We start from the raw sequence: 72,089 nt of genomic DNA on the forward strand, positions 1-72,089 counted from the left end.
TCTCGAGTAACACAAACACTTGTATTCGTAATTTATTATCAGCATATCGGCTGTTTTCTAAACTGACCATACGAGTAGGGCTTCTGTTGTTGTTACCAACCAATTGGTGATAGTTTAAAAAAGACATCTGGTGATGTTTGTATTAGTCTTCATTTATTTATTTATTACACCATAGGGAGACTTTGTACAAGTCGTTTGCTTAGACACCTCTGTCTCATTTGTGTTTCTACCGTAAAGCAGTTGTGTTTCGGTTTGAAGGATGGGATATGACAGTGAATTTGCAGAGTATAGTGGAATAATACCTAAGTCCTTAGGCATGGCAACGTGTGGGGGTATCATGGGCGAAACAGTATACTCTGTTATGTCCATGGTACTGCTCATGTCTATAGGCGACAGTTACCACTTTCCATCAGGTGGACCGTCAGCTTGGTTGCCATTCTAAGTTGTATAAAAAAAAAATTAAACAATATATGATATTTATTAATCTAATAATATATGTGTAATATAATATTATTGCTATTAGACGACTAATCGACATACATACATATCTGTCACGCCTGTCTCCCATTAGGGTAGGCAGAAACAGTGGAACGCCAAATGCTTCGATTCAAACAAACCTCTTTCGCTTCTTCCACATTCATCAATCTTTTCATACACGCTCGCCGGTTACGGGTACTTTAAATTTGGCCCTTCTTCAGCACGTCGCCTATTTGGTCAACATACGTCCGTCTAGGACGGCCGGCTACAGACATCTCCATTCATTCTTGCTCGATAAATCTCTTTCGTAAATCTTCTTTCATCCATCCTCTCCAAATGACCAAACCAAAACTAATCGACATTTTTTTTTAGTTTTGATAAAAGATATTTTATAGAATAAGTACAAAAAAAATATGGATATCTCTATCCCACTCATAAGTTTACTTTGAAACAGCTGTGTTTACACGGATGTTTCGATTGGAAGGGTGGAATGTAGCGGTGAAATTACGGTAACATAATAGGTATCTTACCAGAAATGGCAACACATGAAATATACCATCGGTATTGCACCATACCTCTTTGCGTGATACAATCCGAAACGAGGATATACGCAAAAAGGACTGATACAAGAAACACTAGGTGTCATGTCGTATAGAGAGGTCAAGGATATGGCCTGAGATAGAGTTGGCTGGAAGAAGATGCATGAATTAGTTGCATCGACAAGAGGAAACTCTTAAATGAAAAGAGATAATAGGTCAAAATTATTATAAATTTATGATTGGCACTTAAAACTGTAATTTGGGAAACTATCAAATTAAAATATTAAATTTAAAAGGTTAAGAGACAAGTTCAGAGAAATAGCGCTTCAGAATCGACCCCAATGTAGCTAGCTCCGTAAAAAGTTATAAATTTTAAAATTATAAAATAATCCAAGCTTAATAAATAAATTACAAATAACTAAAATGGCCACCCTAAATAATATACCGCGTATTAAGTTGGGGCAAGTTTCCACAATAATATTGAACTAACAATTTGCGACATTGTGCCAACCCTTGCGGCTTGGTCGAGGGGTGCCACAAATTGTCAATACATATATCGCTTGTTTAAATATTCTAGTACATTGTGCTTTTTTAAAGTTAGCTACGTACTAAGTGACCCGTCGTATTATTATTTATAAAATACAAACATACATATTTTGTTTACATAATAATTATTTTTATTTACTAGATAAGTCCGTGACTTTGTCTGCGTGACCGGAATTGTTGATTGATTGCGATAAAATGTAGCATATGTCCCTTGTCCGTTCCAAATAATAGGTGTAGGAGGGGAAAGGGATCATTAGTAATGTGAACTACCAATCTCATTGCTAGCAATATACTCCGTCAGGTCGACTTTCACGTGGTCCCCCTTGGAAACCATTCTGCTGAATTCCAGGTGGAGTCACCAGGATGAGCTAACTGACATGCATTTCATTTTCACCTGTCATCCCTCACTGGTACCTCGCCAGCGTATACTGATAGCGGAGGCGGGGTCACCATTCCATTATCATAATTATAAAAAAGTACACCTACTGGTGTATATAAAATTTCATTTATTTTGGTTGAGCCGTTAAGAGGTAACAAACAACGAACTCAATTTCACTTTTATAATTGTTCTAGCTCTGCCGTGTGGTCCCGGCATAGAACTAACCACCTTTTCCTGGAGGGGAAAGGGATTGTTAGTAATGGAGACTGAGAATCCCATTGCTAGCAATATACCCAACCAGGTTGACCTCCTCCTCCTTCTCCCTGGAAACTATCATGGTTAATTCCTGATAAATTCATCATGATGGGCTAACTGGCCTGTTTTCATTCTCATCTATCACCCTTCACTTATGCTCCGCCAGCGTATCCCGTTAGCGCAGGCGGGGTTACCATATCATTTTCACCTATAAAAATAAAACCACCTTTTCCCTTCCCGTGGGTGTCATAAGAAGTGACTAAGGGAACTCAGCGAGCTATGGATTGAACTATGCTCGAAGTCTCTTTGCGTGATAGACTCCGAAACGAGCCTATAGATCAAAAGAACCAATGTAACCGACATAGCTCGAAGAATAGCTACAAGGTGAAGTTGCAATGGGCTGGTCACATAGCTTGAAAACCGACAACGAAAGGGCAGAAAGGTTCTTGAGTGGCGACCCTATACAGGCAAACGCAGTGTAGGACGACCCCCTTCTAGATAGAATGACGACCTCAAATACATTGTAGAAAGTTAGTGGATATAGGTGGCTCAGAACCGCTCCTTATAACTTCGCACGGGCGCAATGCTGATACTAAATAGCCCCCCCCCCCCCAACCCGTCCCGGCTGATACCGACGCACCCGCTATGTCCCTGCATTTTAAAACTGTAATAACTTCAGAATTATTTATTTAAATTACATGCTGTAAAGGGTCATATTGATCTATATTAAATGGACAATGTATTTAAGGTACATAATTGGATAAAAATTAATGGTGTATTGCTTAAAATCACTTCGTAAATAGGCCATTTTTTCCAGTAAAATATAAAGGATAAAAAATGGTTATTGTGGGTTATCCTTAAGAGATAGACATATACCATCGCGGACGTTTTTGTTGACCTTTTTAAGGTGTACAATACTGTAATACATTATTTTATCTCGTGGGGTTCGGCCAGAGTTTGCAATGTAAGCGCAAAAAAGTGTGTTTATTTACGACATCACATTAGAAATCTCTAAATTTATCAGTGTTTCTCTACTATATTATGCATGTATTATACATATAAACCTTCCTCTTGAATCACTCTATCTATTAAAAAAAAAACCGCTTCAAAATCTGTTGCGTAGTTTTAAAGATTTAAGCGTACATATGGACGGACAGACAGTGACAGCGACTTTGTTTTATACTATCACTACTTACATTTAACATTTCATATAAAATAGTTACATCATAATGTTCAATTAGTCTAAATAACAGATTGACACAGATTCGTGCCGATGTTTGCACAAACACACAACCTCCCCTGCCGTGTCGGGTCGGGTAGCATACATCTCCTTCCGTCCCAACGTGACCCATATCGCGCGACCTCTAACGTGGTAACAATTGAACACGAGATAAACAATCTTCGGATATTTCCCCAGATATTTTTATTTTTAAGCGTATAAGTAAATGAAGTTTTTACAAAATTACAATGTATTGTACATGACTAAACAGTATTAGCATTTTTGTCCTTTCAACCGACTTCAAAAACTGTTTCAACCGTGGAGCAGTTGTGTTTGCATGGCTGTGTTTCGGTTTGAATTGTGGGATATGGCGTGAATTTACTGGGTACAAAGGAATAACATCTGAGTCCTCAGGAGTGGCAACGCATGGGGGTATCATGGGCGAAACAGTGTACTCTGTTATGTCCATGGTACTGCTCATGTCTATAGGCAACGGTTACCACTTTCCATCAGGTGGGCCGTCAGTTTGTTTACCATTCTAAGTTGTATAAAAAAAGTGGGAATAGATTTTTTGTCTTAGTAAAAACTTCTTTAAGAAATATCCATTCTTTTAATATCCATCTTCATACTACTCGTGATCCATTTCTAAGAATAAAGACAATGACACCATGAATATGGCATTTCGGATAGAAATAAGGAAGTAATGACAAAGCAAGTTCCTCGGCACGCGTCACACGTACTGGCGGGTCGGGTTTTGCATTATTTCTTATTGCCATCTGTGAACTGAAGGGCTTCCTATTGTGACATTATGTCAACTCAGTTTCGCCTTTTAACAGCGTTAATAACTAAGAACAAGGGATTACATAGAAGGAATGATAAAATAAAAACTGTAAATCATATGGTTGTCCCCTTTCTTCTTATGCATATATAATTAGTAAAAAGAGGACGAAAGATACACCATCAGTTGCTAATTTTTATTAATTCATAGTAGGCTGGTGTATAGAAAATGTTTGATATGTCAATTATTTGTCAATGACAAATTTTACATTACTAGATTATATATTCGACACAGTTTATGTAGAAAGTATGCAAGCATGTTGTATCTGAATTTGGTAGGGTTATACGGCCGTATAACATTTCTTATACACTAGCCTGCTATGAATTGACAATTTTATCGTTCCTTCTATGTAATTCCTTGTTCTTAGGTTAATACCGAAATTTGCCATAGTGTGGTAACTTTGGAGTTACTTGTCAATTTTTAACTGACTTCAAAATGAAGAATCAGTTGTATTTTTTATGTTTATAACCTCAAAACTCCGACAATTATAAACCAATTTAGGTTTTCTATTTCTTAAACAATATACTTTCAAAATTGTTTTATAGAAATTTTACTAAAATCGTTTCAATAGTTTCATTTTTAAATCAAAAATAACTGGTTTTTCCACAATTGAAGTCGGTTTTGTTTTATATAAAAGACAATCTTAAATTATTAATAAATTTTTGAACAATTTTGAAAAATTTCTAATTGATTATTTAAAAAATGTTCCGCTTGCGAATTAAAACGATTAATCATAGAATAAATAAGTTTCACATAAATCCACTACCAAAAGTTTTGGACCTACTTTGCTAGTTCGCATATTTCGCTTCGAAAGTTTCCCAAATACTTGTTTGCTATGAAGATTAAAATTTTCAGTGACAGCTTTATAAGGATCTTGTTGTATAATTTATTTATTTAAATACCTAAAGGTATTGACCAGAAGAAAATATGATACAAAAGCCGGACTTGTCATTCTCTCTCATTCTCTACCAGTCAAACTCTAGGATGAACAGTGAATTAACATTTTAATTCGCTAACAGAGCACCTTTTCAACTATCGATTAATAATATTACGAATATATTTCGAAAATTCCAAATAATTCCATACTTATATTTTTTATTATTAAAGGAATTTTTGAAATCGGTCGAATTTTTTAAGGTTATTCATAACAAACAAATTGTTATGACTAACCTCAAAAAATTGGGGGGAAAGGGATTGTTAGCAATGGAGTTTGACAGCTCCATTGCTAGCAATATGCCCTAGTAGGTCGACCTCCACGTAGTTCCCCCTGGAAACCATCATGAACAATTCTTGTTGAATTCGTCACGATGGGTTAACTGACCTGCTTCATCCTCACCTATCATCCTTCACTGGTGCCCCGCCGGTGTATACCAATAGCGCGGGTGGGGTCACCATTCCATTATCACCCATTAAAAAAAAACCTCAAAAAACTCGACCGATTTCAAAAATTCTTTCATACATAGAAAGCTATATTTTCAGCGAGTAATATAGGTTATTTTCAAAAAAATTACATTTACTTTAGGTGTTAAAAAATTTACCTATTAAAGCAAATATAAAATACTAATTTATCTTCGTATTATATATACTATCTACCCGTGCAAACCCGGGGCGGATCGTTAGTTAGAACATATTTAAAGATTTATCCGAAGATAAATCACCCGCGTACATTCGCACCTACAGTTGCTGAAAATCGTATTAGCGAATTAACGAGCAATCGCTCCATTTTCGAACGGATGCCCGGCGAAAGTGGGCCGCGAATTCGAAACGACACACGGACGCATCACTCGATAGCCCCCCCTGTCAATCGTCTACCCGCATTAATTTCAACCTTACGTTTACCGGCATAGAATTCAAATCTAATGTGTGCAGTTGCCAAAATTACCAACTATTTCCGTGAGTCTAGTGACCCGAAACTGTTAACTTTTACATAATTTCCTGTTCGACTGCAAACGGTCGTATGCATTTCCCCTATATATTACAGGGTAAAGGTACTCTGATTTTGGACAATGTATGTAGGATAGATTATAGTATGTACAATAGATATAGATAGTGTGGTCCCGGCATAGAATAGGCCATCCCTTCCTTTTCCGTGGGTGTCGTAAGGGGCGACTAAGGGAGAACGAGGAATGGCTAGCAGCGTCCCTCTTTAAAAGCCTAACCGCGGTTGCCAACCCGCCTGCCAAGCGTGGCAACTAGCAAAACTCCCTTTATGGGGAGGGCTTATATTCAGCAGTGGACAGATTACGGATGAATTAATAATAAATGTAGGATAGATTAAGGAACCAAATGTATTTTGCTCTGCAAATTATAAACACGATTGCCCTGCCAAAATTTTAAGGATTCTGTTAGTAGTTTATTTATTTATTTATCTTATATGAAAAAAAATGCTTGTAATACGCTTTTTTTACACCTTAAAACACATATGATTTTTTTATACTACTATGGAAGCAGACAAGCATACGATCCGCCTGATGGTATAACAGTAACTTATTGACGCCTGTAACTTACTATGAGCAGTACCATGGACATAACAGAGTATACTGTTTCACCCATGATACCCCCCATGTGTTGCCATTCCTGAGGACTCAGGTGTTATTCCTCTGTACCCTGTAAATTCACTGCCATATCCCATCCTTTATACCGAAACACAGCCATGCAAACAACTGCTTCACGGTAGAAACATGAATGGGACAGAGGTGTCTAAGCAAACGACTTTTGTACAAAGTCTCCCTCTGGTGAGTGGAATATTAAGTTGAGCAAACCGTAAAGCATTAATAAAAACCGCATTTAAATCAGTTAAGCCATTTCTGAGATTAACGTGCACAAACGTACAGACAGACATACAGACAGACAAAAATTCTAAAAATCATTATTTTGGGTTCTATTGCGTTCATAAAGCCCCTACAATAGTTTTTCTTATATATCATCCATGTACAGACAGCGAGCAGTTACGATTTTATTATATGTATTGATTTATACATTTTAAGACTGTTATTTTCATAATACTGAGTTGAATGCATTTACAGAAGTCTTTGGTGTCAAAAGAAACCCGATATTCGATGTCACAAAGTGGCCAGATTTTAAGGGTTTCACGTTTCAAAGATAACTTGGTAATGTTTTTGTTTTATTTTTAGGGGCATTTATCAGTTGTTAGTATGGTGTTGAGGTAAATGGAAGCCTTATCTTCGTTTCGTTATTATTTTTACATTATATAATATAAATATAATTTTTTGTTGAAACAAATACAAGAGTAAAAATAATATGAAAAGTCTAAGCATGCTGAAGTGCCAATGGGCTCGTCACATAGCTCGAAACCGACAACTGATGGGAAGAAAGGTTCTTGAGTGGCGACCGCGTACGGGTAAACGCAGTGTAGGACGACCCCCCCTAGATGGAGTGACGACCTGAAATGCATTGCAGGGAATCAGTGGATGCAGGTGGCTAAGGACCGTTCTTTATGGCAGTCTATGGGGGAGGCTTATGTCCAGCAGTGGACCGATAATGGCTGGAATGATGATGATTAGTTGAAATACCATACTTGTAAAATTGAAATTTATAATATACTAGTTGATGCCCGCGACTTTGCCCCTGTAGTGTTTTTTATTCCTGTTTAGTATATATCGATGTATTATATGTACCTATGTGTTTATTATGTCAGGGAATACTGGACCAAAATTAACAAATGACGTGTCGTTCTCACTTTTTGCCTTAAGTCACAATGACTTTACTTAAAAGTAGGTTTTATACTAAGCTGTTTAAATTACTATAGTTTTTTAACTATTCCACGGGAACTCTTTAGTTTTCCGTGATTTACTTTTATTGCCCTATCTCAAACTTAGGTCTAACTACAGCCCGGAATCATGTCGTGGTCACGACAGTTTGATTCATTTTTTTATCGCGTTAAATCCCAATTGTTTGGGGGGAAAGGATTGTTAATAATGGGTAATATCAGTTCGACCTCCACGCGGTTCCCCCTGGAAACTATCGTGACTTGAATTCGTCACGATGGGCTAACTGACCTGCCTTTTCATCCTCACCTATCATCCCTCACTGGTGCAGCGCCAGCGTATACCGATAGCGCAGGCGCAGGCAGCGAGGTTACCATGCCATTTTCACCCATTAAAAAAAAACACAATTGTATATTTAAAATAAGATATGGTATGTTGGTTTTATTATCTCTCAGCAATCGCCACATCGACAGTTCGCGCCCATTAATATCTCAGTGCAATAATTCATGCGCCTGCGCACCGCGCAAACATCGCCTCCAATACGTTACCTCCATTTATGATCTGTACAAGTGGATGCAATTATAAATGTACATATTTTTTGTATTCGTACAATGTACAGTGCGTTACATAAATAGGTACCAACCAAAAATAGTATTTTGATTTGTTTGTTCAATAAATAAGATACTTTTAGTATATTGGAATAGAGGCGAATTTGGCTTTTCAACCGGCTTCAAAAAGAAGGAGGTTCGTAATTCGATTGTATTTTTTTTATGTTTGTTACTTCATAACTCAGTCAGGTGGAAACCGATTTGGAGAATTCTTTATTTATCTGAAATTAATTAATAAATAAATAAGTAAAAATTAATAAATTTATTTATTTACAATTTATTCCCATAGAATTTTATCAAAATCGACCTTTATTTAGGTTAAAATTGTAACCATTTTTCGCGTAATGTTTCTTTGAGGAAAATATTTCAGTTTCGTTTTTACAAACTAATGTATGAACATACGGGTTAAAATAATTTAACCCGTATACTATAATCTAGTGTTGATATTTAAACATTTAAACATTTACCTGCACGAAAATGAAAAACAAATAAAGATATCTGTCATGACAAATTTAATCTTCATGAAATTCTTTTGATTTTTTTTTAAATGTGTGATAATGGAATGGTAACCCCGCCCGCGCTATCGGTATACACCGGCGAAACACCAGCGAGGGATGATAGGTGACGATGAAAGCAAGTCAGTTAGCCCATCGTGACGAATTCCACTAGAATTAACCACGATAATTTCCAGGAGGAACCGTGTGGAGGTCGACCTGATAGGGTATATTGCTAGCAATGAGACGTGGTAGTCCGCATTACTAATTTCCTCCTACTTACCTACTAGTCATTGTTTTAGATATATCTCTAATCAAATGCCAGTTCTTCGAGTGTCTCGACGATCCTGGGCGTGATCCTGAGGAGGGGCCACTGTATTGCTAGCAATAGGTCAGTTTTTAGATGTATGTTCCAAATTGCGATGTACAATTGACAGAATTTGGGGAGAAAGGGATTGTTAGTAATGGGGGTCTTATTACTAACAATCCCTTTCCCCCAAATTCTGTCAATTGTATATTGCAATTTGGATGTAACATGACACAACCCAAATATCTTTTTACGTATACATATTACATCTGACCGTTTTTTTTACATGAAAAAAAAAAAGAAAAAAATATAGAAATTTCTTCCAGATAAGTTATTTAACGTCATTAAAATCACGCCTCTCCTAATGTATCTGGATAAAATGTTCAAATAACATCAGTGAGATATTAAAAAATTTCAAAGTGGGCAGAATTTTTCAATAACGCAACCAATGTTCATATTTTATTAAAATTTCTAAAACAATTCACAATTAATAAATATCAATTCAAACGAGTTGAGAACCTTCGAAGAAGTTATACCAGAGAGAAACTTTGTAATAAAGTCGTTTGCTTGGGCACCTCTGTCCCATTCGTGTTTCTATCGTGAAGCAGTTGTTTGCATGGCTGTGTTTCGGTTTGAAGGGTGGGATATGGCAGTGAATTTACAAGGTAGAGAGGAATAACACCCGAGTCTTCAGGAACGACAACGCATGATGGTATCATGGGTGAAACAATATACTCTGTTATGTCCATGGTACTGCTCATGTCTATAGGCAACGATTACCAATTTTCATCAAGTGGGCAGTCAGCTTGTTTGCCATTTTAAGTGGCATAAAAAAAAATAAAGATCGTTATGAAAAAATGCATCCGACTGTACAAGATAAATATCATTTATTGCATTTGTTTATATCTTCACTCTCCGTTTATGATAACAACTTTATTGCATTCCACCAGTGCCAATTAAAAGGAGATCAAGTTACTGGAGCGTTTAAGTTTAAAATCCAATGGAGGTGTATTTAAAATATCTTTATCCTTTATTGCTTGCTATTCCTTGTTCGCAAAACGATTTAGTGGCCACGCCCTTCGCTTTAAGCACTACCATAACATCCAGCCTGGTATGTATTTCTTGTGACTTTATATAACTCGCCTATAATTTTTTTTTTTTTTTTTTTTTTGATGGGTGCAAATGGTATGTTAACACCGCCTGCGCTAACGGGATACGCTGGCGAGCACCAGTGAAGGGTGATAGATGAGAATGAAAACAGGCCAGTTAGCCCATCATGATGAATTCATCAGGAATTAACCATGATAGTTTCCAGGGAGAACCGCGAAGAAGTCGACCTAGTTGAGTATATTGCTAGCAATGGGATTCTCAGCCTCCATTACTAACAATCCCTTTCCCCCCACTCGCCTATAATTGGGCATTTCATTTAGATGCTGTTCTAGTCGGCTGGCTCACATCTGAGTGAATTGTTTTAATTAAATGTTTACTTAATTTGCTTTTCTTTTTTAATAGCATAGTTTGTAAGGAAATTGTTACTAACAAAATGGACCAAATTGTAGTCTGAATAATAAAGTATATTATTATACATTTCATATTATATTAACGACCCGCCCTGGCAGCGCACCTCTTCAATTATACATTTATATATATATATATATATATATATATACGAGTACATATATCCCTCTTAAAACAACACTAAAAGTCAAACTGCGGTTGCCAATCCACTAGTCAAGCGTGGCAACTACTGGCAACCCCCCCTCCCCCCTTATGGGGAAGGTTACATTCAGCAGTCTGCTGGTCAGTTAACGGCTGACACAAGAAGGTATTAAATAAAGGATATCTCTTATTATTTCCTCCTTTATTTGGATGATCATCAATTCATTCTTCCTCTGAATCCTCTTCAAGTGTTGAAGAGGACTCGTCCGAGCTGCTGGAGGATTCAGTCGCGTTGTACCCCCAGACTTCCACTTGAAACTTGTATAGAAATTTGAATGTAACAGTGGGTATTCGTACCTGGAAGACGTTATATTAATATACATAATAAAAATAAGCATACGACCCGCCTGCTGATAATATTATCACCGCTAAGCATGTAATACTAAATATCGTCATAGTCGTAGAATACTGACGGATCTTTATATGTAATCTTTGTCAGATCTGTCAGTATTCTACGACTATGACGATATGTTCCTTTAATATTTTTTAAGATTTTATTTATATATATTTGTTACAAGTTATAATAATAGTTTGCAAACAGAAATGAGCATGGCATTAAAAAGTAGACAATACAAAAATTTATCAATACGCAGCTTGCCAATCTTACATTGTAAATATCATTTAGCAGTATAAAGTACCTCTGTCCCATTCATGTTTCAACCGTGAAGCAGTTGTGTTTGCATAGCTGTGTTTCGGTTTGAAGGGTGGGATATGGCGTGAATTTACTGGGTATAGAGGAATAACACCTGAGTCCTCCGGAATGGCAACGCATGGGGGGTATATCATGGGCGAAACAGTATACTCTGTTATGTCCATGGTACTGCTCATGTCTATAAGAGACGGTTACCATTTTCTATCAGGTGGGCCGTCAGCTTGTTTTGCCATTCTAAGTTGTATAAAAAAAAAGTAAGAAGTAAATGTTATAACGCTTTTATAGATTACATTACTACATTACATTACTGTTACAAAATTTTGTTCTAATATGTACGAGTACAATATACTTTATTTGCGTGATTGAATCCGAAATAAAGATATCCAAGCCAATATAGATGCCAATAGCAAATGGGCAGGCAATGAGCAGGTCACATAACTCGAAGAAATGACAACCTATGAAGAAGAAAAGTTCTTGAGTGGCGACCTCGTACGAGCAAATACGTAGGACGACCGCCCATTCGATAGAGTGACGACCTTAAATGCATTGCAGGAAGTCAGTGGATGCAGGTGGCTCAGGGTCGTTCTTTATGGCCGTCTATGGGGGAGATCTATGATCAACAGTGGAGCTGAGATGACGATGATGGTACTTATGCGTGATCACATCTACAAATCAAGATACCTTAACAACTGGTGTATTCAACTCCCATACTTTTGGTTGGCCCAGTTGGTATGGCATACCCACTTTTACGCAAATAATAAGACTCTCGTGAGTTGAGGCCACCTGGAACAATGGTTTTTTTTTTATTGTAGACCTAAATATAATATACAAGTGTATGTATGTATGTATATGTATGTCTATACATTTATATATGTATGTGTATGTATATATATGTATATGACTATGCTGTCATAGATATTTATTTTTACAGATCTATTTTTTTTAACACGCCACTAACCTATTTATGCTTTAATTATTTCTACCCAAAGGTTGTCTGGAAGAGATTGCTTAGCAATAAGACCGCCTTTTGTACTACTCTATACGTATTGAAAATTGTTCAACAAATTCTGTTATGTTGGTGCAATAAAGTGTTAAATAAGTAATTAAATAAAATAAAAATAAATAGATGATTTATTATTTTGTTACTAAACAAAATAATAAAATAGTGTGCCCACAAAAAAAGACTTCGATTTTAAAAAAATCCTATGCGACCAATTTATAAGTATATCCTTTTAAATTAAAAAACAATTTACCAAATCGGTTTAGAACTGACGGAGTTATTGGGTAACAAACATAAAAATAGAAACCGAATTGAGAGCCTTGTTTTTATGGCAAGTAAGCTGACGATCAACCTGATGGAAAGTGCTAACCGTCACCTATAGAAATGAACGGTACCATCGACATCATAGAATATACAAAATTTTTTTTTACAACACAGGGGGCAAACGAGCATGTGGCTCACCTGATGGTAAGTGACTACCGCCGCCCATGATCACCCACAACACTAACGGCATTACAGGTGTGCTGCCGGCCTTTTAAAAAGGAATATGCTCTTTTCTTGAAGGTTATGAGTCTACATCGTAGAATCTTACCTATGGTTCCTCTCGTGCTAATTTAAAGTAATTCTGTTTATATAATTCAGTTATAAATTAACCTATTTAATAATCAAATTATTGAATCTTACTAATATAAAAAAAAAATTGTAACAAAACGTCGTCTGTACATAGGAGATATTAAAAAAAAATATGATACAATATTAGCGTCAGGGGTGTACTTCTCTAGAAATCTGTCCGATTCTAGAATAAGGGCATACGGGTATGCGACTCCGGCCTTCCGAGCCTCTGCAGTGTCCCAGTCTTTTCCGCAACTGCAGTGCCCCCCTCCCCTTTCCATTCCCACATAAATGTCTTATTCCCCTCATTCACCAATTTCCTTTACGCTTTTCCAACGTTCCCTTCCTTTTTTCCTCAATCCTTTCCTCTATACCGTAGGTGGCGGAAATCACCAACAAATGCATTCCCAAAGAGGGTTGACGTCAGGCACGTGGCCGATCGTAAAACTATAAGCCAAATCTTTTTGTAATATGGATAAAATCATATTACGCCGACCCCAAATGATTGATATAAAGGTAGGAAAATAGTCTAATAAAGTAGTCTAATTACGTGTTTATAATTGCTTTATTTTTCCTCTATTCAATAACGCACCGCCTACTTATTTCTCTGTTCGCCCAATAGTCGACTGATAGAGAACACCGTCCGGTATTAAGTCCGTCAAATGTACATAGAATTTTACTGTGCATCAAAATTTAAATAAATAAATACGAGGCATTTTAATAAGAACAATAAAAAACAAAACAATAGTTTTTGGAAAAATTTCCTGACTAATATTTAAATGTTTGTTCTGGTATCACGCAAAACCTACTAAACCAAATTGGATGCGGTTACCACAAATATGTTCTTGAAGATCTAACTTAAAAACGGCTGTATGTTTTTTCTTATGTTCTTCCAGGGAGTATCCCCTGGAAACCATTGTGACTAATATTTATTGCATTCTTCACAATAGGTCAGTAGACCTGCTGTCATGCTCTCCTATCATCCCTCACTGGTGCCCCACCAGTGTATACCGATAGCGCAGGCAGAGTTACCATTTTATGATCATCCATTAAAAAAAAAACACCATTTACCTCCTATACACGTTATTTTACTCTGTATGAACCATTATTTGTTAGTGTAACAATATTTGCTAAATAAACTATTATTTATTAATTTATTTATAAAGAGTTTTTTTAATAATTAATAATTTATAAACTGACCTCTAGATAGTAACTGAGATAAGTCAATGTCGTAGGTTTCACTTGGAAAACCTCGTGGTAGAATTTGAACATGTCCTCTGCTGCTTCCCCTCTGTCGAAGCACCTTCGGCCACCCATCCACCAGTGGCCGTTCCACTCGTGGCCAATCAGATCGTAGAAGGAAGCTCGAGGCATCACGAAGCCTTAAAGAAATCGACGCAACATAAATAAAATTGTGTTCCCCAAAATAAACCGTTCATTTGTGACAAACCAACTATTTTATGCCTAAATGATCGCGTACAACGCGGTTTCAGAGATGTTTTCTCCCACGAACACACAGGTTATGGAATGAGCTCCCTGCCGAGGTTTTCCCAAGATACTACAGCATGGGGTCCTTCAAAAGGGGGTAAAGAGGTTTCTTCAAGGTCGGCAACGCGTACGTACTACCTCTGGTATTGCAGGCGTTCATAGGCTACGGTAACAGCTTACCATCAGGTGTGCCGTACGCTTGTTTGCCACCTCAGTGGTATAAAAAAAGAATTTGATTAAAAAACTAATCCACAGCAATTTTATTAAAATTTTGATGGGATTAATTTGTGAATATGTATATTCTTACAGATTACAGAACCTTCCCGAATTGGTTTTCAATCCACAGAATTGTGAGGTAACAAACAAAAATAGTATACAATCGAACCTCCTTATTTTTGAAGTCGGTCAAAAATTACAAGTGAATATGCATCATCGTATCAGCCTTCAACTGTCTACTGCTAAATATTGACTTTCCCTTTGGGAGTTTGCCAGTAATATTAGGCTATAAGAGGGACGCTGCTGCCCATCCATCGCCCCCTTTTACGACACCTACGGTAAAAGAAGGGGTGACCTATTCTATACCGGGACAACACGGCCATACTTTACAAAAAAAAAGGAGAACAGTGATTTCAATTATTTAAAAACACATTATTTATTTATTTATTTATTTATATAATACACATTTTATGGGCAACTCTTTCTCAATACAAGAGAGCCCTTCAATTACCTCTTTCAAGAAAATGTTGAAGTTACATTTTCTTTCGTTTGAGTCATAATCTTAATTTATTTATTTTTATAATTGAACTGTCAAACCTTAAAATCATTTATTTAAATTTCTATTGTAGATAGTATATTCATTTATTTTAACATCTATTGTATAAGTAGGTAGGTATATATTTATTTATAGTATATGTATTTATGTAATATTTTATTATGTATCTTAATATTTTATTTAACTATATATTTGTTTATGTCTGCCCGCTAACAACATGTTTTCTAACTGCATTGGGTTGACTGGAAGAGATCTCTGTCAGAGATAAGTCCACCCTTGCTCACAATATTTATAAATGCATTAACAATGTAATTTACAAGTGCAATAAAGAATATATATATTTACCAACTAAAACTTTGTCAAAAAGAAATCAACTACCAGATACCTGAATATGTAATTATTCAGTATATGGAAGAATTTTATATTGTAATGTAAAATTATAGTAAACAGTAAAGCCTACGGGCACCGTTTGGGAATAGATGCAACCGTATAATAAATCCATTATTTAAATTTACCAGAGAGAGACTTTGTACAAAAGTATAAGTCGCTTGAGTACTTCTGTACTCATTCGTGTTTTTGCCGTGAAGCAGTTGTGTTTACATGGCTGTGTTTCAAATTAAAGGAAGGGATTTGGCAATGTAATTACAGTGTACAGAAACATAACATCTTAGTCCTCAGGAATGACAACGTATGGGGGGGTATCATGGGTGACACAAAGTACTCTGGGTTAAACCCATGGTACTGTTCATACCTATAGGCGACGGTCACCACTTCACATCAAGTGGACTGTCAGCTTGTTTCCTATTCTTATAGCATAAAAAAGGTTGCTTACCAAACGGATCATCTTTAGCGAATGCTCCCACTGCCTTCCCAGTGATGGCAGCAGTAATCCAAGGTACGTACGGATAGAGAACAATGTGACGGGGCGGAGGCGGTGGCCGCCGAGTGCGGAGCGGATCAGGGCATGGTGATCCACCTGCACCGATAGGTTTCAACGAGGGTAACATTAAGCGGCTTAAAAGAACTATTAGTAATGAGAAGGTATTTTAATGTATGAAAAACGCATGGTAACTCCGCCTGCGCCATCAGTATACACGGTGAGGCACTAATCAGAAATGATAGATGAGAATGAAAGGAGGTCAGTCGGTAGCAAATTTGACAAGAATTAACCACGAATTAGTAGGTTAGTTAGGCTCAGTTAATACAGTAGAAAACTAGGAGGACTAGGAGGTACTCTGACTCTCGACACACTGACCCAAGACACTCAACACTGACACTCGACATTTGTCAACCGACATCCGACACTCGACACTTGGACGCCGAGCAATCTGAAACTGGACACTCGGACACTGGACACTGACCTTGGACACTCCGACACTCGATACTATGTCTCTCAACATACTGACACTGAACACTCCGACACTCAAAACTCTGAATCTCGACCCTGTGACACTGGACACTCAGACACTGGACACTGTCTCTCGACACTCTGACACTGAACACTCGGACCCTGGACACTCCGGCACTCGAAACTCTGTCACTCGACACTTTGACACTGGGCACTCGGGCACTGGACACTCCGACACTGAAACTCTGACACTGGACACTCGAGCCCTGGACACTCCGACTCACGAAACTTTGACTTTCGGCGCTCTGACACTGGACACTCGGACACTGGACACTCCGACACTGGACACTCCGACACTGGACACTCCGACACTGGACACTCCGACACTGGACACTCCGACACTGGACACTCTGACACTCAAAACTCTGAATCTCGACACTCTGACACTGGACACTGGACACTCGGACTCTGGACACTCCGACACTGGACACTTTGACACTCGAAACTCTGAATATTGACACTCTGACACTGGACACACTGACACTCGTAACTCTGAATCTCGACACTGGACACTAGGACACTAGACACTCTGACACTGGACACTCCGACACTGGACACTCCGACACTGGACACTCCGACACTGGACACTCCGACACTGGACACTCCGACACTGGACACTCCGACACTGGACACTCTGACACTGGACACTCTGACACTGGACACTCCGACACTGGACACTCCGACACACGAAACTCTGACTCTCGACACTCTGACACTGGACACTTGGACACTGGACACTGGACACTCCGACACTCGAAACTCTGAGTATCGATACTAACATTGGACACTCGAATACTGGACACTCGAGCCCTGGACACCCCGACACTCGAAACTCTGAATCTTGACGCTCTGACACTGGACACTCTGACACTAGACACTCGAGCCCTGGACACTCCGACATTCGAAACTCTGACTCTCGACGCTCTGACACTGGACACTCGGGCACTAGGCACTCTGATTCTCGATACTCTGACACTGGACAATCTGACACTGGACATTCTGCCTCTCGACACTCCGACACTGGACACTCCGACACTGGACACTCCGACACTTGAAACTCTGACTCTCGACACTCTGATACTGGACACTCGGACAGTGGACACTCCGACACTATACACTCTGATACTAGACACTCCGACACTGGGCACTCCGACACTCGAATCTCTGTATCTTGACACTTTGACACTCGAAACTCTGACTCCCGGTGACGCTCTGACACTGGACACTCAAACACTAAAATCTCTGACACGCGACACTCAACACTATGACACATTCGACATCCGACACTCGACACTCCAACAGGAACACTCGACACTCGGACACGCCACACCTGGATACTCCACACCGAAACACGAGACTGGGACACTCAGATGCTCGAATACCAGAACCTCTTACACTGGACACTCGTATTGTCCAATCTTAAAAATTAATGTACATACCTTGTGAGATTGTTACAATGGACCAGTGGCCGGTATGCTCGTGCACCAAGCTAGGAGCCCCCGAGTGAAAGCCGCACCCCGTGGAACATGCGATGCGATTCTTGCCTAAGTTTGATGTGTTCTATCGATCATTAAATGCTATATTAGTATCATACCTATATCTGGAAAAATATAATTATTTATTTATATGTTTTATTTTTATTTAATATTGCAAGGAGTCAATGGTTGCAGGTGACACAAGAACGTCCCTTATGGCAGTCTAAAATGACGATGATGCTTTATTTTGTTATATTATGAAATCTAAATATATATATATATATATATATATATATATATATATATATATATATATATATATATATATATATATATATATATATATATATATATTATGTGATTTTTGTCTGTAATGGATAAACTCAAACATACTTGATCGATTTTAAAAATAATTTATTTTTAAAAAGCTATTTCATCAGTGAATAACATGGGCATTTTATTTTTAGAATGAAATGTGCAAACCGGGACGGATGGCTGGATATTTGTAGAATTATACTCATATATATTGTAAGTGTAAGAGTGTACACACACATACAATAAACGCAGTGTAGGGCGACCTCCATCTAGATGGAGCGACTAACTCAAACGCACTGCAGCGAATTAGTGTATGCAGATGGCTCAGCCACCATTCACCAACTCAGTCACCATTCCTTATAGCAGTCTATGTTCAGCAGTGAAGGCAGATAATGGCTGAGATCATGATGAAATGTAATAAACTATGTTTTTTTAGAACCGAAATATGATAAAATAAAAAACTCTATAACTCACAATTTTCTTTTTGTCTATAAAACGATATTAGCCAATATATCTAACTCTGGTGTAATACTGTTCATATTTTATAATTAATTTTAATTATAAAGGTATAATAATTTACAAAAATATAGTATTAAATAACTTTAATTTAAGTTTAGCTTATTTAGTCAGCTGTTTATTTTGAAAGAAAGTCGCTTATCAACAAAAAGAAATAAATAAGGCATTATAACTGTGTAAGTCTCACCACTGGATTGTCGTATAAATAGCAAAGTTCCCTGGGCAACAAACTAATTTTCACTACATCTTTTTCTTCTTCGACAAAATCTCTTGGTACGTCTGAAACAATCAAATTTTACTCTTTTTTTTTATATTAATGTGTATGTTTGACTATAAGGTATTTATCTGTATGCTTATGTTTATAAAGTTATTGCCTAAAATAAAGAAATTAATATACAAAAATAACCTTAAATTTCCTTTATCTGTATCTTTCCTTTAACAAAATTAGCCTATGGTACAATATAGCTATGACCCCACACTAGGCAAAGCCTGTCTCGTGGAAGTCAAAGCAAGTAATTTTACAGTTATGGTGCGTCAGTTTATTGGAAATAAAATGGAAACGTAACTTACCACTGCTAAAATCAATGTGAAACAGTTTCTCCTTGGTCTGCCTGCCATTTTTTCCTATTAAAAAGTTTTTAAACGGTAAACACGCTGGCAATACGTATTCTGAAACAATAGATGACAAAGTTTGTGATCCTTATATAATTTATATATTTATTTCTTATTGCAATCCATAATGGGACTGGTAGATATCAAAACAACTTCAATTATGGACCCTGTTGGGTACAACAAGTAAGAAAGAGATGGACAACTTTTTTCTTAAAGATTTTATTTCAGATCGCGTTACTGACTGCTACATGTGTAAGGCTTTTTAAAGCAACCGAACGGATTTTCCTATTCATCTCAATTGCGACTAATAGAGAGTAAGCACAAGCAACCCTTAGCACAGCGTTTCCATTCGAATACATTTTAATTCATAAAAAAAATTATGCAATTTATCACTAAACAATCCATTATAATATTTAAGGTAATAGCGGCCATTTGACGCATGTATTATATTTTCGTTCATTTATTAGTGTATTTTAAAACAATCCTCATTTTAAAAATTTGTCCATCCATCAGCTTATTGTCATTCAATTTCACTTTAAACAACATACATACATACATGTCTGTCACGCCTGTCTCCCATTAGAGTAGGCAGAAACAATGGAAACAAATGTGTAAACTTTAAACAAATGTAAGTCATATGAAAAAACTTACTGGATTTTATAGGAGTGATCATTTTCAATATAGAAATACTCTCCTTCTGCCCAAAATGCTTGTACTCCGGATGTAGAAGGACATCTGATATCGGCATTAAAAGGATCGCAGGGTCGCACTCAGCACCTCTGGCTAGATCCTCTACAGACACCCCACATTCTTCCTCATCCCGTTCATAATCCCCAAACACTATGTTCCCTCTGAAAGACGGTGAAATAGTGTAAATCTAGATAATAGAAGTAGTCATAGATAAAAACTACATGTTCCTCAACAAAGCTTAGCACTGTTTTCAAAAAGTGTGTACCGCATGACTGTAATAATTTTTTTTATACAACTTAAAATGGCAAACAAACTGACGGTCCACCTGATGGAAAGTGGTAACCGTCGCCTATAGACATGAGCAGTACCATGGACATTACAAAATATACTGTTTCGCCCATGATACCCCCCATGCGTTGCCATTCCTGAGGACTCAGGTGTTATTCCTCTGTACCCTGTAAATTCACGCCATATCCCACCCTTCAAACCGAAACACAGTCATGCAAACACATCTGCTTCACGGTTGAAACACGAATGGGGCAGAGGCACCCAAGCAAACGACTTTTGTACAAAGTCTCCCTCTGGTGATATGTGGCCGGTACTCCACAAGTTTCTTAAAAGAGTACTAAGCCATTTTTGTATTTGTAATCTCCGCTTACAGGGCATATCCGTCAGGTATTTGAGCGGCGTCCATGGCAGTGGACAGTGCGAACTGCCGGCTAATGAGAACAACTCTCGGCACCCTGAAGTAGTGAGGTGTACCATTCTTCACTGTAATGTAATTAATACTGGAGTATATTATGTTAACGGACTGGCCACTAATAAAATTATAAGTACTGGCCGGTAACATGCTATTCCATTTAGTCTTTAAATAATTAAATTAAAAAAGAAATGTTTTCATAAAGAATTCTGGCACTTAGTAGTTACATCTCTTATGAAGATTAATATGAAATACATACGAAATAATTTATCTTATAACTTCTGCATCTTTTTAATGCGTAAACACTAATTTTATTTATTAAATGATACGTCTAGATACTTTTTATGCGTAAGTATATAGAATACTGATAAAAAAACGAGGCAACTAATTTGACAATTAGCTGGCAAAAAGTTGACCCGTTTTTGAGGCTTTATTCTTTATCTATATAATCTAAGGGTTGAGCCAAATTTTTGGTCGTATAAATTTTTAAGTTCCATCAAAAGAAACTAAATCAACGTATATTATGTCCCTCACCGTGTATGTACTGCAGCGCTCCCAACCAAGTAAACTGTAAGTCTACCAGTGGCCCCTCCTCAGGATCACGCCCAGGATCGTCGAGACACTCGAAGAACTGGCATTTGATTAGAGATATATCTAAAACAATAACTAGTAGGTAAGTAGGGAGGAGGAGATTGTTAGTAATACGGACTACCACGTCTCATTGCTAGCAATATACCCCGTCAGGTCGACCTCCACGTGGTCACTCTGGAAACCATCGTGCTGAATTCCAGGTGTATTCATCAACGATGCGCTAACTGACCTGCCTTTTCATTCTCACTTATCACTCACTGGTGCCCCACCAGCGTAGCCTTTAGCGCAGACGGGATTTTTTTTTAATGGGCGATCACTCACTAAAAAAAATAGCAGTACGAAGCGTACAAATGGTAGCGAAACTTAACGAAGTAATTCTAATCAACTAAACAGTATTTTTTTTTTTTTTATTATATGTATAATACGCGATGTCTTACTTATAGATGAGTATTAATTATTTTATTCTTTAATCGACTAACCAGCGATATAGACTTACGCAAAATAAAACCAGATGTTGTTATGTTTAATAAAACATACTAAATTAAATTACATTAAACTTAGAATGGCAAACAAGCTGACGGCCCACCTGATGGAAAGTGATAACCGTCGCCTATAGACATGAGCAGTACCATGAACATAACAGAGTATACTGTTTCGCCCATGATACCCCCCATGCGTTGCCATTTCTGAGGACTCAGGTGTAATTCCTCTGTACCCAGTAAATTCACGCCATATCCGACCCTTCAAACCGAAACACAGCCATGTAAACACAACTGCTTCACGGTAGAAATACGAATGGGACAGAGGTACCCAAGCAATCGACTTTTGTACAAAGTCTCCCTCTGGTAAATTCTCTTCTTCTCAGCAGATAACAACATTACGAACAGTAGTAGATTTAAAAAAAATACGATTTAAAAGAGGTTGTAAACAAATCTATTGTAATAAAGATTATTTCTATTCTATTCTATTCTAAAAACAATTGTTTTCTGTGAAATAAACTTTCAATTATACTTACAAACAATAATCACAAGAAATGTTACAATATGAAAAAATCGACTCCACATTTGTACAGTTTTACACAACGCGTAACAAACTAACAGAAATACTGTTTGCTTGTATTGTTGATGTTTAGAAATACCATACATCTTTGATCTTTAGAAATACATATTTACTAACAAGAGATACGAGGCAAAAGGTATACAAACATTAAAATAAAAAATCCGATCGAGGAATGATAACTACAAAATTTTTGAAGATTTTCTGGACGAAATGTTAAATCAATAAAATATGGTTACGTTGCCAGATCTAGATCGATTTTGATGATTGTTTTTTCCATCGATAGGGTTTACTCTCCTATTAGTCTCGTATTAATTTTGTAATGCACATGCCATTTTTTACAATACAGAAATCTGGTTGTTACGAAACCTTTTTTCAAATTTATATTATTCTAAAAAATAGCGAGAGAATACAATGTAATAATAACCATTAAAAAAATCTGTCAAAATTTAGCCAAAGTGCTGTTTAGTTGACTTTAACTGTTTTTCTACATAATCTTTACCATCTACTTCCACCAGAAGGAGACTTTGTACAAAAGTCGTTTGCTTGGGCACCTCTGTCCCATTCGTGTTTCTACCGTGAAGCAGTTGTGTTTGCATGGCTGTGTTTCGATTTGAAAGGTGGAGTATGTCAGTAAATTTACAGGGTATAGAGAAATAACACCTGAATCCTCAGGAATGGCAACGCATGGGAGGTATCACGGGCAAAACAGTAAACTTTGTTATGTCCATGATACTGTTCATGTCTATAGGTGACGGTTACCACTCCAGCTACCAGTTCCATCAGGTGGGCTGTCAGCTTGTTTGCCATTCTAAGTCACATAAAAAAATCCAAGTACAAGTTTTTCTTACAATTTTGAATGATAAATAATTATGAGTAATTTCTTTATAACTTCTATATTTATTTTGTCTTAAAAATTCTGCACATTAAACATAAAAAAATCATTTTATTTATAAAATTTTACGAAACGAGTCAGCTAATTTGACAATTAGCTAACGAAAAGTTGATCCATTTTTGAGGCTCGATGCTCTATCCTAATTATATCCTAATTTAACATAAAGGATAACTTATTACAAAGCCGCATACGATTCGAAATTTAAAATTCAAATACTAAATGTATTTAAATTTTAAATTTCGAATATATTTAAATCAAATTTTTCGAAGAAACATCTTACCGATCATCGATGCCTTTTACTTATTTTAAGAGATTGAAATTGCTGTTTTTTTTTTTTGCGGAGTAAACTCTGCTTATTTGTATTCCGTGGCAGTGTGTCGGCATACCGTGATCACACGTCGATTATAACTGTGCGCAGGCGCGGTGCACGCATCCGAATGCAATAAAATCGCTGACATTGGCGCCGTCACTTCAGATCTGCATTGCGACCTGGACTTATGACAAGCGAGAATAAGTTGGATTGGAGGCGATGTCTCAGTTAACTTCGCATTTTAAACCAACTTCAAAAAAGAGTAATGAAAAAAGATCTGCCTGTTAGGTGCATTTTTAACCGACTTCAAAATGGAGATTCTCAATTCGGTTGTATATTTATTTTAATGTTTATAACTTTATAACTCCATCAGTTGTGAACCGATTTGGAAATTTTTTTTATTCTCTGAAAGGAATTACAGATTAGATTCATAGGAATTTTATTAAAATCGGTTGAGTGGTTTAGTTCCTTTATTCTTTATTGTACACAAAATACAATGTTAACCACAATTCATTTGAAACATAATGTACAAAGGCGAGCTTATCTCTAATAAGAGATTTCTTCCAGCAAACCTTTTCATGTAAATTGTAAGTTAGTTTGTAAATTAAAACAATTGGTTTGGTCACAATTAAATGTGGTGGTTTCGTGAGATTTTTTTTATACAACTTAGAATGGCAAACAAGCTGACGGCCCACCTAATGGAAAGTGGTAACCGTCGCCTATAAACATGAGCAGTACCATTGACGCAACAGAGTACACTGTTTCGCCCATGATACCCCCTATGCGTTGCCATTCCTGAGGACCCATATGTTATTCCTCTGTACCCTGTAAATTAACGCCACCACCATTGTATACCACCCTTCAAACTGAAACACAGCTATGCAAACACAACTGCTTCACGGTAGAAACACGAATGGGACAGAGGTACCCAAGCAATCGACTTTTGTACAAAGTCTCCCTCTGGTTTACATACATTTAAATACAATGTTTTAATTATTTTTACTAAATTTGTTCAATCAATCAACATATTTTATTTTATACGTCGATTCCTTTAAAATTACCGATCTGATATTCATAAAATGTTTATTAGAATGTTATTTAATATTATTATTATTATTATATATAATTTTTTTTTTATAAATCGTCTAAAGAGATTAAGTGACACGATGAGAGAAGAATGTGATAATGATGACAAAAAATACGAAATTATTTTTAAATATTACAATAAATTCATATTTTATTACTGAATTTAAACTTCGAATTTTTCGAAGTTTCTTCTTCAAATTTTAAACTTCGAATAATGAACTTCGAAAGTGTCTATTTTTTTTTAATAGGCATATTCTATCATTCAAACTTCGTTGTGGCAATTAATAAATAATAATCCAAAAAGGTGCGACCATTCTAAAGTGTTGAGATTAGAGAAATATATTTTTTAAATTTTGAAATAGGAACTCCAATCCAGAATCTTCCTATTTCACAACTAAGAATTCAACATTCAAACGCATGCATGCAACAATTCATTACGACGATTTCGTATGCAAGCGCTATGTGCCGATATGGTGCATTCAAATTGCCGGCAAATTGTCCACATCCTGAGTGCAATGGTGTCACGTAATAGCATGGTAAGAAGTGTCAATTTGAATTAGGTTTTATAATTTTGCACAGGTTTTTTGGGTTCGATTCTGTTTTAAAAAAGGAATAATAAGCGATTTTAAAAAGAAAATTATAATGCGGTAACATTTAGTATTTATTTAAATTCACATTTTTTATATGCAACTTAGAATGGCAAACAAGCTGAACCTGATAGAAAGTGGTAACCATCGCCTGTACACATAACCAGTACCATGGACATAACAGAGTATACTGTTTCGCCCATGATACCCCCAATGCGTTGCCATTCCTGAGCATTCAGGTGTTATTCCTCTGTACCCTATAAATTCACGCCGTATCCCACCCTTCAAACTGAAACACAGCCATGCAAACACAACTGCTTTACGATTGAAACACAAATGGGACAGAGGTACCCAAGCAAACGACTTTTGTACAATGTCTCCCTCTGGTAATGTGTGATATGTGTGTAATATGTTGTCTTAAATTGCTCGACCGAGACTCGAACCCGGGACTTCATTACGCAGACTAACGTGTGCCCTATTATGGAAGGTCGACGCTATATCAAATAGACTGTGAAATTTGAAACAATTTAAAATGCGTATTTTACAAACATTACGTGAGACGATTTGAAAACTATGTAGGGGTATCAGCATAGTTATTTAGTTCAATACTAAATCACATGTCATTATGACGTATGCATGCATTTGCATACAAAACGATAATTATGCACCCGCTATAAAAAGTTATGTAAGTTTTCGCAAAAATCAGTTTGTTTCAGGAAAAATGTTGGCACTACGGTCTCTTGTGTTTTTATTTGTTCTACCGTTTTTAGGTAAGTTTTTTGTTAATGAATACTAATTGGGGGGAAAGGGATTGTTAGTAATAGAGACTGAGAATCCCATTGCTAGCAATATACCCAACCTGGTCGATCTCCTCGCGGTTCACCCTGGAAACTATCATTATTAATTCCCGATGAATTCATCATGATGGGCTAACTGGCCTGTTTTCATTCTCATCTATCACCCTTCACTGGTGCCCCGCCAGCGTATCCCGTTAGCGCAGGCGGGGTTACCATACCATTTTCAACCATCAAAAAAAAAAACCTATAATTATTAAAAATGATTCAGTGTGTCATTGTTATCGGCTGCATAACTGACGAAAATAAGTAAAAAATTAGTTATTAAATAAAAAATACTCATACATGTACCGTGTCCTTACATATTACATATTGAGTACTTTATATTATTCTCAATTTCGTGTATAATATAGTATATATCATATATGTGTAAGTATATTTGTTATTCATATATATTTATTCGTTTATATATGTAATTTTAGTATGTATGTATATCAATAATTAGTAGTACCGCATTCGTGTATTCTGACACTTCCCTATGGTTGACTGGGAGAGAATGCTTTTAGCATTAAGTCCGCCATGTACACATACATGTACTAATGTACTAATATTACAATCCAGTACATTATAAATTATGACCGTATAACTTAGCATTAATATTATATCGGAATACATTGTCAGTAAAAAGATTGTCAGTCGTATCTACCTAATGACGTCACGAATCACGACCTATTTTATGATATACTGCGGCAAGAAATGAATAATTTCGAAAAATATTCATAAGTCAGGATGGCCGAGCGGTCCAAGGCGCTGCGTTCAGGTCGCAGTCCAGTTCTCTGGGCGAGGGTTCGAATCCCTCTTCTGACATATTTTTTGTTTTCATTTTAAGTTTTATTAACTTATTATAAACAAAAAGTAATATTTTTCTTTTTCGTATAATTTTTATAATTGCATTTTTTATACACCTTAGTTTTTAAACTCTACATATAGTAAGATATATAAATATTTATATGATGCAAGTATGTATATATACTCTTTATATACTAAGCTTTCTAGTAAACAGGAGCATATGTCTTGTTTAATTTAGTAATTCATAAATAAAATAATTCTATTTGTTCTCTTTTAACCAAAGGTTGTCTGTGAGAGATTGCCCTAGCATTAACAGCGCCTTTTGTACCTTTTTATACATATTTTAATCTGTACTTTAAACTGCTGTATTTTTACTTGAATTTTTTATATATCATTGTTTATTTTTATATTTTTGATGCAATAAAGAGTTAAATATATAAATAAATAAACAAAATACAGTAATTTTCCTTATTAAATCAATACAAAAACTGATAGAAAACGCCATATGGCATTAAGCTCGCCATTTGTAAAAAAATATATTGAACATACACATACATACATATCAGTCACGCCTGTCTCTCAATAGGGTAGGCAGAAACAATGGAACGCCAAATGTCATTGAGCATTCATCAATCTTTTCACACACGCTCGCCGGTTACGAGTACTTTTAATTTGGCCCTTCTTCAGCACGTCGCCTATTTGGTCGACATACACATTTTGTTTAAAAATTGTCACAATATTGTACACCGCTCTACTCGCTGACGTTGATGCTCCTTTCCACTTTGAGCGTCGCTGGAAGAGAACTCTTTTAGAGTTAAGCTCGCCTTTGTACATTTGATTACCTCTGACATATTTGTATATACCATTAGTGTGTACAATAAAGTATTAAATAAATAAATAAATATATTGAATAATACAAATTAAAAATATACACCCGCCATAAACTAAAGTTTCATCCCAACCATCTGAACGAGTGGCGGTCTTCCACCGTGCGTTTTTCAAGGCACTTTCTCCCGCGCACAACCATTCTTTGGAATCAACTTCCAGCAGCAGTATTTCCGAACCGATACGACATTATAACCTTCAAGAAAAGAGCATTTTCTTTTTTTTTAAAAGGCCGGCAGCACACCTGCAATGCCGTTGGTGTTGTGGGTGATCATGGGCGGCGGTAGTCACTTACCATTGGGTGAGCCGCATGCTCGTTTGCATCCTGTGTTGTAAAAAAATATTGTGATTTAATATATAAGAATGGGGCTGTTTTATCCCATTACTAAAAATCTCTTCCCCTATTAAATTCTATTGCTACAAACTGTACAAAGTCTTATATTTGTTTCAGTGTCAGCAGAATTTTACTCGTCCAAAGGCCAAGATGAATGGGAACGAATCGTGGGGGGTACGAAGGCACCGAACGGCAGCGTTCCCTACCAAGTGTCGCTGAGGTGGTGGGGCGTTTGGCATTTCTGTGGTGCCTCTTTGGTCACCCCGAGGGTCATACTCACCGCAGCCCACTGCGTTCAAAGGTAATACTAAATAGCTATACTTACTAGCTAAACTTAATGTTAACACAATGGCACCAATCACATTTAACAATTTAGTTATAAAATTAAAAACTTGTGTTAAAGATCTTGGCCTTTACATAGACTCATCACTCAGTTGGTCACATCAAGTTGCGGAGGTAAGTCGCTCAGTTGTTGCTACGCTACGCTCCTTATATCGCTTTAAAAACTTTTTGCCTATCGCTACAAAAATTAATCTTGTTCACGCACTTATTATTCCGATTATTGATTATGCTGATGTGTGTTATCCAGATCTTAATGAAGATCTTCTCGATAAGCTGGACCGTCTCCTTAACCAAGCCATACGCTTTATCATCAACCTCCGCAAATTCGATCACATTTCTTTATATCGGTCTCAGCTCAAGTGGCTTTCCATTCGTCAACGCAGAAACGTTAGAACTCTTTGTACTCTCTACACTCTTCTTCAAAACCCCCAGTCTCCTAACTACTTAAGGAGTAAATTCCATTATCTTTTTGAAACTCACGAACATAACCTTCGTTCCAATAATACTCTCCAATTATCTTTCCCCTCTCACCGTACTGGTTACGTTTCAAACTCTTTTCTCCTACATTCTTCACGACTCTGGAACCCGCTTCCTGATGCCATTAAGAGACTACCGACTAAACCGTCTTTCAAAAAAAGCGTTCACGCTCACTTTTTATTTTTATCCGAGCAATAAGTACTTTATATTATTCTCAATTTCGTGTATAATATAGTATATGTCATATATGTGTAAGTATATTTGTTATTTATATATATTTATTCGTTTATATATGTAATTTTAGTATGTATGTATATCAATAATTAGTAGTACCGCATTCGAGTATTCTGACACTTCCCTATGGTTGACTGGGAGAGAATGCTTTTAGCATTAAGTCCGCCATGTACACATATTTGTACTAATGAATAAATAAATAAATAAATAATATTTACTGGAATGCCCAAACAACGACTGTATATATGAAAGTTTCTTCATTTCATTAAAAGTTCTAAATGCTTTAATAGATTTGGATGTATGATTTGTCCTTGGAACCCTTACATTATTCCAAATGACTCTAGCTATAAATTTTCTGAAAATTATAATCTATAAGTAATAGGCGAGAAATATAACTCGCCTATAATTGGCCATTTCATTCAGATGCTGATCTAGTCGGCTGGCTCACGTCTGGGTGAACTGCTTAATTAATTTCAATCAATTTGCTTTTCTTTTTTTTTTTTTTTTACTAACATAGTTTGTAAGAAAATTGTCTTGTTTATCCTCTGTGTTAGAAAAAAAATTAAGGATACATCGCAGATTTCATGCACTTAAATATACTCATCTCGTACATGCACGCCTATTTATTATTTCTATTATTTCGAAGTTTCTTAACTCCTCTATTAAATAAAAGACGATCTATGTAAGATATTTAGTTTCAATTAAACCTATATAAAGGTCTTATAATATAAAACTCAATATTTAATTAAGCATTATAATATAATAAAAAAAATAAGTAAATATTCCTGGTATTTAGTTATTAGGTCGTGCCTGTAGCAATGTTGTTTATTGGAGTATTATAGCTATTAATATTATTCAGGCGCTTAGAAAGATGAATTCTTACTAATATTATAAATATATTAATTTATTATTGCCTTTTTATTGCCTTTCATCCACCAAATTTATTAATAAACACTAAAATAACATCTGCAGATACGAAAATATTATTCGCACAACATTAATAATACTGTTAAAAAAACTATAATGTCAATAAATACTATTAAAAATATAAAGAAATTTCCTTTCGTCAAAATGAAAATTAGGTGCTCCGTATTACTATGTATTTAAAACTTTTCAAAAATATATCACCGTTAACCATCTGTCTAAAACACCGTAGCAAGAATGAATCTTTTTTTTTTTATATATACAACTTAGAATGGCAAACAAGCTGACGGTCCACCTGATGGGAAGTGGTAACCGTCGCCTATAGACATGAGCAGTACCATGGACATAACAAAGTATACTGTTTCACCCATGATACCCCCCATGCGTTGCAATTCCTGAAGATTAAGATGTTATGCCTATGTAGCCTGTAATTTTTTTTAATCAAATTTTTGTTGAGGCTTTAGTACACCGGAGTGACTATGCCAGCCTCATAGGGATTGTCTGAAAGTCAGTCTGTCGGTCCGTCAGGAACACCTTTACCAGCCTGTAAATTTACTGCTATATCGCACCCTTCAAACTGAAACACAGCTATGCAATTAATAAAATGTATATACTTTATCCATTTCAGAGCGAGGCCCATATATTTCAAAGCCGTAGTTGGTACAAACATGCTTCGGGCCGGCGGCAAGGCTTACAGCATTCGGAAAATCGTCTACCATGAGAACTACGATGATGATGTCATCAAGAATGACATAGCAATACTGTTTACTGATGAGGAAATTGAGTTCAGCAGCACAGTTGACGCCATAGAGTTGAATGATGAACCGGTGGAGAAGGGAGAAGAGTTGAAACTTACTGGTTGGGGTACTACATCTGTAAGTGATTTTTTTTAAATATATACCTACATTTGGTTTTACTTGCAATTTCGGCCTGGTGATCGGAATATGTTTCTTGACTAAAATAAATATAGCTTGTAACCTTCTCCATCCCATTTTTACAAAATTTATTAAGTTATTTTCTTATACCATCTTTTATTTTACTACCGTCTTTAATAAATTTTCCTGTATTTTGGTATAAATATGCGTTTTACAAACATCTATACTGCCCATAAAATTGCCCCAAATTTCTTTAAACCCTTACCATTTTTCTTTGAAAATTTTATTTCTCCAAAATTTCAAGAAAAGATAATGTTTTTAATATAAAATACCCAAATCAGCAACGGTTTTTTTTTTAATGGGTGATAATGGAATGGTAACCCCACCCGCGCTATCGGTATACACCGGCGGGGCACCAGTGAAGGATGATAGGTGAGGTCGAAGCAGGTCAGTTAGCCCATCGTGACGAATTCAATAAGAATTGTTTACGATGGTTTTCAGGGAGATCCATGTGGAGGTCGACCTAATAGGGTATATTGCTAACAATAGGGGTGTCAATCTCCATTTCTAACAATCCCTTTCCCCCCAATCAGCAACAGTTAGCTGGTGTACAGTAGCAATGAAATTACAGGGTACGGAAACCAACACCATGGTCCATAGGAATAGTAACGCATGAAGAGTACCAAGAGTATATTCTGTGAGAATGTCCATAATGCTGTTCATGTTATTATGTATATTATGTTATGGCTTTTTTTATACAACTTAGAATGGCAAACAAGCTGACGGCCCACCTGATGGAAAGTGGTAACCATCGCCTATAGACATGAGCAGTACCATGGACATAACAGAGTATACTGTTTCGACCATGATACCTCCCATGCGTTACCATTCCTGAGGACTCAGATGTTATTCCTTTGTACCCTGTAAATTCACGTCATATCCCACCATTCAAATCGAAACACAGCCATGCAAACACACCTACTTCACGGTAGAAACACGAATGGGACAGAGCTACCCAAACAATCGACTTTTGTAAAAAGGCTTTCCATCAGGTGGAATGTCAGCTTATTTACCATTTCCTATTCCAAAAAATCGCTGAATGGTCTCTGTGTAGAATAGGCTACCCCTTCTTTTCGTGGTGTCATAAGAGGACAATAAGGGAATTTAATGGTCAAAGGATAGGCAAAGACGAACTGCGGTTGCCAATCTACCTGCCAAGCATGTACAACGTCAACTACTGGAAAGACCTCCCAATGAGGGGAGGTCTATTCGCGTTCAAGATTTATTATCCAACGAAGATTATTTTACGCCTTTTTTTAACTTCATTACTAATACTGTAGATAAAATTTAACAGTACTGTTTAACTCCTCTTCCCCATCTTATCTTTGTGAACGTTTCGTTCTGCCTACTGCCCGCTAATGCTCCTTTCCACTCAGGGTTCGCTGGAAGAGAACTCTTACAGAGTTAAGCTCCCCTGTTGTACATCTTTATTTTATATATATTACTAGCTGACCCCGTAAACGTTGTTTTACCACTTATTGCAAAATATAAAAATCGCGATTAAAAGACAGGGGTTGATCGTAAAACGATGGAAATTTTTGTGAGTGAAATTTTGTGAATGAAAAGTTGTGTGTATTTTTTAATGTTAAATCATAATAAAATAAAAATGGAAAAATTTGTTAAAAAAATAAAAAAAAATTTTGGGGAGGATCACCCTTATTATTGAGGGGTATGAAAAATAGATGTTGGCCGATTCTCAGACCTACCCAGTATGCACACAAAATTTCATAAAAATCGTTTCGAGTTTGATAACAAACACCGTGACACGAGAATTTTATATATATGTTGTAATTTTTTGTGTATAATAAAAAATAAATAAATAAAAAATTTTTTTATGTTATCAATATTGTTAATTGTTTTTATCTAGTAATTTGTACTTTATTCTCTTTTTTGTAAATATCATTTATGTCTGCGACTGAAGGACTTGTATCCATGGTCATAGATAAATTAAAAAAAAAAGGGAGGTCTATGTCCAGCAATGGTCATTTATGGCATATGATGATGATGATTCCAAAAAAGTTGTATTCAATTTCATTTTTATGTCCAGTACCCAGGGCGACTCCCCAATGATCTCATGCAGTTGGATCTAAAGGCGATCACCTACGAGGAGTGCAAGGAGGCCCACAAGAATATCAACGAAGTATTCGAAACGCAGATATGTGCGTTGACCAAAGCCGGAGAAGGCGCATGTCATGTAAGTGGCCGAGTATTTTTACCGATGAAGATGGAATGGTATTCTCGCCTTTGGCAGTGACATACAAAAGTGGAAACCATTACCTGTACTTGTACCTATGGAGTCATATCTATGTTCATGCGTGATGTACAATAATAAAATTGTTGGTTTACTAAGAAATTTAATAATTGTTAATTAAACACTGCACGTACTAGGTCAATGTATCGCCCCACCAGTTTTGTATTAATTTCTCCTATATTTGTAATTGGGATATAATATCATTTTTACCTCTTAATTTTGTCAGTTATAATCGAGTCATTTTTTTTAATGGGTGATAATGACATGGTATCCCCGCCTGCGCTATCGGTATACACTGGCGGGGCACCAGTGAAGCATGATAGGTGAGGATGAAGTAGGTCAGATAGCCCATCGTGACGAATTCAACAAGAATTGTTCAGGATGGTTTCCTGGGAGAACCACGTGGAGGTCGACCTAATAGAGCATATAATGGCTCGGCATTAGAAATATACATTTTCACAAACCTCGTCGTCTCAATACAACCCGCAACAGTGGGGGGAAGGGGTTGTTAGCAATGGGGAGGTTAGTCTCCATTGCTATCAATATACCTTATCAAGTCGACCTCCACGCGGTTCCCCTTGGAAACTATCGTGACTAATTTATCGTTGAATTCATCACGATGGGCTAACTGGCTTGCCTTTGGTACCCCGCCAGTGTATACCGATAGCGCAGGCGGGGATACCATGCCATTTTCACCCAAGAAAAAGCCCGCAACAGTACCCATAGAACAAGCTCTGCTTAGTTCCGAACTAGAGGGCGCTGTGTTATATTTTCAAGAGAGTTTATTGTCATTATTTGAATTTCAGGGCGACTCCGGTGGACCTTTAGTGCGTGAAGGTCGACAAGTCGGCATAGTATCATGGGGCATACCCTGTGCTAGAGGCAAACCTGATGTATATACTAAGGTAAGTTGCGTACGACACTCCTTAGAGAATGATAATGGAATGGTAACCCCGCCTGCACGGAGGGACTGTTAGTAATGCGGATTACCAGCCCCATTGCCAGCAATGTACCCTGCCAGGTGGTCCTCCACGTGGTCTCCCCTAGAAACCTTCGTGTTGAATTCCAGGTGTATTCATCACGTTAAGCTAATAGATCTGCCTTTTCATCTTCACCTATCATCCCTCCACTAAAAACTCTGCCTGCACTATCGGAATACATTGGCAATGCATCAGTATGGATGGGTGAGGATGAAATCAGGTCAGTTAGCCCATTGTGACGGATTTAAATAGAATTAATCACGTGGAATTCCGACTTGACAGGTAAATTGCCAGCAATGGGGATAAATGTACCCATCACTAATAATCCCTTTCCCCTCTTCACACAACACTAGCGACACGCTCTTGCTTCATACAGTCTATTCACAGACAAATACAGCCCATTTTATTAAAAACAAAAGACTGTTTTAAACCAGGTAACGTCCTTTTTGACAGGTAAAAGAATTTTTAAAAACGGGAATCGGATCTTTCCTCTTTATAATATTAGGTTGAATTCTTTAATTTATATTTTTTTTATACCACTGAGGTGGCAAACAAGCATACGGCCCACCTGATGGTAAGCGGTTACCGTAGCCTATGAACGCCCGCAATACCAGAGGTATTACGCGCGCGTTGCCGACCCTGAAGAAACCTCTTTACCCCCGTTTTGAAGAACCCCATGCTGTAGTCTCTTTATAAAAATATAGTTGAATTTAAAAACCTGTTTGAAGTCAACATTTTTTATATAAACCTAACTTGAGAATAATCCAAATGAAATATAAAAGCTTATCTTTGTCAATTTATCATATTTTTTTTAATATATAATAATTTTATGCAAATATGATTATACACAAATAAAATAAGAGATGGCCGTGTGGTCCCGGCATACATTGGGCTATCATCTCCTTTTCCGTGAGTGTCGTAAGAGGTAACTAAGAGAACTTGATGGTCGAGGTCCCTTTTTAAACATCACCAAAGCCTACCTGCGGTTTCCAGCCCGAATGCTAAACGTGGCAACTACTGGCAATACCCCCATAATAGGGGGAGGCCTATGTTCAGTAGGTAATATCTGATATGATAATGATGGTACAAATAAAAAAAATCTTTGTGGCTTGAATAAGGCGGTAGGCTCTACACGGGAAAATCACATAAATTCTACCTTAAAATCTTTACAATTAGGTTTATTTTCCCTTTCAAGGTGGAATCATTCATGCGTTGGATTGAGAAGACTCTATACGACGACGACGAAGATCACCTCAGGTTCCTGAACAAACGGAAAACAAACAAGCACTAGGATCTAGACGGTTGCTATGCAATTTTGGAATTTAATGTAACTGTATTAGATTGCATTTTGTTATACACGAAGATACCATATACTCAGAATTATATTATTGATAAATCGTTATTTTTTTTTTTAGTTCTAAACCATTCCTAAGTCCTTCTAGCCAAAACCTATAACTCAATTCCCATGAAATCTTATACTAGACGAAAATCAACTAAAATTGTTAATAAAACACCTTTAGTGCATACAACACAGGGGGCAAACGAGCATGCGGCTCACCTGATGGTAAGTGACTACCGCCGCCCATGATCACCCACAACACCAGCGGCATTGCATGCCGGCCTTTTAAAAAGGAATATACTCTTTTCTTGAAGGTTATGTTGTTATCGGTTCGGAAATACTGCTGCTGGAAGTTGATTCCAAAGAATGGTTGTGCGTGGAAGAAAGTGCCTTGAAAAACGCACGGTGGAAGACCGCCACTCGTCCAGATGATTGGGATGAAACTTTAGTTTGTGGCGGGTTGTACGGTGGTGAAAATCAGCAGCAGGTATCAATCCGAACAATTCCTCAGAACACTCCCCATGATAAATTCGGTAGAAGATGCACAGAGATGCAACACAATGGGTCAAGTCGGACAGTAAGGCGTTGACTATCGATAATCGAGCCGCCCGACTTTGAATAAACTGTGGCGCTCCTTAATAATAACTTGGGCTTTATATAATTTCAGGCGGTGTTCTGGCATGAAATATCGTCTCACCCTATTGAGCACTCCTAAAGTAAACTAATATATTAATTATTTAGTTATTTAGCAACCCATAGCTTGGCAGTTTAACTAATGAATCAATAAATTAAATAAATTTATTTACCTTCACACCAAGCGAGGCAGGCAAAGAGATCAGAGTATTTTATGTCATGTTATAAATTTTGTGTGAGGATCCATATCCCACAAACTAATCTTACCAAGAGGGAAAGAAAATTAAATTAACAAAAAAATACCTTAGATAATGGTATAATGGTCGAAATTTAAGGTAGGCAAAAAAAATACATCCTCTAATAAAAAAAAATGTCTATTTTCTATTCACCATCATTTAAAATACTAGTATCACAGGATTCAGTCGTTTGAGGCTTTATACATATACGTAATTAAATGACTGAAATATTAATACATTGAGCAAGTATGTATAAACCAAATATAACATTACAATTATGCTAACAGTAATACGATTTATATCAATTTAATATATTCAATAACAATCCATTAACATACAGTTGTACATGTGGTAATAATTAATTAACGGGCAACTGTACATACGATGGTAATAAATTGATTAATTGTTAGGCAACTCTACATATAGTAGTAATAAAGTAATTAATTGACGGGCAATCGTACGTACGGTGGTAATACGTTAATTAATTCTCAGAAAATTGAACATATTGTGATAATAATTAAATAACTGTTTTATGTGAGATTACATAGTAATATTACTGTATTATTAGTGTGATTATTAAAAGAGACTAAAAAAACTTAACAATACTTTTGTACGGCATACACGTAAAAATCAGTTACAAAAAAAAAATAATACCTCCAAAAAAGACAAGGGGCAAATCTAGTAAATAATACTTTGTCATTAAGTATACAATTTAATATTAATTAAATTTGTATTACTTAATTAAATTCATAGTTCTTGAAATTTTCTTAGGTACCTCAAAATTAAAAAATAAGTGCTTAACGTTAATTAGAAAAGACTTAAAAAATCAAATCTCCCAATTCTTTTCGCAAGTTAACAATTTGCTAACATGGAAAAGAATTTTTACAACTTAACTAAATAAGACATTAATTTCCTTCTTGTGAAATTTCAAAATACTTTAACAAGTAAATTTAAATAATTGTAATAAAAAAAGTAATTAAAAAAACACTTGGAAATTGTAAACAAGTGTAACTTCATAATTTAATTTTAATTACTTTAATTTACAATTAATTCAAAATGGGAATTACAAAAATAATTACGATATACCTAATCGTAATAAAAAGCTTCTGACTAGTTAAGGAACTGAAGCTTCGTAATATTTAGATCATTTCCAATATATAAATCGATACAACGAAAATTAATATCCTCAGTCTAATCCAAACATAATCAAAGAATTCTAGTACATTTTCATGGAAAATGTAATCGTAAATATCAAAATTGTTTTTATAACTGCTTTCCATGTCGCGTACGCTTACGAAGTCTTTGGAAAAATCTCTGCTGACAATTCCGAAGCCTGTTAGACTTTCAATAAATTTTAATTCGACAACGACCTGTTCAGTGTTCCCTGCAAATTCACTAACAAAGGAGAATTGCTTCGCTTCAAACTGTTCTCCTGTAGACAGGGCGATAGGATAGTTAGAATTACCATTAGTAAAATTCCCAATAACTGTCACCTTATCAAATGCCAGGCCGATCGCGTTATTTTCATTTCTGTGGAAAAGAAAAAAAAAAGTGATTAATACAAAAACAAATTATTATTATTTCTTATCCTTGCATGGCAATTCATTGTTAAAGTCCTGGCATAGAATAGTGAATAGACCAGCCCTTCCTTTTCCATGGGTGTCGTAAGAGGCGACTAAGGGAACGTATAGCGGAGGGGTGGGCAGCTCTCTCTCTTCGTCCTCTTCATTACTGAAGGTCGTGTCCTTGAAAGGTGTCTGTTGCCTCTCTTATGATGTTATTCTATTTTGCACGGTCTTCATTTTCTCGCAGGGCAGCAGCTGCAACAAGCAGCTACGGGGGGGGGGGGGGGGGGGGGCGAACAGCCCCATGCCTCATAAACCATTACCAAAAACCAAACTACGGTTGCCAACCCACGTGGCAATTACTGGCAAACAACCCCCCCCCTCGTTATGGAGGATGCTATGTCCAACAGTGGGCCAGTTAACAGCTGGTACAACAAATTAAAAAATAGGTACTCACTCGGTAGAACAAAAGCATTTCTGTGATGAATTGGTAAATACTGCACAGCTTTCAATCCCGATGTGTTGTCCATGGCCGAAATAACGAGTCCCTCTAAACGCAGCTAGCACGTAGTCAGCATCGATAGATTTGGACCCTAGAATGATTTTTGTCATTTAAATGTCACATCAAAGGAGAAAGTAGACTTTTATGAGTAATACCAGAAAATGGCAGCCTTTATTGCGAACATATTGTTTCTAATGAGTTTAAATTCCACGTGGTCCTCCTGGAATACATCCTATCCTGTCCTGTATAAATCCTTATTTGGATTTTTGGTGAGTGCATTAGTAACTATGTAAACTCCATCAGAAATATGTATATATATTATAGATAAATAAATCCTGATGAAGAAGCTTAAATTTTTTTTAGTGGATTATAATGGAATGATAACCCTCTTGGCCCTAACGGTATATACTGGCGTGTTCCCAGTACAGTATGATAGATGTGAATGAAAAGGCAGGTCGGTTAGTCCACCGTGATACATATACGATGCTTTTCAGGAAAGACCACGGGGACACTGACCCGACAATATACATGTATTTTTAGCGATATAACTGGTTACCCGCATTACTAACAATCCCTTCACCCCTACTGACTACTGACCTGACCTTAGCGACAGGGGGGAAAGGGATTGTTAGTAATGGAGACTGAGAATCTCATTGCTAGCAATATACCCAACCAGGTCGACCTCCTCGCGGTTCTCCCTGGAAACTATCATGGTTAATTCCTGATGACTTCATCATGATGGGCTAACTGGCCTGTTTTCACACGTGGTTCACGGTAGAAAAACAAATGGGATTGAGGCGCCTAAGCAAACGACTTTTGTCCAAAGTCTCCCTCTGATAACGTCCCATAGCTGGACACAGCTGTGGGACAGTACCACAGAAGCTTGTTAATATTGTTATAAACAATAATATAACCTATACTTACCCACAAATCTAGTCTTGATATAAAATTCACAGCAGAAACTGTCGTGGCATACCGTTTCTTCGTAGCCATCCCTACTGGCTTCCAAATTCATCGGTTTAGTGACGTAATGAGGTAAGTCTTTTCCAAGGAAAATCCTCTGCTTCCTCAAATGTACTACAGGTACTTTAAATGCCATATCTGGAAAAAAAAATAGAATTTAGTAGACCAACAGACCAATAGACAGACCTCCAGAGGTCTTACCCACGGCCGACCTGATGGAAAATGTTAACCGTCGCGTATAGACATGAGCAGTACCGTGGACATAACAGAGTATACTGTTTCGCCCATGACACTCCCCATGCGTTGCCATTCCTGAGGACTCAGGTGTTATTCCTCCTCGGAGATGCGGTGAGTGCGAAAGCGAACCCATGTCTCCGACATATGGCACCTCGAGGGTATATCGCCTGGTTTTTGGTGGGTACACCCCCACCTTACGGGGGGATTCCCACAGTACCCATTCACCTCCCACAAGGTGTATGGATCCGCATAAAGCATTTTCCAGACGTTAAAAAAAAAAGGTGTTATTCCTCTGTACCCTGTAAAACCATGGTGCTGTTATGTCTACAAACGGTGGCATTGTGCACGTAACTTACATACAGTGTGACGATTACCACCTACCATATTAACAGGTGTATAAAGAATTAAAAGAAAATAACAAGTGTTTAAACAATTATTTTTATTATTTAAATAAAGTATTATGTGTTTATTTATATGAGTGTATTATATAAATTAATGTACTTTATTATTTATTATAAATTTGCATTTTATAACAAAGAGGTAATATAAAGGTATTTATTATATTGAACCTTACCCTAGATAACCTGTACTAATAGGGGGGAGAAGGTGTTGTTAGTAATGGGGATTAGGATCCCCATTGCTGGCAATAAACCCAATCAAGTCGGGGGGAAAAAGGATTGTTAGAAATAGCAATCAGCAATCCTATTACTAGCAATTTATCAGGTCGACCTCCTCGCGGTTTCCCCTAGAAACTATCTTGATTGATTCATTGGTAAATTTTTCACGATGGGCTCACTGACCTGCTTTCATCCTCACCTATCATCTCTCACTGGTGCCCCTACAGTATATGTATAGCGTAGGAGGGGTTACCAGACCATTATCACTCATGGGTGAAAGGTTTTTTTTTTAAATCGGTTGAGTAATTTTTGAGTTTAATAATTATAAACCGTCAAATCTTTCCTCTTTTATAAAATTTGTATAGACTAACAGCTCCGACAGACGTTCTGTCGGTAGATATTGGACTGTGACCACAGATAGAAAGAAATTAATAATAATAATATTGTCGCAAGAACCTTCCTATGACTTTTACGTATATTAAAATAAATTACTTCAGCCGCTATCGAGTTCCGACTTAGCAACACATTTACAGATTCGATTTTTTTTCTTTTCACAAGAACTTTCCTACAAATTGAACGTATATTGAAATAAATTGCTTCAGCCATTCTCTAGTTCTAACTGGGCAACATATTTAGCGATTCGATTATTTTTCTCTTCACAAGAATTTTCCTAGAATTTTAACAAATATTAAAATAAATTACTTCAGCCGTTCTCGAGTTCCGACTGAGCAACACATTTAACGATTCGATTTTTTTCTCTTCACAAGAACTTTCCTAGAACTTTAACGAATATTAAATTAATTATTATTAATTTAATCACTTCAGCCGTTCTCGAATTCTAACTGAGCAACACATTAAGCGATGAGATTTTTTTACTCTTCACAAGAACTTTCCTAGAACTTTAACAATAATTAAAATAAATTACTCCAGCCGTTCTCGAATCTGACTGAGCAACATATTTAGCCATTCGTTTTTTCTCTAAAGAGAGTTCTAGGAAAGTTCTTGTAAAGAGTTACAAGAACTTTCCTAGAACTTTAACTAATATTAAAATAGATTCAGCCGTTCTCGTGTTTTGCCCTAACAACACATTCAGCGATTCGATTTTATTTATATAGATTAACTCACCTTCGCCGACACGTTTGTACAGATCAGTAAACTTCAGTCCACCACTCATCAGCATATGAGTGTCGTCAGAAATACCATCAGGAGATACCAGATTTGCCTTGTTCACGAACGCCCAAGACGATGAGAATTTGCTTGCTGGAAAGATAATAAATCAAGAATCATCATTACATCATTGTCTCATCATCATCATCATATCATATCAGCCGTTAGCTGTCCTCTACTAGGGGGGAGGAGGTTAGTAATGCGGACTACCAGTCCCATTGCTAGCAATATACCCTGACAGGTCGACCTCTATGTGGTTCCACGTGGATACCACCGTGCTGAATTGTAAGTGTATTTGTCACGATGGGCTAACTGGTCTGCTATTTCATTTTCACTTATCATCCCTCCCTGGTGCCCCGCCGGTGTATACCAATAGCAGCAGGCGGGGTTACCATTCCATTATTATCCATAAAAGAAAAACTGTCCTCTGCTGAACATAGGTGTCCCCATAAGGGGAGTTTTGGCAATAGTTGCCACGCTTGACAGGCTGATATGATGTTTAAGAAGGACCCTGCCCATCCCTCGACTATTTAGTTCCTTTAAGTTTATCTCAGTAATATAATAATATTGTAAATAGATTATATCTGTACGAGTACATAGAAAATATTTAAGAAAAACTTATATGAGGGCCCTTTATAGGAGCAACAGAAACCAAAATAATTTTTTTTTGAAGTTTTAGACATTTTGTCTATCTATCTATCTATCCGTACGTTTGTTCCAGTATCAAGCAAAAATTACTACACCAAACTGGAGGCAATTTCCATAATTCTATTCCTGAATGTCAAACTTGAAACCTGGTATATATTTTATCTTAACACGACGTCTAGAACTGATCTATTTAATTGGCTTTCCTACTTCTGAATTCCGCTCGTAAAATCTTCATCATCATCATTTCAGCTATTCTCTGTCCATTGCTGGACATAAGCCTTTCCCATAGACCGCCATAAAAAAAGGTCCTGAGCCACCTGCATCGACTGACTCCCTGCAACGCATTTCAGGTCGTCACTCTATCTAGTCACCCGTACAATGTAACAGGCATATATAGTTGCTGAATAAAGCCATTTAAAAAATTGTCTTACCGCTCAAATATGGTATCTCCGTAGTCCAAGTTCCAGTCATCACGAAGTTCTTCAAGCCCTTAAAAGCCTCAGGACTTCTAAGGACAAGATCCTCTTCCATAAGTAATCCAAAAGTAACATTAAAATCCGTTTTGAAAACGCCGAAATCCGTCTCAACCGAGGTACAGTTGGTAATATTGTTCACTGGTTTTCTATATCTGTTGACAATTGGCGAAGAATTACAAAATCCAGAGGAAAAACGAGAGATCCACTGAAAGAAGACTTTGTATGAAATGAGTGTGACCTCTGCATGTGTATCTTTCGCCGTGTATAAAATCGCTGCATAAAATAAGCCACCCCTTCCTTTCCTGTATCTGTCGTAAGAGGCGACTAAGAGAACTTAGTGATTCGAAGATTAGTGATTAACAAATGTCAGTTTTGATGATTAACCAATTGAAGTATCATCAGTACCAGATGATTCGAGATTTCGATCTTTAAGGAACAAGCTCTTAAGGATTTACATCCAGAATTAAGTAAAATATTATATCTAAAAGAAATCTCTGGGTGTTGCATACTAAAACCAGAGGGAGACTTTGTACAAAAGTCGTTTACTTGGGCATCACTGTCCCGTTCTACTTTTTTTTACTACTTTACTACTAATTTCTACCGTGAAGCAGTAATGTTTGTATGGTCGTATTTCTATTTCAAGAGTGGAATCTAGCAGTGAATTTACAGGATACAGAGGAATAACACCTGAGTCCTCAGGAATGGCAACGCATGGGAGTATCATGGGCGAAACAGTATACTCTGTTATGTCCATGGCACTGCTCATATTTATAGGCGACGATTACCACTTTCCATCAGGTAGACTGTCAGCTTGTTTGCTGTTTTAAATTGCATAAAAAAACACCGACGGATTTCAATTAATACTCACTCAGAGATTATAGATCCCTCCCTATCGAAGACCAGGTTGCTTCTGATCGTCACATTTACATTTTGACATCTAACCGTCTCATACAAATGTGCGACCACATATAGTCTCGCTTGTTTGGTTGCTTCTGACAACGTTTTCACTACCTGAAACAGAATTATTATATTTTTGATTGCTCTCAGAAATAACAGATATTATCAGAAAATCAACCTAACACAGTGACGTAGGAAGTAAAAAGTAAAGAAGTTGGAGGTTAATATATAATTTATATGTCTTTCAATTTGACCGCGCTCAGCGGGCCGTGGCGCGCCCTCAGGCTCGTGTTCGCGTTACGTCGCTCATGATTAAGGGTCACGAATTGATCCCCAAACTAGTCAAGTTTTCTTGATCTAATTACACGTAAGTTAAACCGGTAGTTATTACATTACGAACGATTATAAACGATTTACGTAAAAATTAATACAACAAAGATGTAAAATGCAATAGCCAGAGGGAAATTTTGTATAAAAGTCGTTTGCTTTGGTACTTCTGTCCCATTCATGTTTCTACTGTGAAACAGTTGTGTTTGCATGGCTCAGTTGAGAGTGAGAGTACGAAAGGGGAATATCATGGGCGAAACAGTATACTCTATTATGTCCATGGTACTGCTCATGTCTATACGTGACGATTATCACCTTCCATCAGATGGGCCGTCAGCTTAGTTGCATAAATAAAAAAAGATACGCTTGAGCTACCTGCATCTATGACCTGGTGGTCTACCATGAAACGAAAATCCGAACTTTCGGGCTCAATTTCGTGTTTTTGTTCGTACCAAAATCGACCCAGTAAATGGAGCTTAACATTTCGTTCATCATAAATCCTATCCTTATAGTCCAGAGGAATGATATTTTAACATTTTTAATAATTTTAAACGGCATGTATTATGTAATTTTAACATCAAATTTCTATTTCGTTCGTGCCCGAAATTTCGGAAAATATTTCGTGGTAGGCCCTCTGCTTGCACATATTTGATATCGTCATTACACTTAATAGACTTACTTCATCATAATCATCCGACACGGAAGTCATAGTCTCAAAAGATGATTCATCTGGTGGTGGGAAGACTAGGATGTCCACATTCTGTAACAAAAAATATCATTTCCAAATTCAAAATTTACTAGAGGGAGACTTTGTACAAAAGTCGATTGCTTGAGTACCTCTGTCCTATTCCTTAGTCGCCTCTTACAACACCTACGGGAAAGAAATGGGTGGCTTATTCATGCTGAGATCACACGATACTTTGCCTTACATACACAGTCGATATTAGGTAATATAGCAAATATGTGGAAGTCTTGTTATTTAACCGTCAGCTGTTAAATTTACATTAAATTTAACGTCATTTGTACATTGTTTGGAAGTGTTTGACCGTTCTTCACTTATTTAATACGTTCATAGTCTTTAAAAACAAATAAAAAAGTCGGTCAAGAGAGTGTTTTACGCGTAGTAGTCCAATCCCTCAAAGTTTTTTTGTGTCTAATCCACTTTTTTTTTATACAACTTAGAATGGCCCACCTGATGGAAAATGGTAACCGTCGCCTATAGACATGAGCAGTACCATGGACATAACAGATTATAATGTTTTGCCCATGATAACCCCCATGCGTTGCCATTCCTGAGGACTCAGGTGTTATTCTTCTGTACCCAGTAAATTCACGCCATATCCCACCCTTCAAACCGAAACAGCCATGCAAACAAAACTGCTTCACGGTTGAAACACGAATGGGACAGAGGTACCCAAGCAACGACTTTTGTACAAAATCTCCCTCTGTAGGACCTTGTTGCTGACTTGAAGTTATTGTCAGATTATTTTATTCGCTTATTTGCTCCCTTTGTTTGCTTTATATATGTATATTTTTATAATTATATTATCTTATCTTTCTAAATACGTCGTGTTTCCATACAGTCCTTTCGGCCATACTTGTATATCTAGTTTCAATAAGGGGCTTTGGAAAAAAATGTGTCTAAAAGATTCTACATTAACTTAAAATGTCAGCAACACACAAGGAACTTTCATTGTGTAGAAGGTGTTCATAGAAAATAATAGCCACTACCCACGAGATAGAAAATCAGCTCATTTCTCTTTTTTTAATACCACTGAGGTGGCAAACAAGCATATAGCCCACTTAATGGTAAGCGGCTATCTTAGCATATGAAAACTTGCAATGCCAGGAGCATTGCGCGGCATTATCAATCCTGAAGAAACCTCTTTATCCCTTTCTTGAAGAACCTTATGCTGTAGCCTTTTGGAGTAACCTCTATAGGGAGCTCCCTATGGAATGAGTCCATAACCTGAGTGTTTGAGGGAGGAAACATCTCTGAAACCGCGCTGTATACGACCATCTGGGCCTTAAAGTTTGGGGGTGAACTCCCTGTCGATGGCGAGCTATACAATGGTAGAAGATTCACTCTCTAATAATAAAGAAATAACGCAGTTTTTTTAGCATGTATGCCACCAATTCATATATTAATCAATAGGGTTTATTTATACCTCTAAAACTAACTTTAAGGATCTATTCGATGATTCTTACCAATTTAGCTGCTTGTTTTATATATGACACATATCTTCCTGGATCGGATCGGATAGAACTGACGACTCCAGCTCTGTACGTGTCCTGTAACAAATACAATGTTTTGTTTTAAAAGAAAATTATCATTTGCTTACTTTTATCCCATTATTTTTCTACAGAATTCCCTCCTCTTCCACTGATCCCTATCTGTCATCATACCTAACTCCAATTCTGTCCGTTATTATATATATATATAGAGTTTCCTCTTGTCGGTGCAACTAATTCATGCATCTTCTTCTAGCCAGCTCTATCCCAGGCCATATCCTTGATCTCCCTATACGACATGACACCTAGTGTTTCCTTTATCTGTCCCATATAGTTATTCGTCGGTCTTTCTCTTATTCTTTTGCCCTCTATTTTCTTTCTACTATACTCTTAAAAAAATCGTCATGTCGTATATTTAGAACAAAATCATCATCATCAGTTCAGCCGTTAACTGTCCACTGCTGAACAAAAGCCTTCCCCATAAGGGGAGTTTTGCCAGTAATAGCCACGCTTGGCAGGCGGGTTGGCAACAATAGTTAGGCTTTTAGAGATATTTTAAGAGAGGTGAGAGCAAGGAATTAAGTTCCGTTAGTTGCCTCTCACGATACCCACAAGAAACGAAGGGGTGGTCTATTCTATAAAACAAAATAATAAATAAAAATAAGGTAATTGTGTCCATTTCTAAACTCATTTTGATAATTCTTTTTGCATTCTATAGATAACCTATGTTGTAACGATACCATGTTGGACGATTAAAACTAGAGTTTTCTTAACGGAGCAGGAAACTTGACCTTACATTTTTAATTTTTTTTTTTTTGCAAATTAGAATAGCATACAAGCTGACGGCCCATCTGAAAGCGGAAACCATCGCATATAGACATAAGCAGTAACTATGGACATCAGAGTATACCGTTTCGCCCATGATACCCCCCATGTGTTACTATAATTAAAATAAATGTTTTCAATACATTTCAATTTTGTAAAAAAAAAAAAAAAAAAAAAAGAATTATATTTGTATTTGAATAAATAGGTTACATTTCAATACATTATTTACACAAATTCATAATTGAAACTTTAAAAAAAAAAAGAGACAGCTGAGTTTCGTGGCTGTTCATCTTGGCTGAAATTGGGTTCCGAATGGGCGATAGAATAATAAAAAAATGACTATTCAATAATATATAAACTTAAGTTTACTTGATTTAAATATTTTTATATTTCTTTTTTTTCTTTCAAAATAACTGAATAACAACAACTTGTCAGATTTGTGTTTTTTTTTTTTATTTTCTTATTGAGGAATAGCTACTGGCTAGTATAATAATGTAATAATACAATTTGTGTTCTTTTTCGAATTTCGAATTTAATTAAAAAAAAATCTCTTTTCGAAGAAAAAAAATATCTCAAAGCGGTATGAGGACATAACTAAGTAGTTAAACAATATAAACAATAAAGTAGTATACATTGGCCAAAGTACAAAATTTAAGTGATCAAAGTTCAAATCTAGTACTATGTATCACCTTACCTAATCTGAAAAGTAATTATCTCCTAATATTTTATCTATGTCCTAACGATCCTACACGGCTTTGCGTGTGTATGGTAAATAGAAAGATAAATTTACCCGCCATTTCGCCCACATGTTTTGAATACCTACATTCATTGATAGCTATACAAACTGCCTTATTATTTATATTTCTTGTCTATTCTCTATGCCAAATACATGTACCTATACAAATTTCAAAACGATTGGTTGAACCGTTAGCACCAAGAAGTAACAAACAAAATACAAATTCACTTTCACATTATAATATTAGTTAGAATGGTTTACGTGACTTACTCTCCGTAGCACCATGGCATGAAGCGATAGGGATGCAGGGATTAGGGCAGTTTGACAAAGGCATGATTTGTAAGAAAGGGACGCAGCAACAACACGCGTGCACCGCGTGATACGCGCATGGACTGCGGCCGATGACACGCATCCAAGATATTTGGAATACATAATCTTTTTATAGTTCCTATGATGATATTTAAAAATAGAATTTACTAACTTTTTTTTATATAAAGAAATATTAAAATACCACCATTTTTCAATCGTCTACAAAAAGGAGTTTGTTGTTGAATTAACCTGTAATTAAATATTCTTTTATGCCAGTAATTACTCTATACAAGTGCTAAACTGCTTATTTACGAATTCTAAATAGATTTATGTAATTCTTTTGTAATAATGTTGACCCCATATTTTTTCACGGAACAAAATGTGGAAAAAAATGTTATTTTTAGTAAATATGTATAATAGTTAACAGTGACGCCTGTATATATTATAAAAAAATATACTATTTAAAATAATAATTTACATATAATACAGTTCAAAAAACAATATTGTTTGAAATTATGAATATTTATTTAATGGTTATGTATGTTAGACGAACGTAGCTTTGTTTTTGTCTGATATATTGCTAACTAAATGGCTTCGGCTTTATCTATGTGAAATGCATACTTTTAGATGAAATATTAAAGTATATTTTAATATTTCATGTAAAAATATTTTGCATTCAAACTAAACGGACATGAATCGACTGTTAATGATAGTTTATATGCTGGTGCACGTGAACAAAACCGCTGGAAACAATAGTAAGATGATATTAGTAAGAAATACCCGCATTTTATTAATTTTTTCATTCATTACGCCGCATTCCTAATTATTCATCACATTGCCTTTTTTCAACTTTTATCAATTCAGTCTATGTAAAACCATATTACATTTTTGTATTAATATCTCATTTTATAATATAAATATTTATTTTATAAGTATTTTTAAAATAAAAGTCTGAAAACTAAAAGTACTCGATATGATAACATTTTTGAAAAAAGAACAAACCATGTTCGTAACAGTAGTCAAATTGCAACGGCCACGTCATTCAAAATATTGGCGAAACACTAGAAAGCATTTGAAGATGGATCGGTTGTGAAGGAAACATTAAGGATACCCACTAACCAAATACCCGAATAAATATGTTCTATAAATATCTCAGTAATATTTACTTTTATTTATAAAAATTACAATTGAAACAAACATTATTAGATTAGGTAAATTACAGGTAGGAAGGAATTTTTTTTTAAGAAAAATGTCACCGCACTCAATTTTGAAAATAGAATTAAAATAGTTGTTTCTTACGCAAATTTAAATAAAATGTGTCCTATTTTAATATTAAATTAGATATAGTCTCTCTGAGTACCGAGTATTACACAAATTAATACACACGTTTAAGGTAATCGAATAATTACATATCTCTACAGACTCTCCGATTATTTTTATTATTTAATTTTGTAAAAAAAATATAGTTCTAAATTTTCACTAATATTTCAATAATCTTTATTCATAAAGTTTGCAACATGACTTTTTACAAATAAAATATTTTTTTTTTAACTTACACTGGCCAGTGACAAATTGCAGCACAGAAAACAAATCACCACATTTATTAACAGCCTCATTTTTAAAAACACTTTCACAAAATAAAAATTAAAAAAGATTAACAGGCGACTTCCTTCCAAGCCGGACGGCGCTATTGTGTGCGCTCCATAACAATTTAACAAACTTCTCTATAGTGTGTGAGCTGTGCACTGTATTTTTTCTTATCTATGGTATTGCATCTTCGACAGCTGATACCTTTATTACGATATCACTTACTACGACTTTAAACACGATATATGTAAATGTCATGGTACTGATTATTTTAGGCCAATATACATGTAGCGTATTTAAGTTTATTTCCAAAGGAGGTCTGGTCTCTTAAAAAGCTACATGTATTATGTACTCTCAAACATGTGGATAGCTAAAAGTCTCCTCGCATCTTAAGTTAGACATCAAACTGTTCTAGGTTGGAGACGTGTCCCCGAATAAGCTTTATTTAATATCACTAGCTATATTCCCAGACTTTTCATCCGTGAGTCAGTGTATAAAATATCTTTTGTACCTATAATCATAATCTTTTACAAAATTTCATTAAAATCCGTTCAGGCGTGTAAGCGTGATTTAAAAACAAACATCCATCCTACATCACAAACATTCACGTTTATGATAGTATAGTAAAAATAAGATAGAATTAGTAAGATATCTACCCCTCTCTCTGTGTCTCTCAATTTATACTTTTCAACATAGTAACAACATAAAGGCATTAAGCCCGCCACTTGTACAAAGTTTTATTGCGCAATAAAGAATAAATAAAACAATAAACATAGTACGAAATAAGTACTACCTGTGATCGTTAAACGTGTAACATAGAGATCGAAAAAAGGCGGGAAGCATTAAACATGGCGGTATTCTAACTAAAATTAAAATACTGAATGCTGACAGAAATGGTTCTAAAAATAACGACCGATTGCTATTGAAGTGAAGAAGAAGAAGACTAAACTAAGCATTACCTATACTAAATAATATGAACAATTTGGCTAAATACCATACCATAGACAATTTATAATATATCACATGACAGCAGTGCACGTAAACCATCGCAATTTCAAATAACGGCATAAAGCACCCGGGGCACAGGTAACATAACAATTCAGGTATAAGTATACCTGGACTATTTTATGTAAATAAATAAGGTTCGAATTTACCATTGTCTTTCCTTTATTCACCTTTATCTACGGGGTTACTCGGCTACCTTGTAAAATGACTCACAATATATTACTCACATGAATTACTATAAAACAATAGTTTATTATTCACTGAAATACATACTTACCTAATTATGTATTCAACAAACTTTACTTTATGCCATTTCCATAGATTTTATATTTTTCTGCGTGAAGTAAAGTATAATATTATGGTCGGTCGACTACATTTCCAAAAAAAAAATTCTTCTCAATTTATTAGTTTTATTGTAACTTTATTATGCAATCATATCATTAATTCTGAATCAAATTCGATGATATTTTAAGAAGAAAGAAGCTCTTAATTCGATTGCATTTTTTATGTTTGTTACCTTCATAACACCGTCAGTTTCAAACATATTTAAACAGTTCTTTTTTTTTATCCTATATTCCTTTCAGGAAACAATACAAAGATCAAACGTCTTATGAACTTATTTTAGGTATTGTACTGTTTTCTCTCATTCTTTTATGATATATTTCTAATTTGAAAGAAAGTGACAGAACAGTTCAATAGTTAAAATAGGTTGCTGGTGGGTTTTAGTTTTTATGAATAAGGTGGCAACAAATTGGTCGCATAGAAATTTTATTAAAATCAAATATAGTAGTTTAATTTTTAAATGTAAATAATTGGTTTAACCATGATTGTAGTCGGTTTATTTTAATGTAACAAAACCTACAATTATTTACAATCAATAGAGTTTAACCCTTAAATACCTGAAGTTTCAAATTTGATACCGTGGTTATAAATCACATTGGGCGCCTACAATCGATTTTATTTTAATATTTGGCTGTTTACATGTTACCAAATATATATATATATATATATATATATATATATATATATATATATATATATATATATATATATATATATATATATATATATATATATATATATATAGTTCAATTCATATATATTTTATACAACTTAGAATGGCAAACAAGCTGACTGCCCACCTGATAGAAAGTGGTAACCGTCGCCTATAGACGTGAGCAGTACCATGGACATAACTGTGTATACTGTTTCGCCCATGATTCCCCCCATGCGTTGCCATTCCTAAGGACTCAGATGTTATTGCTCTGTACTCAGTAAATTCACGCCATATCCCACCCTTCAAACCGAAACACAATCATGCAAACACAACTGCTTCACGGTTGAAACACGAATGAGACAGAGGTACCCAAGCAATCGACTTTTGTACAAAGTCTCCCACTGGTGAGGACTTTGTACAAAAGTTTGAGCACTTTACCCATAAGTACTCGAAATTTGGCGATAGTAAACTACTGGGCTTCTATCCTCTATGTACCCTTTAGAGATGATGACGTGATGCTAATCATGCAGTGTAATCATCATAATTGATAACAGATATCAATACAAATGATGCGTGCTGAGTGCACGCTTTGAACACGTGTTAATCATATCTAAGGATTATTTTGATAGCTTGATTATTTACATAAATAGTCTATTGTTAGTATCGACTTTACTCCGAACATTATTGTAATGAAACACGTGATAATTCTGGCCATTATTTGCTTGAAGTTTATTTTATGCCATTATGAAGATGCCTGCTCTGATGTTCGTGTATGAATTCTTCCTTCTTCATTCTTCTAAATTCTATTCCTATTCTTTCATTATCCGAGCTATCCGTCTATGGAACTCCTTACCTCTTTCTATTAGATCAGCGCAATCTCTTGCCTCGTTCAAGAGGCAGGTAAAATCTCATTACCTATCTCTCTAATTTGCTTTGATGTTTACTATGTGTGATTTATCTTGATCTATTATGTATATTAATGTATTTATGTTTATGTATTATTATTTATATTATATATGTATGTTTATTTATTGTAATCTTATTTTTATATTTAGAATATTTTGCATTTTGTTTGATTCCTTTTATGCATTTACTGTGTCTGACTTACGCCATCTACCTTTCTCTCTGTACTTATCCATTCTTTATGCCAGGTTGTCTGTAAGAGATTGCTTTTAGCGATAAGGCCGCCTTTTGTATATGCACATTCTGTATAAATACTCCTTGTATACATCTTACTGTGTGCAATAAAGAGTTTATTATTATTATTATGAACTCTGTTTTTTTATTAAGACTAAATGCAACCGCATAAGTTGAGATTTTTTTAATGGATGATAACGGAATGGTAACCCCGCCTGCGCTAACTGTATACGCTGGCGGGGCACCAGTGAGGGATGATAGGTGAGAATGAAAAAACAATCACGATAAACTAACTGATTTGCTCTTTTATTTTCACCTCTCATCCCTCACTGGTGCTCCGCCAGAATATTAGCAAGGGCGAGATTGCTATTCCATTACCATCTATTAAAAAAATGTTTCAACAGTCTTAAATACCAAGAAAATTTGCTTAAAAGTTTTATTTTTAACTGAGACGATACGATATGATACTGTATCTTTGTGAATAATCGTTCATAAAAAAGCTCCAATTTTTTCTATGGAACCTACTATTTCTGAATCACACATCTTTACTAATACTATAAATAGGAAAGTGAGACTCAGGTGTTATTCCTCTGTACCCAGTAAATTCACTGCCATATTCCACTCTTCAAACCGATACACAGCCATGCAAACACAACTGCTTCACGGTAGAAATACGAATGGGACAGAGGTGCTCAAGCAAACGACTTTTGTACAAAGTCTCCCTCTGGTAAATATTGGATATAGTCTTATTTTTTATCTCAGTTAGTGAGACAATACCGGTCACGCAGGTGAAGTCATAGGTAAAAACCAGTACCTAATAAATATTATAGGTATTTTTTTAATGGGTAATAATGATATGGTAACCCCGTCTGCGCTATTGGTATACACTGGCGGGGCACCAGTGAGGAATGACAGATGAGGATGAAAGCAGGTCAGTTAGCCCATCCTGACGAATTAAACTAGAATTAGTCACGATGGTTTCCAGGGGGAACCACGTGGAGGTCGACCTGACAGTGTATATTGGTAGTAATAGGGCTATTTGACCCCATTACTAACAATCCCTTTCCCCCCTATTATAGGTGTCAAGTACACTTAATTTGAAATTCTTTCTCTATAGATATCGATACAGTATATCTGTAGATGAAATATCTATGTTTTTATCTGTCGTTGTACTATCAGAAGCCGACCTTGAATGCCGGCTCTAAAAACTCAGTTTGTACTTTGCCTCTTGTACCAAAATACACATAGAATTTTTTTAACACATTTCTTTATCAACTTATTTTGTTATTATCTATTTAAACCTTTAACTGTCCATTGCTGGACATCACCACTTCCCTTCCCGTGGGTGTCGTAAGAAGCGACTAACGAAGGGCGAGAGATGAGCAACAGTGTCCCTCTTAAAACATATTTAAAAGCCCAACTGCGGTTGCCAACTCGCCTGTCAAGCGTGGCAACTACTGACAAAACTCCCCTTATGTGAAAGGCTTATGTCCAGCAGTGGGCAGTTAACGGCTGCAATAATAAAATTAAATTAAAAATATTATCTTTAATCTCGATTCAATCAGGTGATCAACCTTTGATTTAAATAATCATTCGGGTTATCTTTAATATTGAAATGTCGAAATTTTTTATAAACATATCGGCAGTGGGTTATCGTTGGTCAAACACGATGTGGAAGAGATTGCTTAGCGATAAGGCCGCCTTCTGTATCACTTCTCATTAATATTTACTGTCTTTGTTATTTCTCTTTTTACTTGATGCAATAAAGTGTAAATAAATAAATAAATGTTTCAGCCGACAATCTGCACTAAATCTACAATATATCTACACAAATATGCAGTTCCCGTCCGTATAACTTATAATGTTCCTAAACTTTGGTGTACTATAGTCTGCCAGGTCGACCTCCATGTGGTTTCTCTTGGAAACCACCGCGCTGAAGTCCAGATTTTTTTTACAACACAACACAGCATGTGGATCACCTGATGGTAAGTGACTACCGCCGCCCAAGGTCACCCACAACACCAACGGCATTGAAGGTGTGCTGCCGGCCTTTTAAAAGGGAATATGTTCTTTTCTTAAAGGTTATGTTGTCGTATCGGTTCGGAAATACTGCTGCTGGAAGTTGATTCCAAAGAGTGGTTGTGCGTGGGAGAAAGTGCCTTGAAAAACGCACAGTGGAGGACCGCCACTCGTCCAGACGGTTGGAATGAAATTATAGTTTGTGTATTCATCACGATAGGGTAACTGACCTTATTTTTCATCCTCACCTATCATCCCTCACTGGTGGCCCTCCAGTGTATACCGTTAGCGCAGGCGAGGTTACCATTCCATTATCATCCGTTAATAAAAAACCCTTGGTATACTCAAGAGAGTAAGGGCGGTTGCTAGTAATAGGGACTAGAAACTCACTATACTAACAATATACCCTATCAGGTCGACCGAAAGGGGTGGGAAAGGTTATTAGTAACGCGGACTACCAGGCCACTTGCCAGCAATATACCCCGTCAGGTAGACCTCCACGTGGTCCCCCCTGGAAACCGTCGTGCTGAATTCCAGCTGTATTAATCACAATGGGCTAACTAGCCTGCCTTTTTATCTCACATATTATCCCTCACTAGTGCCCAGCGTATGTACTGTTAGCGCAGGCGGGGTTACTATACCATTGTCATACATTAAAAAAAAAACAAGTCGACCATCACGTACTTCTCCCTGGAAACCATCGTGGTTAATTCTTGAGGAATTTATAACGATGAATTAACTGACCTGCTTTCATCCATATCTATCATCTTTCATTGATGCCTCATCAGCATATAGTGTTAGCACAGGTGGGATTACCATTCCATTAGTAATAGAAGTTAGTTCCTAGTAGTAATTAGAAAGAAAAGTTAAAAGGTCATTTATGACAACACCCAGACATGGGTTAAAAAACTTCATTTAATAAAGAAACAACACAAATATATATATATATATAAAGAATATAAAATAAAAATATATATATATATATATATATATATATATATATATATATATATATATATATATATATATATAATTCATGTTCAAAATTAAACGAGAAATGGTTAAAAAAATAAATTTGACAGCTATGTTTTTTCTTCTCCAATCGACATTAAAAAGGTATCCAGACACGATCAACCTAAAGTGAATTTGTTTTTGTACATAATTTTTGGGCATTTAATGTTATGATTGAATATCCACCATTATGCAAAGAAGGGTTAAAATAAACTATAGTAGATGTGAAAAAACATGTTTGTCTGTCCATTGTAATTACTGTCCCACCGACCCGCTATCTCTCGCTACTATTATTTAATAACAGTCTTATCGTTTTTAACACAGTTACAACAATATATGTAAATATATACTCCAGATGAATGTAATCTAGCTTGGCTGTAGCTAGATTACATTCTTTGTCATATTTTTATTTAATTTTAACTTTGTTTCAATAATATTATCAGTAATAGTGACTAATATCATTTTTCAGGGGAGATACGGGACTGTCAGCAATGGGGACTAGCGGCCCCATTGCCAGCAATACCACCTATCAAGTTTATTTCCTCGCGATTCCCCGTGGAAAACATAGTGGCCCTTCACTGGTGCTCCGCCAGCGTATCCCATTAGCGGCGGGGTTACCATACCATTTTCACCCATAAAAAAAACCCCGCTTGCGCTAATGGGATACGCTGGCGGAGCTCCAGTGAAGGGCGATAGATGAGAATGAAAACAGGCCAGTTAACCCATCATGATGAATTCATCAGGAATAAACCATGATAGTTTCCAGGGAGAACCGCGAGGTCGACCTGGTTGGGTATATTACTAGCAATGGGATTCTCAGTCTCCATTACTAACAATCCCTTTTCCCCCGCGCAGGCGGGGTAACCATACCATTTTCGCCCATCAAAAAAAATCCTCACCCCTCACTGCTGCCCCGTCAGTGTATACCGACAGCACAGAAGAAGTTACCATATCGTTATTATCCCATAAAAAAGAGTATTATTTTTCAAGTAATTTCAAAAACATTCTTACTCGTAATTTATCTTTATTTTTTGTGACAAGTTATACCTACTTACGGGATCGCCAAATAAAAACCGTTTGTCACAATTAATATATTTTTTTTCTATCTACCGCGTTCTAAATTCAAATATTTTAAATTTTTTAAATCACATTACATTTATTAGGTAAACTTGCGAAGTTGCGACTCGCCTGCGCTTCGCACGAAAAATAAAATATAATATATATTTTTTTTTATATTTACTCCTCTCCAACCAAAGGTTGCTTGTCTTCCAAGCTTCCGCGCAGGCGGGGTAACCATACCATTTTCGCCCATCAAAAAAAATCCTCACCCCTCACTGCTGCCCCGTCAGTGTATACCGACAGCACAGAAGAAGTTACCATATCGTTATTATCCCATAAAAAAGAGTATTATTTTTCAAGTAATTTCAAAAACATTCTTACTCGTAATTTATCTTTATTTTTTGTGACAAGTTATACCTACTTACGGGATCGCCAAATAAAAACCGTTTGTCACAATTAATATATTTTTTTTCTATCTACCGCGTTCTAAATTCAAATATTTTAAATTTTTTAAATCACATTACATTTATTAGGTAAACTTGCGAAGTTGCGACTCGCCTGCGCTTCGCACGAAAAATAAAATATAATATATATTTTTTTTTATATTTACTCCTCTCCAACCAAAGGTTGCTTGGAAGAGATCGCTTTAAAAGCGATAAGGCCACCCATTCTTTTCTCATTGTGATTATTTCTTGTAATTGTTTGTAACTATAATAAGTTTACTATTGTAATCTTTTGGAGGAAACAATAAAGAGTATCTATCTATCTATATACTTTATGTTACTGCTTGATAATGTGACTTACTAAAGATGAAAAAAAATTTTAGAAACGAATAATTTTTTTTTTATACAACTTAGAATGGCAAACAAGCTGACGGCCCACCTGATGGAAAGTGGTAACCGTCGCCTATAGACATGAGCAGTACCGCGGACATAACAGTGTATACTGTTTCGCCCATGATACCCCCATGCGTTGCCATTCCTGAGGGCTCAGGTGTTATTCCTCTGTACCCAGTATGTATCCTCTTTTGAGTTTATCCTTTACAGCCACAAAAAATCAACCTGATTTCAATACAAGGCCTTTTTTTTGGCATGCATATTAAAAATCTGATAATGGAACACATTCGTTCGAAAATTCACTGAGGATTTTAGGTACCTATTTAAATATTTTTTTTTTTTATAATAAAAACTTATTACATATCTACAATGCTTAAAGAATTTTTACAGGTATGTTCCATCATCAGCTGATAATTTGAAAGTCACTGCCAAGGTTAAAAGCGAGGTCAATGTAAAATAGGGAAGCGATAATCGAAGTATTGGCCGCAGTTAATTATGATATTTAGTGCAAATTTAAATGTAGGTCAGTTATATTAGTATGCATTACCATGTAAAGCGTTAAACATCGTGCCCTATCCTTAGTTTTTTTTTTATACAACTTAGAATGGCAAACAAGCTAACGGCCCACCTGATGGAAAGTGGTAACCGTCGCCTATAAACATGAGCAGTACCACGGACATAACAGAGTATACCGTTTCACCCATGATACCCCCCATATATTGCCATTCCTGAGGACTCAGATGTTATTCCTCTGTACCCTGTAAATTCACTGTCATATCCCACCCTTCAAACCGAAACACAGCCATGCAAACCCAACTGCTTCACGGTAGAAACACGAAGTTATTCACCCCCAAAGACCGTGAGTTCGAATCTAATGGGCGAAACAGTATACTCTGTTATGTCCATGGTACTGCTCATGTCTATAGGCGACGGTTACCACTTTCCATCAGGTGGGCCGTCAGCTTGTTTGCCATTCTAAGTTGTATAAAAAAAAATACCAAAAAGGTTATCTGATTTTTTTTTTAATTTTCTACTAATTATAATGAATAGTTAATGTATTAATAATCCTACAAGCTCACGATGTTCTGCAGACACGAGCTGTTCATGTCTTGGGAGGTGCTGAGGTGAGCTAAACTTCAGAACCTCCACAATTACATAGATATCATCAATCTTCAAGAAAAGAGCATATTCCTTTATAAAAGGCCGGCAACACACTTGCAATACCTCTAGTGTTGTATGTGATCAAGGTTGGCGGTAGTCACTTACCATCAGGTGAGCCGCATACTTGTTTGCCCCCGTGTTATAAAAAAAAAGATACATAGACTCCCTCAGTACCTTCTACCGCTTATTCTATGGCAAGTGATCAGAGGAACTTCATTCCCTTATTCCACCTTCTACTTTCTGATATCGCACTATGAGGATGGACCAGCAACTATATCTATATAAGGTGGAAAAGGGATTGTTAGCAATCGAGTTTGACAGCCCCATTGCTAGCAATATGCCCTATTAGGTCGATCTCCACGTGGTTCCCCCTGGAAACCATCGTGAACAATTCTTGTTGAAATCGTCACAATGGGCTAACTGACCTACTACTTCATCCTCATTTATCATCCATCACTGGTACCTCGCTAGTGTATACCGATAGCACGGGCGGGGTAACCATTCCAATATCACCCATTAAAAAAAAACTTTATCTATACACGGTTGACCATCCACGCTCACAAGCAAATACGTTTGCAAACTCTACATCAACATTTATAAGAATAAGTCGTATTATAACCCGCTCATCCGGGAGGGGGAAGGGATTGTTAGTAATGTGGGCTATCAGTTTCATTACTAGCAATATTGCCCTGTCAGGTCGACCTCCACGCGGTTCCCCCTGGAAGCCATCGTGCTGAATTTCAGGTCTATTCATCACGATGGGCTAATTGACCTGCTTTTTCATTCTCACCTATTATCCTTCATTAGTGCCCTTCCAGCGTAAACCTCTAGAGCAGACGGGATTACCATTCCATTATCATCTATTAAAAGAAACCCTCATCCGTATGGGTCGTACTTTTAATGAAATATCCGCTAAATATTTTCAACCCGCATCTGAATGTTTTCAAAAACATTTTACGAACAGCCGTCAAGTCTCTTTGACATGTCTATATTTTTATATATTTTTGTTTACATTTACTTGTTCATTGTTACTTTTTTTTATACAACTAAGAATGGCAAACAAGCTGACGGCCCACCTGATGGGAAGTGATAACCGTCGCCTATAGACATGAGCAGTACCGTGGACATAACAGAGTATACTGTTACGCCCATGATACCCCCCATGCGTTGCCATTCCTGAGGACTCAGGTGTTATTCCTCTGTACCCAGTAAATTCACGCCATATCCCACTCTTCAAACCGAAACACAGCCATGCAAACACAACTGCTTCACGGTTGAAACACGAATGGGACAGAGGTACCCAAGCAATCGACTTTTGTACAAAATCTCCCTCTAAATTATCACATTCATATCGTTTGTATATATAATTTATAATTTAACATTGTTTGCCAACTGCTTTAACCGTGCTGTGTGTACACTTGTCTTGCGTCTCAAGTTACTAACCTTCCGATGCTACAAAGGAAGCGTGAAAAACCAGTGAGTAGTAGGGGAAAGGGATTGTAATGTTGAAATTTAATAACCCCATTGCCGGCAATACACCCTATCAGGTCGACCTCCACGCGGTTCCCCCTGGAAACCACAGTGGTTAATTCTTGTTCAATTGATCGCTATGGGCCAACTTGCCTTCATTCTCACCTGTCACCCTTCACTAGTACCCTGCCAGCGTATACCGATAGCGCAGGCAGGGTTACCATTTCATGTTCACCCTTAAAAAAGACCATTAGAAGTGGATGGTAGGGATTATTAGTAATGGAGAGGTTAGACCCCATTGCTATTAATACCACCTATCAGGTCGACCTCTAACGCGGTTCCCCTGAAAGTCATCATGTCTAATTCTTGTGAAATTCATCGCAATGGGCTAATTGACCTGATTTCATTCTTACCTGTCATCCCTCACTGGTGCCCCGGCAAAAAAATTCCATTTCATATACCATTCTTTAAAGTATCGTAGTCAGAGGGAGACTTTGTACAAAAGTCGATTGCTTGGGTACCTCTGTCCCATTCGTGTTTCAACCGTGAAGCAGTTGTGTTTGCATGGCTGTGTTTCGGTTTAAAGAATGGGATATGGCGTGAATTTACAAGGTACAGAGGAATAACACCTGAGTCCTCAGGAATGGCAACGCATGGGGGATATCATGGGCGAAACAGTATACTCTGTTATGTCCATGGTACTGCTCGTGTCTATAGGCGACGGTTACCACTTTCCATCAGGTGGGCCGTCAGCTTGTTTGCCATTCTAAGTCTTATAAAAAAAAAAGTATTTTGATCTCTCTACTTACCCCGTTAGGGACTTAGCGTGAAGATAAAAATAAAATACAAATTTTACAGCACACTATATTATCTATCATCTATGAGGCCTGTTAACAACAACAATAATTATTTACATGTAATTTATTTTATACATAATAATTTTATTTTCTAATTTCTCGTATAATAGTTTAATACCAGTAGGACTTGGCTGGCACTCTGTCTTCTTTGATGCCCATTGCTTCCATGATATCCATTTCAAATGTACGCAGTTTTGGCTCGAACGTTATCTGTAACCATATATAGCAGTATACAGTAAATTTTCCTTATTCACGCTTCCTTGATTCGCGGATTAAAAAATTGCGACTCAATTCCTATATGTGCGGCTAAAAATTTCTATATTCGCGGATCTAATCGGTACATATTAATAAAAAGGATCCTGTATCCTTTGTAAAGACGTCGGGAAGTGGACTTATAAAAAATTTAAACAGACCTACACAACTACGCCTAAAGTATGTTGTCAAATGCTGTCTCGCCGCTGTATAAGTGGTTCGGCTTTCTATATTCACGGTTTCTGTATTCGCGGTATTTATACGGAACGTATACACCGCAAATAAAGAGCTTTTACTGCATTATTATAGTAATATTTTATGTACGCATTTATTATATTTATATATTTATTTATTTAACATATTATGTGTATGTTTATATTAGTCTAATTATATATTTACAATATATTAATACATTCATTAAATAATACACCGCCTAAATATTTCTCTGTTCGCCCAATAATCGACTGGTAGAGAACACCGTTCGGTGTTAAATCCGTCAAATGTACATAGAATTTCACTGTGCATTGAAGTTTAAATAAATAAATAAATTTGTACCTATAAGTTAAGAAATAAGGATACTTTTAAAGATAATTTTTAACTAGTACAATTTCTGTCTAATTTCAGTAAACATTTTTGATTTCGAGTCTTCAGAAAAAATTATATCTCTAAAAAGTATTTTATAAAATGCTATCTTCTTAAGAATAAGTGAAGAAAGTTGGCAAAAGAGAGTTTATGGAGAAAATGGAAAGGGTGATCACACGCCCATACCATAGGCAATCAACAATATACCTTAGTAACAACATCAGCCTCTGTATCCTTGTCGGGATTGGCCACATACAACTCCTTGCTCTTGTAATCTATGGTCTCCTCAGCTGATTTCGGTATGGGAATGATGCGGCTACTTGTCATAGATACACGCACCTGGTAATAAATAATATGTATGTTATATATGTATATTTATTTATTGTAATCTTATTTTTATATTTAGAATATTTTGCATTTTGTTTGATTCCTTTTATGTATTTACTGTGTCTGACTTGCGCCATCTATCTTTCTCTCTGTACTTATCCATTCTTTATGCCAGGTTGTCTGTAAGAGATTGCTTTTAGCGATAAGGCCGCCTTTTGTATATGCACATTCTGTATATATTTTTTTTTCTATACAACTTAGAATGGCAAACAAGCTGACGATCTACCTGATGGAAAGTGGTAACCGTCGCCTATAGACTTGAGCAGTACCATGGACATAACAGAGTATACTGTTTCGCCCATGATTCCCCCCATGCGTTGCCATTACTGAGAACTCAGGTGTTATTCCTCTGTACCCAGTAAATTTACGCCATATCCCACCCTTTAAACCAAAACACAGCCATGCAAACACAACTGCTTCACGGTTGAAACACGAATGGGATAGAGGTATCCAAGCAATCGACTTTTGTACAATGTCTCCCTCTGGTGAGATAAATACTTCTTGTATACATCTCTACTGTGCGCTAGACTCTATAACGAGTTTTTTTTTTTGTAGAATAAAAATGGTATGATAACCCCGCCTGCGCTAACGGGATACGCTGGCGGAGCACCAGTGAAGGGTGATAAATGAGAATGAAAACAGGCCAGTTAGCCCATCATGATGAATTCATCATGAAGAATTAATCATGATAGTTTCCAGGGAATTAATCATGGGAGAACCGCGAGGTCGATTTGGTTGGGTGTATTGCTAGCAATGGGATTTTTAGTCTCCATTACTAACAGAAAGAAAAAGAAAGAGACAAAACAGTTCAATAGCTAAAATAGTTTTATCGGATATTTTACATTTTTATCAATAAGTTAATATTTTTTTAATGTCTAGAAATAAAATTTCCCTGGCCTGTGAAGCTCATTAAGGTCTCATAAATACCTTCTCCCCCTCCTCAGTATATCTCCACTCAAATTCAGTTGGCTTCAAATTCTCTGGGTCTACAAGTTTCACATCAGTTGTGACAAGGAGCGGAGCCTCTGACTGGACCGTCACTCCGGGGAAATTCTTGTCTTTACCCACCTGAAAATTACAAAAGAAGTTGTATGTTTAACCAGTATCAAAAAGAAAAATGTTCTCAATTCTATTGCATTTTTTTATAGTTATCATTATCATACCAGCCATTATCTGTCCACTATTGAACATAGGCCTCCCCTATAGACAGCCATAAGGCACGGTCCTGACTCATCTGCATCCAGTTATATTATGGAATAATATTCATAGAATATTGCTAGCATTTTCATAACATGATCCTAGAACAACACAGAAGTAAATAGACGAAACAATGTTGCATCAAACAGTCTCAGCTGGAAAAAACTGGAACTTACTGCGCACACTAACAAATATAGAAGTCACTTCTGTGAGTCCTGCGCCCAAGATGAAGGATAAAAGGAAGAGATCGTATTCTTAGCTATGGGACTACTAATGCCTATACTTAACAATAATCTCTCCCAAAAACACAACTCAGTTACTGTTAAAAAGTTAAAAGATTGAACATCATTTTTTTTACCAAAAAGGAATCTAGTTAAGATTTCATGATATTCCCATGAGATAAAAAGATAATAAATAGGCTCAATGAGATTGATACCATAGTTAAACACAAACAAGTAGATAAAATTATACTAACAATACGGAGATGTGTGTTGAGCCCCTCCACGAATACCCAATTACGTTCCTGTACCACTTGACTGACAATGCCTTGTTTTCCTTTGTCTTTGCCAACCATTACTTCTACTCTATCACCTCTGAAATACAAAAAAATAAGGAAAATTGAGTAAAATAAAAAGGAATTTTACAAAACCAAATGAAAAATTTAAGTTCAACTAATGCAAGAGTCATGACCGCTCATTTACTAACATAGGTTAAGTCCATTTATAACTAACAAAATGGGCCTTATGTAGTCTGATTAAATAAATATTTTAATTATTTATTATTATTAAAGAATTGTACTTTAAAAATTTACTAAAGAAATTTGAATTGGACACTGAAATGAAATTGATAACTGCAAATATTGTTAAATCAAAACCAAAGACTAGGCAACATGGTCATTCTGTTCCTAATGGAACTAATTAGAAAAAAAAGCTGAAATTATTCATGTCAATATTGAATCAAAAATATATAAAAAGTATTTTCATTCATGAAAGTATAAGTTTTACTAGAGGGCGTTGTACAAACATTATCTACATGAAAAGCTCTGTTAAATCCATATTTATACTGTTAATATAAATATAAATATGATTAAATTTAATGGCAGTGAAGTTGCAGGATTTGGAGCATAAGTGCTCAGAAACAGTAATGAATGAGGGCATCATAGATATCACAGGGTGATTTGCGATGTCTTATTAGGAGCATTCTAAGGCGAATAAATATAATAAAAATACTACATGTATTTGACTATAAACCTATATGGACAGCTGATGTTTATGAGTGTGTGGAATGCTCTAAAACTAATATTTTCTTTTTCACAAGTGCATATGACATATTATTAAATATCACTTAAAATTAACTGAAAAAAAATATATGATTACTTGAAAAAACTCCACTCCCCAACTGGCTCTACAAACACTTTTTTTCTATGAACACCAACATCATTTTGCTGTCTGAAGTGACCAGTCCATGGTCTATTTGTGGTAAAACGGAACTTCTTACGTGCCACCTGGGCTTTGGGATACTGTGGGTAACCAGTTGGATTCTTCCAATATACCTGAAAAGGAACAAAAACAAAATTTGAGGTTATGATTATTAACAAGCAAAAAAATTTATATAATTGTTATCATACCTGTTCATAACTTCTCTTTATATAGGATTCAGGAAGGTTTGAATATTTAACAGTGAGATCACCCACTTTCTTTGATAAATAACTAAATATTCGCATTTTTACCAAATAGAATAATAGATCCCGTAATATGTAAATGTCAGATTGGATTGGGTGCTGTCAATGTTCAGCAAAGAGCAAGTAATTACTACTACATCTATGAAAACATGGCAGAAACTCATAGATTGAGTATAGTAGTACCTTCCTGAATTTTGTTTTTACTGTAATTATAAAATATTTTTATTAATATTAAACTACGACTAAGTATTGGTAATATAAATACCGATCCGATATCTATATATTGGGTTCCTCTATACATTCATGGCGAAAAAAAGGTAACGCCCATTTCAATATCACCAATATCGGTCGGATATTTATTTTCGAATATGTTATAAGCCTGTTATCCAAAAATTATTATTCGATAATAGACTTTTAACATGTTATTGGACCAGTATATAGATATTGGAACTAAAATATATAGATATTACTATATATTATACACTCCTAACTACATCTTGAAATTAAGTTTTAAATGGCAATATTTTATACATTATTTTAATAGTAACCCTGAAAAGGATTGAACAATATCTAATTTTTTTTCCATTATATTAGGGTGAAAACAAGTATTATATGAATCTATTAATTATGTTCGTTAAGGTGGTTGATTTCGCGTCATTTATTTATACAGGATAGAATCCGTAAAAATAAAAATTTACCAATGAAATATTAATTTATTTATTAGTCATGACTCGAAAAATAATAATTTTCAAATTTTCCATATTTATAAGGCATGTCCGGCTTTTAAATTAATATGGCATTTTTTGGTATTCTGATATTCCTTTTTTTATAACAATAATATAATAATAATAATAAATATATAAATAATAATCATAAAACATTAAATGCAAGGAGTGTTTTTGGTATAGTGAAGAGTTGTGTGATCCATTTTTATAATCATAAATTATTTTGATATTATATAGGTGTTTCGATATATGGTAAAATATTTTTCGAAGTTGGTAACTCTAAACAATTTATTAGGATAAATTAAAATAAGCTACTTCAGGTAGATTGGCTAGTTTTTCAACTTCAAGACTTCAAGTTTGTCACATCACTCAAAACAAAATTGTCAAAATATGATTTGTAAGTATATTATTTATTTTTAATTCAAAATTTACTTTAAATGATTATCATAAGTTAGGAATATTTAAGTTATAAAAGTTTTAATATATTATAAAACTTTGTGAACTCGTTCAAAATTGTGAAAATGTTGTTGTCCATAGACAATTGACGTAAATCAGCTGTCCAATACAGTACCAGTTGTTATAGGTGGCAGCACAGCGTCACGTGAATTTTCATGGCGCTACAGGGCTAGTCCCGAATTGTCTTGTGATTTCGCCAAATTATTTGCTGTTTCAAAAAATTATTATAAAACAGCATTAATATTTAAGTTACAGGTGAGTATTGTGATATGTTGGTTTGTGTATAGTGCACAGAGATGTACTAAAAAGATATTGCGCGCGACTTAAGTGTCAAAAGTTACGAGTGACTGTAAATGTAGGGTGGTTTGGGGGTGTATTTCTTGGGATAATAGGGATCTGGCGCCAGGATGTCTGAGCGCCAGGCGGGCGCCAGCCGTCCCTACCCGATATTGATTCACTACGTTGCTCCATTGCCGTGTAATTTGTGTCAAAACATCAGATTGCTTCTTGCTTCCGATCGCCAAGGTCTAGCAGTAGCGTTCTGAATTTGAAAAATCGATTTTTTCACCAAACTAAATAATTTGTTACTTGATAGAAATGTAGTTTTAAGGTTCGTGTATATTTTTAAGTAATCATTATATGATTAGTAGCGTAGGGGGTTTTATTTGATTAGGTAAATGTGAATGTTTCAGTACCGATAATGTCTGAGTACTGGCTTATTAGCGCCCCGGGCGACAAGACCTGCCAGCAGACATGGGACACCCTAAATAATGCCACTAAGTCTGGCAACCTCAGTGTCAACTACAAATTCCCTATCCCTGACCTTAAGGTGAGTTAATTATTAAACATACTAAAGTTAAAAAAAAGAAACTATATTTAGTTAAATTATTAAAAATGTATATTAATTTCAGTAATTTAAGTCTACTAAATTAAGTATATAAATGTACATTTGTGAAATTATAAAATCAATATAATTTACTTCGCAGGTTGATTAAAAAATAATTTTTAACTAAATAAATATATAAAAATGTACATCTAATAAATATATATTAATTTTAAAAACTAAAATATAAAATTTATGTCATAAAGTAATACATATTAAATTATTTTGAATATGATGTTTTATATAAAATATTTTTAAGTATTTACTACATATCAATAAGTAATTTTTTACATTCAATATTTCTATAGAGGATGGGTTTTCTCTGTAAGAGGAAAAAGAGAATGAAAAAAAACAAAACATTTTTTATTTCAGTATTCTTTCTTTGTTGTTTTAGTAGCATTATTATTATGAATAGAAAGAAATTATGAGTATAAAGTGATTATTAATTATATTTTTTTATCTGTGCAATAAATAAAAAAAATCCATTAATTTATTCCCACATTCACAAATGTAAAATATTTGCTTTCCAGGTGGGGACACTGGATCAATTAGTTGGCCTGTCCGATGACCTTGGTAAGCTAGATGGCTTCGTTGAAAGTGTCACCAGAAAAGTGGCGCAGTACCTCGGTGAGGTTAGTACTGTTTAAGACCATCTTTATTATTATTATTATATCGGCTATTAATTGTCCACTGCTGAACGTAAGCCTCCCCTATAAGAGGAGTTTTGCCAGTAGTTACCACATTTGGCAGACAGGTTAGCAACTGCAGTTAGGCTTTTAGAGATGTTTTAAGAGGCATGCTGCTGCTTATCCCTTGATCACTAAGGTCCCTTAGTTGCCTCTTATTACACCCATAGGAAAGTTTTATCCTGATGAAAAAATGTATCTCCTACCACTATGGTAAGTGAAACAATGTTTGTTGGGCCAGCTTATAAAAATAGACAACTGTTCTCTATAGACATGAACAGCACCAACTGTTTTTAACTGAAAAAAAAAAACCTTTATTATCCTATTAGATGATTAATAAATATTCTGTACAACACTTGCTGGGTCAACATGTCTTTTAAACAAAGACTTTGCAGTGTCGTCCATTTTCAACTAAATTAAAAAAGCAGGAAGTTCTCAATTTGATTGTAGTTTTTTTATGTAACAAACATACTCTTGAACAAATTACCATCTTTCGAGATACTGTAAAGCAGTTGTGTTTGTATCGCTGTGTTTTGGTTTGAAGGGTGGGATATTGCAGTGAATTAACAGGGTACAGAGGAGTAACACCTGAGTCCTTAGGAATGGCAACGCATGGGGGATATCATGGACGAAACAGTGTACTCTGTTATGTCCATGGTACTGCTCATGTCTATAGGCGATGGTTAATACTTTCCATCAGGTGGGCCGTCAGCTTGTTTGCCATTCGAAGTTGCATAAATAAAACATGTGGTTCCATGTCATGCAATCACAAAAAAGAAAATGGAAGTCTGTTATTTTGTTTTGTGGAACAATGTTTTAATTATCTCCTATTCCTTGTTATTCTGAGTCATAATGCATCCGCAACTCTTTTGATCTCATTGGATGAGTGGAGCACCATGGACATTATTAAATATATTGTGACACTCATTGTATTAATGTGTTGTCATGTTATGTTGTTATGTGTTGTTGTAATATTCCTGAGGACTAAGGTGTTACACCTCAATACCTTGTAATATAACTGCTTTTTTAACTGTGACAATGGAGCAGCTGCTTAGTGACAGAACAATGAGTGGTAACAGACGTGAGAAAAAAACAAGAAATTGTGAAATTACTGAAACCGTTAATAAAAAACTAAAATTATTGAAAACCCTTCCATTCTGATTGTTTCCTGTGCCAAAACGATTAAGTATTCTTTGTTGCAAACACGTCTAAACTGGGAGTTAATCTGGTGTAATCCAAGACAAGAGAGGGGTAGGGCTTATTACCAACAGCCATATAATAAGTATCAGTCCTGTTGCTAGTAATATACCCTGTAGGGTCGACCTAAACGCGGTTCCGCCTGAATACCATCCTGGTTAACTATTGTTGAATTCATCACGATAGGTCAACTGTCTTGCTTTCATCCTCATCTGTCATCTCACTGGTGCTCAGCGTATACCGACTATGCTAGGCGGGGTTACCATTCGGTTTTCACGCATTAAAAAAGAAATTAGACAAGTTGAAAGTTATTGATTCGCCCGCCATTATGCCTACATTTTCGCGCCCATATTGCGTGACCTATGATATTTTCTGTGTTAATATTGAATAACACCCTAATAGCTTCTTGCTTACCTAAACTATATTTGTAACCTAAATGAAATGCTGCAAACGTTATGGCGACCTTTGTATCGTATATGGGATGTGAAGATAATTTTGACTAGTTAATCAATATTTTTTTTTCTTATCTAAACATAAGTATGAGTATAAGTGTAGTATCTGTAACATTTATTATTTTACTATTTTTTTTTTAATTTGCTATTTTTTTTTGTCTCCACCAATTCACAATTTCTGTCAGACATTCAAAGGTTGACTGCAAAATTCCTTTTACCATACAGTTTAAGTGTGCCATTGTACTCATTCTTTTCTTAAAAACTTTGTATCCTACAATTGAAGACTACTGTACAATAAAGTGTTATTGTACAGTAATCTTCAATTAAAATTAAGTATAGATAAATAAATTTTAACTTGTATTGGTTTAAAATATTGTAGAACTCTTACTTTTAACTAATATTAACTTGTAAAAACGTTTATAAATATAGCAAATATCCAAAAATCTCTGTCATATGTGAACAAACTACCATATTTCGATTTATTTTTTATTTATTAATGATATTTATCAAAAACAATAATGTAAATGGTTTACAATAGGCCATCATATTATGTAACATACAAAGTAAAAAGAAATTTAAATTGAGAACCATTATAAATTAAACAAAAAAAAATGTACAATGATAACTGTTGGTTATTTAATATTGCCAGTAAAAAAAATTAATCCCACTTACAGAATTTTTTTTTTTGATAAGTATATTAATTTTATTATTGTTATTTCAACATAGTTTTGTTATTCTCACAGGTACTAGAAGATCAACGTGATAAACTCCACGAAAACCTGATGGCAAACAACAGTAAGTACAAATTTTAAATTTTGGTGTAATTTTTATTAATTATGGCACTAAACATTTATTTCGTTATTGAATGTTAATTTTTATTAAAATAAATATAATTGAGTATGAATATTAATTTATTGACATTGTTTAGTGCCATTGTTCTGTTTTACATACAATATATTGAAAAATCTTTAATAAAACGAACATAAAATTAGTTCTTCAGAAGCAAGGAAATAAATAAAGTGTATTTAAAAAAAATAAAATGATGATTTAATATAATTTTGCATGACATTAAAGGAAGTTAGAGTATAAATTATTATGAAGGCATGATAAATCTTTCTAGTGGAGGATTATAGACTGCATTGAAGGTCCATGACGTTGCTAGCATGAGAAAACTAATTTTAATTATACATAGAAAAGAATGGACTGATGTAGAAATGAATATAAAATAAAAGCACAGAGTAGTGCGAAAAATTAAGCATGTGTCGCTCAATTTCGGTGGTTTATTAAATTATCTATTCTTATTTTCTGTTCTTCCTCTGTGTTATTCTTTTTTTTTTATTATTATTATTTTTTTGTTCTGTTAACACATTTAAAATATTTTGCATGTAATTTATTTATAACAACACTGTTTATTATGATTATACAAGTAAGCAATGTGTACTTTTAATTTATTTTAATTATTGTGTTATATTTTGTTGCAATTATCAATTGCACTATATCAATGAATGTTTCTTTTATTATTACTTTTTTTTTATTTATAATTTAAACATTATCACACAATAACACTCATTTATCTCACAGTAATCACGATTTTTATAACATCAAGCACTAATTATGTATATAATGTCACCTATATATATACAACGTTAACGAATCTTCGAGTTCTCAATAATTTTGAGCGTACATACTCAAAATTTGAGACAATCACTTTTATGAAAAAATAATTAATAAATAATTTAAGTAAGATTCGTTAGCTATCTACGTCTTGTTTGAAGGCTAAGAATGTTGAGTGGACAGTGTTTGTTCGAATGTATTAATTTAGATTTGAGGTTCGTTGACACTATGACGGTATCGAACCTTTGCA

At 35.6% G+C, this 72,089-nt stretch overlaps 5 protein-coding genes and 1 non-coding gene across 7 annotated transcripts in view; 3 read left to right on the forward strand and 3 right to left on the reverse strand.

Moving 5' to 3' along the window:
• Positions 1-11,271: 11,271 nt before the first annotated feature.
• Positions 11,272-20,786, reverse strand: LOC128202288 (uncharacterized). Its single transcript, XM_052902051.1, has 8 exons — positions 20,611-20,786; positions 19,918-20,016; positions 19,535-19,626; positions 18,481-18,601; positions 16,466-16,609; positions 14,574-14,755; positions 12,443-12,544; positions 11,272-11,406 (listed from the first exon to the last, which is right to left on the reverse strand). Exons 1-8 carry the CDS (start codon positions 20,705-20,707, stop codon positions 11,272-11,274), a joined length of 972 nt encoding a protein of 323 aa, XP_052758011.1. The 5' UTR covers positions 20,708-20,786.
• Positions 20,787-26,595: 5,809 nt separating this feature from the next.
• Positions 26,596-36,274, forward strand: LOC113509514 (chymotrypsin-1-like). Its single transcript, XM_052902134.1, has 6 exons — positions 26,596-26,644; positions 28,854-29,037; positions 31,342-31,588; positions 33,696-33,842; positions 34,706-34,804; positions 36,075-36,274. The coding sequence occupies exons 1-6, from the start codon at positions 26,596-26,598 to the stop codon at positions 36,168-36,170; spliced, it is 822 nt and encodes a 273-aa protein (XP_052758094.1). The 3' UTR covers positions 36,171-36,274.
• On the forward strand, positions 27,452-27,535 carry Trnal-cag (transfer RNA leucine (anticodon CAG)). The gene has a single exon. It is a non-coding gene; the product is annotated as a tRNA-Leu (tRNA).
• Positions 36,275-37,209: 935 nt separating the features above from the next.
• On the reverse strand, positions 37,210-50,322 carry LOC113509513 (vanin-like protein 1). The gene is made up of 9 exons (XM_026892850.3): positions 50,145-50,322; positions 46,695-46,778; positions 45,166-45,246; positions 44,131-44,273; positions 43,218-43,414; positions 42,097-42,231; positions 40,079-40,255; positions 39,110-39,245; positions 37,210-38,617 (listed from the first exon to the last, which is right to left on the reverse strand). Exons 1-9 carry the CDS (start codon positions 50,202-50,204, stop codon positions 38,227-38,229), a joined length of 1,404 nt encoding a protein of 467 aa, XP_026748651.2. The 5' UTR covers positions 50,205-50,322; the 3' UTR covers positions 37,210-38,226.
• An 11,394-nt stretch (positions 50,323-61,716) lies between these two features.
• LOC113510910 (probable 39S ribosomal protein L24, mitochondrial) lies at positions 61,717-65,938 on the reverse strand. Its single transcript, XM_031911301.2, has 6 exons — positions 65,773-65,938; positions 65,522-65,697; positions 64,621-64,738; positions 63,876-64,016; positions 62,769-62,900; positions 61,717-61,937 (listed from the first exon to the last, which is right to left on the reverse strand). Exons 1-6 carry the CDS (start codon positions 65,866-65,868, stop codon positions 61,839-61,841), a joined length of 762 nt encoding a protein of 253 aa, XP_031767161.1. The 5' UTR covers positions 65,869-65,938; the 3' UTR covers positions 61,717-61,838.
• Positions 65,939-66,846: 908 nt separating this feature from the next.
• Positions 66,847-72,089, forward strand: part of LOC113510909 (V-type proton ATPase subunit C) — an 18,697-nt gene continuing 13,454 nt past the window's right edge. Inside the window, exons 1-4 of one of the 2 annotated variants that reach the window (XM_052902146.1) lie at positions 66,847-66,948; positions 67,700-67,836; positions 68,421-68,522; positions 70,969-71,020. In XM_052902146.1, coding sequence (XP_052758106.1) covers positions 66,942-66,948; positions 67,700-67,836; positions 68,421-68,522; positions 70,969-71,020 — 298 coding nt within the window. In that variant the 5' untranslated portion in view covers positions 66,847-66,941. Of the gene's footprint in view, positions 66,949-67,105; positions 67,263-67,699; positions 67,837-68,420; positions 68,523-70,968; positions 71,021-72,089 lie in introns of those variants that run through there. The other variant, XM_052902148.1, reaches the window with a different exon arrangement.

The sequence above is a fragment of the Galleria mellonella genome, unplaced genomic scaffold, assembly GCF_026898425.1.
Source record: "Galleria mellonella isolate WM207_F2 unplaced genomic scaffold, CSIRO_AGI_GalMel_v1 utg87, whole genome shotgun sequence".
NCBI lineage: Eukaryota > Metazoa > Arthropoda > Insecta > Lepidoptera > Pyralidae > Galleria > Galleria mellonella.

Bases quoted from the DNA above. Each gene is read 5' to 3' on its own strand.
- LOC113510910 (XM_031911301.2), bottom strand. From the start codon at position 65,868: ATGCGAATATTTAGTTATTTATCAAAGAAAGTGGGTGATCTCACTGTT. The intron at 65,698-65,772 runs GTATGATAACAA...GTTCCTTTTCAG, and splicing joins TAAAGAGAAGTTATGAACAG to GTATATTGGAAGAATCCAAC. The intron at 62,901-63,875 runs GTATTTATGAGA...ATTTATTACCAG, and splicing joins ATACTGAGGAGGGGGAGAAG to GTGCGTGTATCTATGACAAG.
- LOC128202288 (XM_052902051.1), bottom strand. From the start codon at position 20,707: ATGCCGATATCAGATGTCCTTCTACATCCGGAGTACAAGCATTTTGGG. The intron at 18,602-19,534 runs GTGAGACTTACA...AATGATCGATAG, and splicing joins ATTTATACGACAATCCAGTG to AACACATCAAACTTAGGCAA. The intron at 11,407-12,442 runs GTATCTTGATTT...AACGTCTTCCAG, and splicing joins TGAATACACCAGTTGTTAAG to GTACGAATACCCACTGTTAC.
- LOC113509513 (XM_026892850.3), bottom strand. From the start codon at position 50,204: ATGAGGCTGTTAATAAATGTGGTGATTTGTTTTCTGTGCTGCAATTTG. The intron at 45,247-46,694 runs GTAAGAATCATC...TTTTTGTTACAG, and splicing joins TAAAACAAGCAGCTAAATTG to AATGTGGACATCCTAGTCTT. The intron at 42,232-43,217 runs GTAAGACAATTT...TTATCTTTCCAG, and splicing joins GGAGATACCATATTTGAGCG to CAAGCAAATTCTCATCGTCT.
- LOC113509514 (XM_052902134.1), top strand. From the start codon at position 26,596: ATGTTGGCACTACGGTCTCTTGTGTTTTTATTTGTTCTACCGTTTTTA. The intron at 29,038-31,341 runs GTAATACTAAAT...TATCCATTTCAG, and splicing joins GCAGCCCACTGCGTTCAAAG to AGCGAGGCCCATATATTTCA. The intron at 34,805-36,074 runs GTAAGTTGCGTA...TTCCCTTTCAAG, and splicing joins AACCTGATGTATATACTAAG to GTGGAATCATTCATGCGTTG.